This window comes from Pleurodeles waltl, chromosome 6 (assembly GCF_031143425.1).
Source record: "Pleurodeles waltl isolate 20211129_DDA chromosome 6, aPleWal1.hap1.20221129, whole genome shotgun sequence".
NCBI lineage: Eukaryota > Metazoa > Chordata > Amphibia > Caudata > Salamandridae > Pleurodeles > Pleurodeles waltl.
The window spans coordinates 895910379-895982467 of NC_090445.1; positions in this window are offsets into that span (position 1 = coordinate 895910379).

The window sequence follows — 72089 nt, forward strand, 5'->3', positions numbered from 1 at the left end:
CCATTTCCAGGGCCCACATGGCTCAATTTCAACTGCGTCACACAGGCCTAGGCCTTGCATAGCCACTCGTACACGCCATTCACTGCATAGAGAATCGTATACTGTGCTAGCTGTGAGTACGTACCTGTGGGTTGCCTGACTGTGTGCTCCATGTTGTCCTTCCTAGGCACCGTCCGCTGGGTTGGGCGAGGAGACGGATGAATCCTCCCGTGTACCGACCGCTGGTGGACCTGTCGACAATGGAAGAACGCCACATTATCCTGACCTACCGTCTTAACCGTGCCACTATCCATGAACTGTGTGCCCGGCTGGAGCCCGACCTGATGTCCCCCATCCGCCAACCCACAGGGATTCCCCCTCTGGTGCAGGTCATGTCAGTACTCCATTTCTTGGCAAGTGGGTCATTTCAGACAACCGTGGGAATTGCTTCTGGGATGTCTCAGCCCATGTTTTCAAAGGTGTTATCCAGAGTGTTGTCTGCCCTGATGAAATCCGTGAGGAACTACATCATTTTCCCTGAGGTGGGCGAACTGGCTACAGTGAAGGGTGATTTCTACGCCCTTGGACATATTCCCAACGTAATTGGTGCCATTGATGGGACCCATGTGGCTTTGGTTCCCCCAAGAGACAGGGAGCAGGTGTACAGGAACAGAAAAAGTTACCATTCAATGAACATCCAGGTGGTGTGTTTGGCTGACCAGTACATCTCGCATGTAAATGCCAAATTCCCAGGGTCAGTGCATGACGCCTACATCCTCAGGAATAGCAGCATCCCTTACGTGATGGAACAGCTAGAGAGACACCGTGTATGGCTAGTGGGGGACTCTGGGTACCCCAACCTGTCGTGGCTACTGACCCCAGTAAGGAATCCCCGGACCAGGGCAGAGGAACGGTACAATGAGGCCCATGGGCGTACTAGGAGGGTGATCGAACGCACCTTTGGCCTCCTAAAGGCCAGGTTTCGCTGCCTGCATATGACCGGTGGATCCCTAATGTACTCACCTAAGAAGGTGTGTCACATCATCGTGGCCTGCTGCATGCTTCACAACCTGGCTTTGCGCCGCCAGGTGCCTTTCCTGCAGGAGGATGGTCGAGACGGTGGTGTTGTGGCAGCGGTGGAACCTGAGGAGAGTGACGAGGAGGAAGACGACGGGGCTGAAACAGACAACAGGGACAGAATTATTGAACAGTACTTCCAATAGGACACAGGTAACATTTCAAAGATAATTTAGTAAAAGTTAACTACTCTGCAGCATCTCTGCTGCCTGTCTATTTGCCCCAGTGTATGATGACTGAGTTTTGGCTTTTCCCTCCCTATTTCAGATCTGGGGTCCCCACTACGAGTCCTGTGCTTCGTTTCCCCATGGACTACAGCTTTGTGGCAGCTGTTTGTTGACTTCACCATGTACAAGGACATATTTGCACTGTCATGTCAATTACAATCTATTGAAATCACAGCCAGACTCCTGATATTTTGGTGCAAAATAGGTGTTTATTGAAGTGCTCAAAATGGGATGGGTGGTTTCAAGTGGGTGGGGGCTATGGTGAAGGAATGTCCATGTCAGAGTCCAGAGTAACAGTCACACAGGTGCATTGTCCAGAGGCCTGTGGAGAGATGGAGCATGGGCAGTTCGAGGATGGACAGGGTGACAATGTGGGACAGTGGGATGACATCAGGTGGTATCCATTGCTGGCGGGGGTCTTGACATCCTACTCTGTCTTGCGAGATCTCAGGGCCCTCTTGCGGGGTGGTTCTTCTCCTGCAGGAGGTGGGGGTCTGGTGGGCTGCTGCTGTGCGGGGGCCTCCTGTCCACTAGCGCCGGCGGAGGTGGATGGCTGTTCTTGGTCCCGGCTAGTGGCAGGGGCCCTTGGGTGTTGTTCAGTGTCCGCCCTGCTGTTTACGAGGTCCTGCAGCAGCCCTACCATGGTAACCAGGGTGGTGTTGATGGCTCGGATGTCCTCCCTGTACCCCCGATAGTGTTCCTCCTGCAGCACCTGGATCTCCTGGAACCGGGCCAGTACCGTCGCCATCGTCTCCTGGGAGCGGTTGTATGCTCCCATGATGGTGGTGAGGACCTCGTGGAGAGTGGGTTCCCTGGGCCTCTCCTCCCCCCCCTGTCGCACAGCTGCCCGCCGAGTTGCCCTGTTTCCCTGGGCCTCTGCCCCCTGGCCGGTGTGCCCACTACCACTGCCCCCAGGTCCCTGTTGTTGTTGGGGTGGTGGGTTATCCTGGGTGCCCTGTAGTGGTAGACACACCGCAGATTGACGCGCCCTGGAGACAGAGGCATGGGCCCGCTGGGTGGGAGCTGTGCTGGTGTTCCCAGAGGGGTTAGGGTCTATAGTGGCCTGTGCCTGTGTGAGGGGAACCGACTGTCCAGAGGTCCCCGATGGTCCGGGCTGGTCATCGGGGTCCAGATCGACAGAGCTGCTGTCATCGCTGACGGCCTCTTGGGTGGGGGGTGTGGAGAATTCTGGCCGCTCCGCCGCGGTGTGTTGACGGTCGGGTCCTGCAGGGGTATAGAGGTATGGTTATAGTTTCAATGTGTGGCATATGGGTGTATCTGTGGGTTCCCGTGTCCCCAAGTGCTGGCATTCGTGTGTGGGGGCTTTGGTGAGGGTGGCTTGTGGGGGGGATGTGTATATGCATTGGGCATGCTTTGGTGATGGGTGTCCATGCTTAGTGGACGCATGCAGGCCTAGGTTTTGGGATGTGTGGGTTGTGATGGTGAGACATTGGCGGGGAATAGGTGTGCTGGGGGTGGGGGTGAGGATGGTGGTGGGGGTGAGGATGGTGGTGGGGGTGAGGGTGGGGGTGAGGATGGTGGTGGGGGTGAGGGTGGGGGTGAGGATGGGGGTGGGGGTGAGGGTGGGGTTCGAGGATGGGGGTGAGGGTTGGGGTCTGATTTGGCATGCAGGTGGGGGGGAAGCAGTATTGAAGCTTCAACTTACCAGTATCCATTCCTCCGCCGACTCCTGCGAGGCCGTCAGGATGCAGGATGTTCAAGACTTCCTCCTCCCATGATGTGAATTGTGGGGGTTGAGGTGGGGGTCCTCCGCCAGTCTTCTGCACGGCGATGTTGTGCCTGGATACCATGGAACGCACCTTCCCCCGTAGGTCGTTCCATCGCTTCCTGATGTCTTCCCGATTTCTGGGGTGCTGTCCCACTGCGTTCACCCTGTCGACAATCCTCTGCCATAGCTCCGTCCTCCGGGCAATGCTGGTGTATTGGACCTGTGTGCCGAACAGCTGGGGCTCTACACGAACGATTTCCTCCACCATAACCCTGAGTTCTTCGTCTGTGAAGCGGGGTTGTCTTTGGGGTGCCATGGGGTGGTGTGTATGATGTGTGGGGTGGAGTATGTGTATTTAAGTGAGTTGAGTGTGGTGGTGTGTGTTGTTTTGTGTGTGGATAGTGTGTGGGTGATGGTGTTGAGTGGCTGTGGCTGTTATGTTTTGGATGCTGGTGTCTCGCTCTTGCCTTCTTTATGATTTTGTAAGCGTAGGGGTTTGTGAGTGATGTGGGTGGGTGTTTTATATTGTATTGTGTGTGTGGGAGTGGTGTGTGTATGTGTATCAGGTGTGTGGGATTCAAATCGTCCAATGTGGGTGAGTTTTGTTCGTTGGTGGGTATTCTGACCGCGCCGGTGTGTCCCGCCAATGGAATACCGCGTTTGAATGACCGCCGCGTGGATTCGTGGGTCGTAATGGGATGGGCGTATTTCTGTTGGCGTGGCGGTGGAGGTTTGGTCACCTCCACCTTTCTGCCGACCGCTGGTCTGGCGGTCTGTTGTGGCGGTCGGATTTTCGGAGGTTTGCCTTCTGCGGGTCAGAATGACCGTGGCGGGTTTCCGCGACCGCGGCGGGATTATGGAGGATTTCTGACCGGCGGTAGGCGCCTTTTACCGCCGAGGTCAGAATGACCCCCATAGTCTTCTCTTCAGCAAACAAGCTGAGTTGCAGCAGTGCAGAGAGTCGTGTTTCAAGTCGGATCCATAATAACGAGTAGGTCGTACTTGTGGCGGTAAGGTCAATCGGAGGGCTTTGTTTTGCCAGCCTTGAAAGGCGTTTCAGCTAAAAAGGGCGTTTCAGTTATAAGAGAGACAAGCACTCTAATTACAAAAGAGAAAAGCGCTTCAATTACGAAAGAGAAAAACATGAGAAAAGCGCTTTACTTACAAAAGAGAGAGGTTTAAGAAAAGCGCTTTAATTACAAAAGAGAAAAGCGGTTCAGTTACAAAAAAGAAAAGTGCTTTAGGTATAAAAGACAAAAGGCATGAAAAAAGAGGCGCTCTAGTTACAAAAGAGAAAAGTATAAATAAAGCGATTCAGTTACAAAGGAGAAAAGCGCTTTACTTGCAAAATAGAAAAAGCATGAACAAAGCGCTTCAGTTACAAAAGAGAAAAGCATGTTGATAAGTTTATTTCTTTTTTGGAAGCAAAGTATGTGAGATACATGTTTTAGTCTTTGTGAAATTCTATGCTGAGGTTTTGACATTAATTTAACGAAAGTATATTTGTATACGGTTCTGATATTGAGGACGCTGTTTTGAAAGTGCGATCATTGTCTAAAGCTCACACCATCCTCATGTATCGTGATTGCAGTTTGTCTTTGTCCCACAGCTCAAGAGGGGCGACGCCTAGTTCATAAGGGTCTCGTCTTGCTATCATGGAGACGGTTTGTCCAGGAGTATGATAATTGTGATAACAGTTATGAATGTATATATATATATATATATATATATATATATATATATATATACGGTTTAATCATTTCCTTTTCAGTTCGCCTTCCCTGCAGGTCCTATCCTAATTCCCCTTCCCCCCACCTGATGTTATCAAGACTCAGTGCTCTAATAGCTTTCTGAGTTGGTGGCACCGGGAGGTGGGCCTTTTGCTCAGCAGCGTGCAGATCCAGAGGAAAGGGCACTGTGACAGTGGGGGGATCTACAAAACACAGTGAAGTAATAAGGCTTTATCACACCCAAAGGAACTCTTTGTAGTGACCTTAGACTAATGAGAGACTGAGAAAAAATACAAGCTCACGCTCTATAAACTTCAAAGCGGCATGGCGGCCATGGAGCGACCTTAGACTAACGAGCAACTGAGAAAAAATGCAAGTTCATGCACTATAAACATCAAAACGGCATGGCAGCTACAGAGCGACCTTAGACAATTCAGAAAATTCAGGTTTGTGCTCCATAAACTTCAAAATGGCATGGCCGCCATTGAGTGTGAAAAAGAGAAAAAAGAAACAATGTGACATAACTGGTAAAGCACTCCAATACCACCGATCGAGTTTGCGCTGTATGAAACATCTAAGTGCCATGGCTGCCATGGATTTCCAAGGAGAGAAACCAAAGAAAAAAGTAGTTTGTCCATGCTAAAGTTTATCCGTAATCGTGCAGTTATCCATGTAACAAGGTGATCCTGAAAGGCGGTAATAAAACCTCCCCAAGGCGCGACAAACGTAAAGCATTTACCAATGACATCAAAGGATTTTTGAAAGGCAAGCCCAGAAATTAATGAAAGTGATGGTCGTGAGGTGGGCGTGGTTAAAGCCCACAAAGAGATTACAACATGTCAGAAAGCAGTATACTGCTACACTCGACCTAAAAAGGATATAAGTCTTTTTGCTGTGTGGATTATCATTGTTTAAGACATGATCTGTATATCAGGCATGATGGCTGCAAAAGAATGTGCAAAAATCATCAGTGGATTGTATTTGTTAGTAGTTTTGGACCAGCTACAATATTAGCCAATGAGATTTTTACATATGATCTTTTAATTAATATAGTAAGTGTGGCTTAATCAAATAGTATGAAAATTGTAATGTGTACAATTTACAGTATTACTTACATGTAATTCGGTACTCTGGAGATATATTCTTCTTTTTTCAACAGTATCATCAAATGTAAGATGACAGTACACTGGCTGAAAAGCATTTGTTTGTGGCAAGTATTCACAACTGTTTATTCTTAGTGAGTAATCTTTACTTGTAACACAGTGTGTTTTCTGTTTTTTGAGTTATATAGTGTGTGAAACACAATTACTCAGTGTGTGATGTAAGTACTCATATAACTGTACATACATCACTTATACATTCACGCAATTATTCACTTACTCATTCACACAGATATATACTACCACTCAGTCACGCATACACTACACATATAGTGATTAAGTCATCCATATACAGATGAAAGCATCCATTTATCCATTTAGCTGTATATCCATTTAGCTGTATATCAGTTATGTAGTCATGTGTCAGATATAAATGAACTCATGCACCCAGTTACTTAACCATCTAGTACCACCTACACTCTCTTACTCATCCATAGCATTACGCTTACAACTATTTACTAACCTTAACACCAATTTACATAGCCAGTCATTTATGGATACAAACTCCGAAACATACTATCTCTCACACATACAGTCACTGATGCACCCAGTCACTCACTGATATACACACTCATGCACTCATTAAACAAACTATACAGACAGTCATGCACCCATTCCTTCACTCAATGACTCACTCATCCACCCACTAAGTCATTCATACACCGAGTTATACACCCACTCACACACCTATGTATTCACTTATGTACTTACTCACACACATATACTGGAACTCATATATCCTCTCTCTTAACCATGATCCTACTTATGTATCCAGTCACACATTTATTTAGCCACTCATACACCCAGTCAATAAAACATTAACCACTGATGCACCCTATCACTCTTCCATACATCTACTTATCCACCCACTCACTCACTCACAAGTACATCCATTCAAGCAACTTATCAGTGATGCATACATGCACTTATGCACCCATTCTCTCAGCCATAGAGCTAGCCTTCCTCACCTGAACTTCATAAAATAGACACTTATGTATACAGTCACTTACCCATTGATTGACTTCCATTTGCATTAACTTATCTACACAACCACTCACACACCCATGCACTCACACATACAGCTACTGACATAACAGGTTCATCAGGTGTAAAGACATTCATGCATCCTACCACTCACTTATACAGTCAGTTATGAATCGATTCGGTCACGCATACACTTACACATGCTCATGTTCACTCACCGATACAGCCACTCAAGCACCATGTTAATTACCCAAAGAATCAATGAAGCACCCATCCACTCACTCATACAACCACTCATCCACTCACTAAGTAATGGTTATAGACACTCATGCACTGAGGCACTCACTCATAAAGCCCATCACACATGCATTCACTTACCTGTAGAGACACTCTCACACCCAGTCACTCACCCATACCACCATTCATGCAGCCACTCACTCACCCATATACCAACTCACACACCCATTCACCTGCCCAAGCAGCAACTCACATGGTCTACTGGTCACCCATAAGGGCAGTCATGGGCCCCGTCACTTACCTATAGTGCCACTGACAAACAGATTCACTCATCCATACACCACTGACGATTCAGTCACTCACCCATACATCCATTCACACTCTCAGTCAGTCACCTTTGCACACACTCACATACCCACTCAGTTATCCGTACACTTAATCATGCAGCCAGTCACTCACTCATACAGCTATTCATGCACCCATTCACTGAGGCATATACTGATTCACACTCACAGTCAACGCACATACAGCTACTTATGCAGCAAGCCACTCATTCATTCACTAGTTGATACATACTATGACTCAACTACACAAGCTCTAGTACACAGAGTCACCCTTCAAATCAGCCATGCAGTTTTAGTTTTATAAAATAAGATGTGGTACTAAAAAGAACTGTTTTTTTTTTTGAGAGTTTGGTGTTTTAGTGGTATTTTCACAAAAAAAGGAACATTACTTACAATGGCGAGCAAAACAATGTAATTAGTCTGCAAAAGCGGAAGAACTAAAACAGTGTCATTTTAAGATTTGTGTGCCTTGATTGTATTCACCAAATTTGGAACGGCTTGTTCACCAATGCCCAAAACGTTACCACATTTGTGACAAAAAATGCCAGCTTCAGCAAATTCTGGAATTATTGGAGGAACTCCAGAAATGGGGTGTGTGCCAGATGATGGTCCTGGTTGGTCAACTGATGCACTTGAATCACATTCCCTCTCAAGCCCCTGCATTTTTACTCTTACCAGTCATGTTGGTTGCATCGTGTTAAGATGTTTGAACATGCACTATATTCCACAATAATATTTTCACTCACTCCCTCTGGATAACACCTTTTTACAAAAAGTGCATGTCGCCTTCCGGGCATTTACTTTTTTTTTCTCCTTCAGAAATGGAGACAAATTCACCCACAATGCTCTCCTTTCTCTTCTTTGGCTGTTCCTCTTCTTCCTCCACAATGGTGACATCCTCCACTTCCTGCTGGTCTGCTGAAGCTGCCATTTCCAAAATAAAGAAAAAGGGTAAAAAACACCAAGCCACAAGGACTGAGTAATGCGTTCTGCACAGAAGTGAGAAAACACAGAGCCACTCCCAAAGTTAAATTGCATGGGTGGGACCACTCACTGTAGAAGATGGAAAGGACCTTTAGCCAATTGAATAGCTTTTTCCAGATCACATGGGATGTGCGACGCCACCGCGTACCCACTGCAACGTAAACATGACTCCTCATAAATTTTTTTAATAATGGTTAAATTGTATTTCTAATTTATAGATGTTGTTTGTTTTAATGTGTTAATAAACCTCTTTATCTAATATAAACATTAATAAATCCTCTGTATGTTAATATTGCATAATTCTGTATTTTTAAAAACCGCTGGGGTCAGGTCCCCTGCGTGAATCCGGAACTATGTGCAAGAACGATGCACGATCCCATTGCATCTCTCGAAAGAGTACGGCAAACACAATTAAAAACTTTTTCAAGTGTTGTTATGGTAGTTAAATGAACACATTAGTAAACCTACCATATCAAACTAAATATTATTCACTTGTGTATATGTGGCTTTTACAAACTTGAAATTTGTGCTTTAAGTTGCATACTGTGTGCGAAGGTTCGTGCTGGGTACCCGACTCCCAAAAGTATTTTTAAACAATTAAATAAAAGTTATATTAGTATTACTGCTTCTCAAAAAAGTGTTTATTAGCCATGAAGACCAATGGCACCAACATAAGGATGGGATTACTTTATGTGTCATTCTGGACAAAGTGACAGAAAGCTATCAGATGTTCATTCAATTTTCCTTCATAACCATAGTGTGTCAGTTAAGTTGATGTTGTGTGAGTCACAGTTCAACCGGTACTGTAACTGGAAGCAGTTACTGTTAGCCCATGGTGTGGTCCATGAAATTAGAAGGCTGAAAACACCCGCCTTACTTTATTTCACAGTTAGAGACCTACAATTTACATATCAGTAAAAGCAGGTCTGTTTGGCAATACATGAGTGCATGATACCAATGTTTGCCAACATGTCTTGGTCATAGAGCATGCCATGGTGACATTCATTGCCCCAGACATACTAATGCTATTCACAGCCGTCTTTACATTAACACACAATAACATAGAAACTTCACTATAGCAATTACAAATACATTCACTTAAAAAAAACAATGGTTACAGGGGCATTGTAGTTTGGAAATAAAACTTTTAAAAATGTAGAAATTCACTGAAAAAACATAAAAGTTACATGGATGTTATAATTAGGAACTAGATAAGAAAAACATGGAAATTCACTGAAAAAATCAAAGGTTATCGGGATGTTAAAGTTAGGAAATAGAAATTATTAAAAAAAACCTTAGAAATTCACTGAAAAAAACAAAGGTTGCAAGAATGTTATATTTAGGTCACATTTCAGACATACAAAACCTGTGAAATTCTGCAGGTATAGTAATGTTAGCTAACTTTAACTTATGCCGCTGCAATGCACTGCGTATGACCTCACATAGTACATCACTCATTACATTGTCAGTGACATCACTGATGTCCAACCTTAATGCATTTTGCAATATTAAACAAAATACCATTCCAAGAGGCCACAGTCATATGAGATAGTAAAAAGCATTAGTAACACCAAATTGCTTCGCAGACAAGACCTCTGGGCATTTCTAATGTCTGTTTTCAGTTACAACATGATAAGGTCTACCAACTCCCACATTCAATACCTACTCTCCCTGCCACTACCTTGCCCTGTGTATCTGTGATGCACTTCTTCAGTTTGACCAATAAGATAAAAACAACTGAATCTTGGGATAGATTTAATTATCTGCTTATCTTCTTTCAAACAAGTTGTTCCTATTTAGCTTGTGCTAATGTAGTCATATTGCAAGCTACACTATGAGGCTCATACCCCTGCTTGGGAGCAGAATATCATAATGTACAACCACCTGGTTATTGAATCCAGCAATATCCACATATTTCCAGGCACATTTGAAGCAAGCATTGACAAAGCTGATAGGTTGCTTTTTGTTTGTAGGATGCTAGCACACATCCACAGATTTGATGCACATATTGACTAGACCTAGTATACATGTATGTATGAAGTTTGACCAACTTGCCTACGACACACACAAAACGTAATACTTGCTAATACTCATGGCAACATATGCACACATGCATACACACAAATACACATGCTTACATGCCTTTGTACATACAATCAATCATAAAGCAACCTCAGCACACCTATGAAGAGCAATGCAGTTGCACATGTATTTAGTGAACCATTTGAATTTTCAGACAATAATAACTCAAAATAGTGATGTATTTTATGTGAATTAAAAACTTTGAATGTGATGACTTGTTTGTTTGTGTGGAATCTATCTACTCTAAAATAAATTATTTTGCTCTAGGGCTGTGTTCCCATGATCCATTCACTTCATCTCGATCTCTAAGAACCAGATGAGAACTATTTACTTCTGTGTGTGCCTGAGTGAGTGAGTGTGTAATAGGGTGCAGTGGAGTAAAATGCAGAGGACCTCACAGCTACATTCTGCAGAAAGTAGCCTGGAAGGATTGATGCAGTCAGTAAAAGGGAATTTGATATGTGGCTCTTGCAAAAGTAAATTCAGCTCTTCGTCTGAAGATATATATATTGTGATCCATTTGGATTTGCAGACATCTATAACTCAAAATAGCATGTCAATTCAGACTATTGTATTTTATGACTTGTTTGCTTCATTTGTAGTTTAATATTAAGTGTAACATGTGAGGAAATAAGTAACGCATGGTGCCTACTCACTGCGAAAGGTATACATAGCAAAGAGGCAGGGGCACCATTTACCTCTGGCTTATGTTTAATATTTCTGGAACAGTCCTCGCTACCCTTGATCTCAGGGGCCATAAATTAAGTTTTCAGAAATATAAGCTTGACATGGCTTTTACAACAACATACTATACAATAAAAGGTCAGACCACACTTTACCATACAATACTATAAACAAACAGAACTTCCATTATTATACAAGGGCCATACCATAACTTATGGGACAATTACAGGTTATACCATACTATACATAATGACAGGCCATACCATAACATACCATAGCATGCTATACATTACTATACAACTACAGGCAATAGCATACCATAAAATACCATAGGACAGACCACACTATAACTTACTATACTATAGCACACCATATCATACCATGCAATGACATGTATACTATAGAATCCCATATTGTACAAGGACATGCCATACCATAAAATACCATACTATATTATAAAATAGGCCATTCCATAGAATATTAGACAATGTCCAATATCCGATGTACCACACCATACGTTTGTATATCATATTATACAATGACAAACTAGACCATAACATACCATACTATATTGTACAACAGGTCATACCATACCATACAATATTAGACAAGGACAGGCTATACCATACTATACAATGACAGGCCATACCATACCATAGCATACCACACCATACTACACAACTACAGGAAATAGCATACCATAAATACAATATGACAGTGCACCCAATTACATACCATACCATACCATGCCATACCATTCCATGCTATGACTGGTAATACCACAACATTCTATTCAATAACATCCCATACCATAGTACACATCCCATATTGTACAATGACAGGCCCTACCACAACATACCAAACTATATTATACACTAAGCCATAACATACCATAGTATAATAGACAATGTCCAATGTCCAGTGTACCATACCATACCATGAAAGGGCATACCATACAATATCATAACATATAATACAATGGCAGGCCAACCATACCATACCATGCCATACCACATCATACTATACCATAGCATGCCACACCATTCTATAGCATTCCAAGAGATAGGCCTTACCATGCCATGCCATAGTATACCATTCCATAAACATAGCATATCATACCATAATAGCATATCGTACCATAATAGATCATGCCAGGCCTTGGCCCTGAAGTCTGGATGGAACCACGCTAGAGAATTTGGAGAACTTTGATTCTGGGCTCAGGGCGGCCACTTGATAGTCTTGCCCCTTTGGTGAACCTCAATCCAAGGTTGGGGCAGACCCCTTCCTCACCTTGGTACTCAGAGGAAACTTAAAAATCTACAGAGACCCTATCGGCATCAGGAACGCAGATGGAAGGCCCATAAAACTGTAGCGGAGAGAGGTAAGCTCAGGGCCTCTCTTGAGAACTATAAATCTGCCATTAAAAAGGCTAAAACTGAATATTTCTCCGGTAGAATTAGGAAAGCACAGAATGGAGCTAAGGAACTTTTCAAAGTGGTTCATACTTTGACCCACCCGCCGGTCTCTTCCTGGCTTGAAAACTCACCCACTTTTTGTCAAAGAGTCGCATACTTCTTTGAGAACAAAATTCTTCAGCTGCACTTGTATGTCATCCGTCTTCCTCCAAGGCGACGGAGGTGATGTGGAGGGCACTCTACCCTCTGACTCCAGTGCGATATTGTCTGATTTCTCCTCCTTATCAGCCAATAGAATCTCTGAATTATTGGAAGAGGTTAAGTCAGGCTCATCGAATGATCCTTGCCCTCCTAGGATAATAAAATTAGTATCTAACTTGGTTTCTGCTGCCCTGGAACCGGTCTATTCAGATTTTTTAAGGGAAGGGTGCTTCCCTCCCAGTAGGAAGGAGTCCATTGTGATCCCTCTTATTAAGAAACCCAGTGGTGAACCCAATGACCTGACAAATTTACGCCCTATCTTCTTGTTACCAACCACTGCCAAGATATTAGAAAAACACCTTAATACCGAATTGTCCGCTTTTCTCCAGCAAGTGGCACACTTGACCCATCTCAGCATGGGTTTTGCCAAGCTCATAGAACAGAATCTGCCCTGATATCTTCTGTTGATATTATTCTGAGAAGAGTGGATCTGGGAGAAGGAGCCATCCTTGTTCTATTGGATCTCTCCATGGCGTTTGACACCATATCCCCCCAACTCTTGCTCCAGCGGCTTTATCAAGCTTGAGTAAGAGGCAAGGTGCTTGACATTCTGAAATCTTTCCTGATGGATAGATCTATCACGATGAGCTGTGGCGACTTCAAGGCTACGGCATTTCAACTCCCTTGTGGTGCTCAACAAGCGTCATCGCTCATCCCTACTTTGTTCAATCTTTATGTCACTCCATTGGCTAAATTGGTTCGCTCTTTTGGTTTCTAAGTGGTATCATACGCTAACGATACTCAGTTAATCATTCCGGTCAACCAGAACTGAGAGGAGGTAGCAGACAGATTCCATGATTGTATGTGTAGGATCAGTAGCTGGATGAGTCACAACTGGCTCAAAATGAATGAAGAAAAGACTGAAATTCTTTTTTTTGGCATGGACACCAGTCCATGGAGCTCACGCTGGTGGCCTACATCTTGCAACGATTGCCCAGCCCCGAGTTCGTCGGTCAGGAATCTGGGTATTACATTCAACAGAACATTATCATTGGAGCAACAAGTTAACCAGATGGTTAAATCATTTTATTGGTCTATGAAAATGATAAAGAAAATATTCCCTTTTCTTCAGGAGGAACATAAATTGACTGTTCTTTGACGCGTTGGTCATTTCTAAACTGGATTTTTGCAACGCTCTTATGCCGAACATGAGCAAGGCTGCCCTGCACGAGCTACAGCTCATTCAGAATGCAGCGGCTCGCCTGGTTTTAGACCTACCTTGCACTGCTTCTGCCAGTGGGAGCCTTACACAGTTCCAGTGGCTACCTGTTGAAAAACGGATCAAGTTTAAAACACTGTGCCTTACGTATAAGGCCTATCACCAGGAGGGCTGCTCTTACTTGAGCTCTGTTCTACAGCCCTATCTGCCATGCAGTCAGTTTAGATCGGATAACTTGCAGCTGATCTCGGTACCCCACTGCCATCGGGCTCGATGGGGGGACAAAGCCTTTTCTGTAGTGGCTGCAAGATTATGGAATACTCTCCCACCCTCTATTAGGCTGGAGGAGCCATACCCCCATTTTAGGAAACAACTTAAAACCTGGTTGTTTTCGCTTTAGGCAGTAGGTTTCCCCATATGCTCTCTATGATTTTTCACCTTGATCTGGTCCCCCCGATGTACATTTTTTTTTCTCCCTAATGCTTCGATGCTATGGCCTGAATGCGCTCTATAAATACTACAATACAATACAATACAACATAACTAAAAAAATATTGACAAAGCCAAATGATCTCGTATAGGTGACATCTATTGGCTTTGCCAATGCATGTTTCTTTTTCTTTCTTTCCCATGGAACATTTTTATGGTCTGCTTTAAACAGCTGTTGGCAGGCAATTATGTGAGTATCACTAAAGAGGATCTTTGCCACCGCCCACGTGTTAGGAGGAAGGAGAACATGTTTTGATTGGGCAGAAGGTGTTTGCTTCCACAAAAGACAGTGCTTGCCCTCTACCAGGTGTTATAATTGTCTTTAGTGAGCTTAAGCTTGAACTTTCAGGGGAAAACATATCTGACATTGAAATGCTATTCAAGTGTCTTAGCCAACTGTACAGTTTATGATGCACTCTCCCTCCACACTAATATATATCCAGTCACGTGATATTTACTTGTAGTGCTTTACATTATTTTGTTTATTTATGCAGCTACATGAGCTTGAATTTTCAGGGGCATACACATGACATTGCAATGCTATTATATTCAATAACTAGATAACTTTTAGTGTTTTATTCTGGCAGCAGCACAGATGTGAGGAGGACAATTATTAATCAAAATTGATGTTTAGGTCTGGCGTGACAGTGCAACGTTCACCTGACCTTTTAACCTGCACCAATATTATTCTACAGTTCTTTGCTTTCACACAATTACATATAAATTTCCATGCCTTTGACTTGTAATCCTTTTCATTACCATATCACATTCCTTTAAAGTCATACCTACTGGTATTGCCAAAGCTTGTTATACATTTCAGCAGCGGCTTGAAGTCTGTCTGCTAGGCATTTACGAGCTGCTACAGGTAGGAGGGAATTACCTGTTACGCTAGCTTGTGCATTAATGTTGAAACTAAAAAGCACAAGGTTTGTTTTTCAGTTTATGGTCTTCATGCTTTGTAATTCGCAATGGAGTTCTTTGTATCAGTTCTACAAATCAAAAATACAGATGCAAGATTGGAAGGGCACAAGCTAAACTCTTTTCTTGAAGCATGAGACTTGGTTGCCATTCTCACTCAGTCTATCGGAAAGCCTGGTATTTTATGGTCTCGTTCTGGTAATAGAGCTCCAAAAACATTGGCATATGAATGAATGCCACTTGCACGCTCAGAAGGCAAACACAAAAATCAATTTTGACTGCCGCATGGACTTAAACTGGATGATCGGTAAATACATTGGTGATGCTGCTTGTAAATGCCCTTCCTGCAAACAGTGTTTTTGTGGTACGTTGAATCATTTTGCGAAAATTCGAGGGCACAATTGATGAGAGAATGAATGCACACAGATCTCGTTATGCTTAGGCAAGTTCAGCTACTGTCAACCTTCTCCATTTTACATTGCTTTATTTCTCCGACTTTCTGAGACCCGCGCACTTAATCTTGCTTTGAGTAAATTCTGCCTCACACACCTCAAAGACAAGATGTATTATTATTATTTTTGATAATAATAGTATTATAGATACGGCTAGAATACAAGTTCTCTCTCTCTCAACAACACATTTAAGAAACACGGTTGAAAGACGCGCGTCTTGGCAGGGTGCAATTTTACCTGTTGAATGAGCTGCACGAGAGAACGGTCGCCCAATGATCTGTGGGAAGAGAAACGGCAATTATCCACTTTGCTGTAGCCTAATAGACGATAATTACTAATATGGCAGAGTGCTGGATTACATTGTTACTGCAGAACACACATTTTATGACAGGAACGTGAACAATTACTACCCTGCAGGGGTCTCTGTATTATAATTTTTTTTTTATTTCAAATCATTTTATAGAAGATTTTTTAAGATATGTAATAAAGACATAGTACGGAGATGAGACGAACACGCGTATAATGGGGGATGTGGGTTGAGATGGGAACATCAAATATTCAGAAGTGTTAACATCTTGGGAGAGATGTGATGTGATACGGCGGAAGTGGACCCTGGTGTTATAGCATAGCGTCTTGTGCCATACCTTATTGGGGTGAAAGAGATGATATGAGGGTGGGGAACATTGCTGACCTTTTTAATGCACAGAGTAGTATGAAGGTGTAGGGGGAAATGAGAAAGAGAATGGAGTAGAAGAGAGAACAGCATGAAGAAAGGGAGATGTGCAGGAAAAAGGGAGAAGTAGGAATGGGGGATGGGCGGTTGGTCAGGGATGTAGGGGTGAGGGCATTTGGAAGATGGGGGGATGGCTAGCACTAATGGGGAGGATAAGTTAGACATGTAGGTGTCCAAATTCGACCATATTATTTGTTTTTTCTTCAGTGGGTTTTAGCAAGAAGGTCAGGGAGTTGTCAGCTCCCCTGGTAAATTGAATCTGTATTAGAGATTCTTAAACAAGGGCAAAGCAATGTGTGAGCATCCGTTAGTGCTAAAAAAGGAGAATTCGTGAGTTCTACGTTCGGAGCATGCCCTCTTGCGTAGTGTCTAACGAGGGGACTTAAAGAGAACCATGGAACTGTTCTTACTGTAGAATTGAAGCATTCCCTCTTTCCTATTACTGTCCTTGCCCACAATTGTGTTTATTGCTACATTTGTGTAGTTTGGTACCGGCCAGCAATAATTTTACTGCCATGGTGTGCAAAGAAATGTTGACACCCCTCGCATTATTTGGAGTGGTTTCAGCGATTAAAAAAACCCGTTGGCTGTATAAAAGTTAGATATCATGATTAAAAAGGGCAAACCCAGGTCTTGATTCAGAATTTTGCTTTATTACATGTGGAATATGAGAGTTTTGAGGGGCTGCTAGCGCATCTGGTCCTTAGTAAGTAAACTTACAAGGGGACACGTATAGGCTGATGAACCTTTTGGATCACATGGAGTATCCTAGCCATGTAGTGACCAGTGTTACTAAGATGCACTATGACCAATCAACAATCACTAAGGAAAACATTACTCATTAGACAACTAGATCAGCATTTTAGGAATAACCACAACTCAATTACACGTTTTATCAATTTCATTTCCCTATTAGTTACAATACTAAGTCATCAGGTTAGATCAAACTTTATTCAATCAGTTCAGAATTAGCTCATTAATGACCACCAATAACATAATCTAATCAGAACTTGAGAACATATATGCTCTAATGCTTCAGCAAAAGGCAGTGGTTCCCAAACTTTTTCGACCAGTGGCTCCCTTCACCTACATTGGCCATTGCCCGCGGCTCCCCATTATGTTACTTTTTTTTTCGGGTGGGCGATGTAAGCCCAGCCTCAGGAGTACTTCAAATTTTCTCCCTGCAAATAATTGGGATGTAGGCGATGAAAGTATTATCAATTGGTAACAAAATAAAAATACAAGTTGTTTACTTTTTTTTTTATTCAGTTAAGTCAGAAACAATACAATATCAAGAGCCAAAAATGTTTTCACGAATTAGCAACCTTTTTTGAACACATGTAAGATTAACCACACAACAAAGTTCTGTAGTAAGTGATTTTTTAATTAACAAGAAAAACCATGGAGTCTGAATGTAAACAAAATAGAAAGGCCTATGTTTGGAAAATCCTAGTGAGATGGATGTGCTTGTTTTTCTTTACAAAGCTCCTCAAATCTTGGTGTTATTTTTGAGATCGCAACACGCATTTCTTTTTCAAGGTGAATTTTTGCCCTATATGTTGACTTTATCACTGCAACTGCTGAGAAACCAGCTTCACAAAGGTAGAAAGTAGCAAACGGGATCAAAACACGCAGGGCAATCTTGCTAATCACTGTGTATTCATCTTGAGTTTGGCACCAAAACTCAAGCAGTGACAGAGACTGGAATTGTACTTTCAATGTTGAGTCACTTGAAATGTCAATGAGCTGTTCTGCTTCCTCATTATTGAAATGCTGAGGTATCTCAGTATTGAAGGGGTCTCTCACCCATTTTATTGGCTCCACTTCATCCTCTGGGAAATATTTCTGGAGGTAAAAATGCAGTTGTGACAAATACAGAACAAAAACTGTCCTCAGTTCCTCCTTTAATGCCATCTCATTGTCTTGCAGAAACTTGTCCAATGAAGGAAAACATTTATAGTCACCTTTGCTTACACTGCCTTTCCAAAGGATAACTTTTTTCTCAAACCCTGAAACTTTGTCTGAGAGCTGCAAGATGTTAGTATTATTACCTTGCAAGGACTTGTTCAGTGTGTTCAGTTTTTCAAAAAGATCCGAAAGAAAAGCCATTTGTATTAGAAAGCCTGCATCAATAAATTTGTCAGCAAAACAATGTTCATCATCGTGTAGATATGAGTATATTTCATTCCTAGGTTCATACACCCTAAGCAGGGAGTTACCGAGAGACAGCCATCGAGAACTGCTGTAGAACAAGAGGCATGAGTGTTCGGCACCCATGTCTTCACACAGCTTAGCAAAAAATCTTGCTTTCATTGGTCTTGTTTTAATGAAATTTATCACTTTGGTGACTATTTTCAGAATATTATGCAGTTCTTAACTGAGGTTTCCTGCTGCTAGTGCTTCTCTGTGTATTATACAGTGTGTCCAAATAGCATTAGGTGCTTTAGACTGTATGCGAGCTTGAAGTCCTTGGTAGCATCCAGCCATTGAACGACCCCCGTGCAACACGATAGGCCACTTTATAAGAAGACAAGAGGGCGTTACTGTTAACTTTGGCTTGTTTTGAGAAAGTGGTCTTTTGTAACTTGGCTTCTGTTAGTTTTCTTTGGAAAAATTCCCTTGGCTTTCAAACCACATTTGGGTGAAGACTTTCAAGATGACGCTTTAGTTTACTTGGAAGCATGGATTCTAAAGCCAAAACTTTTAAACAGATTACACATTGAGGACGCTCCTCATTATTAACCTGTACACATGTGAAACCATAATCTAGATACCTGTCATCATACTTTCTGTATTTGGTTTTTCGCTTCCCATCCTCTTTTTTCTCTGAAGAACCTGAGACTTCACTTTGCTCAGACGAACTTGAACTCGGTATTAAAAATCTCTTCATTGTCAATCATAAAGATGCCAATCAGTTCACACGTAGAAGAGAAGAGAAGAAAGGGAAAGACTGAGGAAGAGAGAAACGAAATAGTGTCACAATGGCAGAAAACAGAAAGCTGCAAGAGTGAGCTGAAGTGGAAGGAAGTGGTTTTAAAATCATTGAAGAGGCCTGAGATGGGTTTAGTATTACACTGCCTCAGTATTCCGTTTTCCCACATTTAATTTCAGCAGCCCATGTTTAAGAGGAGGACTTTGGGCACTGGCACATTTTTATTTACAAATTAAGCAATGTCGTTCACACTCCCACTCTGCAGTTTCTTGAGAAAAGGGGTGGTTTCTGCAGGGTGCAATTCTTAGCATCAAGATAGGGGCAATATGTGAAGGCATTAACAACTATGGTGCAAGGCAAAGTTGTTACCCCCTTAACAACAAATAGAAGACTCTCGATGGGCTAACTCTGCAATGTCATTCGGGTCACATGGTGTACGTACGGTGTCAATCTCCAACTGTAACTTTGGTGAATCGTAATCCATGCCTGACTATGTCAAACCATACCAGCATGTGGTTTCATTTTTAGCAAGAAACTGTCAGGAAGGCTCACTAGTTTCCCATCTGCTCTAACTACTCTGTAAGTACCTGTACTCGAGTCGAGGCATTCAAATGAGAGACATGTAAATATTACATCTAACCAAGTCATTTAAAGTTTCTTAAAATATCACATGTGCATTTCTTTGTCAAACAATATTCACTTTCCATATCTCTCAAATTATGACTGCAGTATACATTCAACCAGGAATAAAAGTAAACTACATACCCCCTAACTATCCTCCGCCAACGCCATTACAGATCTTCATTTCTAAGTTCACATGGCACTCAATATATATTTGGCTTTATAGCTTTTTTAGCCAATGTGCTTGAAAACGTTTTTTTTTTTTTTTAAATTGCCAATATATTCTACTTTTTTAAAACGTTCTTTAGGAACTACTCCTTGAACATCCCTGGGGAGAGCAGCTGCAGTAGGAAATTGGCAAGTTCTCAGGACCTCATTCCAGTCCATCATTATTTTGCACACTGTGCCACTTCAGTTTAGTCCCAGCCATATGAAAATCAGTCATGACCCTGCTCCAATGTGAAGAGTGTGAACAGTGCAGCCCAAACTGCCTGACCAGTTCTTCCCTTAACCAGAGCACAGCACAACTCATGACTGATTTTGCCCTTATTAGGGATCATTAGCCAAATATTGCTTGGCTCCAGTGCCACAATGTGCCACAATGTGCCAGGGGCCCACACCTGGGCCTACCCCCACAATGAAGTATATAAAAACAAAATGCTTGATTTAATCTCAACCACTAGCAATTTCTCAGGACCCCATCCCTCCAGTCCATCTTTATTTTGCACACTGTGCCACCTCTATTTGTATTCAGCCATAAGCAAATCAGTCTTGACCCTGCTCCAATGGGCATAGTCCAGACCGACTTTAACGTGTAGCCATGTAGCTTCTTATGTGTTCGGCGAACTTTAGCCCTTCGATCAGCCTGTATTTTGATTCTGTAATGAAACAGGAAAACCCTAATACCACAGATTAATTTTCTCTGATATGGTATTACCACCTTCGTAGTTACATGGGTTGGAGGAAACTGCAGATGGAGCGCATGTTTCTACTCATTTTCGGACAAAACTCAACTATTGCATTTTCTCCCCACACAAATTTCCCCAGGTGTTACCTGGGGAAATTTGTATGGGAAATCTCCTAAGAAGTGTGTAATGATGAGCACGAGCGCCTTTGTAATGTGTGGCCTAACTAGTCTTGTGTTTTGGAAAGAAAAAATTCTGTCATTTGAAAGCGTTTGTTTTCCGGGAGAATTAACAGTTATGTTAGTCTGCGAGTTTCATTTATGCATCGTAATCGTTCCCCCCTATTCTGTGTGAAGATAATGCACACTTACGAAAACGATAATAATTACCTGACAATGAGCTGAAATTTGACTTGGAACCCTGAGGATCACAGGGGTAGCAATAACACTCTCGGAGTCTCTACTTTCTGATTTGCCGCATGCCTGTAAATGCTGAAGAACGTAATCACGCTGGGTGAAACCATAGTGCAAGACGTTGACAGGTGGGGCTCATGTAATGCCCCCGACATGAAATGCTAATGTCTACTGCTCGACTGGAAAATAATTACCTCCCTGCGTAAATTAAGCTGGTATAAACCGCGTGCATAAATCGTTTCTGAAGTGTGGCATTTCATGTTTTCAACAATGCGCACGGCGCCCCTGGCAACTTGTCACAGCGCACCGGGGTGCCGCGGCGCACAGTTTGGGAACCACTGGCATAAGGTAACAAAGATGAATATAACAGCATTAATAGCAGCGTGCAACAATCAGTTCATCAATCATTTGTCACTATCACCCAAAGAACACCTTACCTAACCAAAATTAGCATTAGCATGTGCGACGTCATGCGCAAACAATTTAGAAAACACGAACTTAGAAAACATCAAGCTATAAGGAAAAGTATTTAAACAGCGCAGTTGATACCTAGAAAGAAAAGGCACAAAAGTTAACAGTCACATTGTCATAGCTACCTATCCACAGAATGGATCAGCAACAAAGGCAGTCTTCTTCTTCAGGTCATCAATCGATTAGCAATGCATCAGGCTCTCAAATACATAAGCCCAAAAACAGAATCTCGAATCGCGTCTCTTGACGTCATCAATTCTCCCCTCACATCTGAAGTTTTAGCCCCTGGTCATGACTTTTTATTAGAGTTTTTCAGTCCATCCCCCTAATTCCTAATTGGTCAATTAATCACCAGTTATGACTCTATCCAGTAATATTATTTTTGCAGGTCTATTAATTCTAATATTTCACTGTTCTCAGTTCATTGATTGGTTCACTGTACGATGTTCTCATCATCCGGCTCATCAGGTATCGAAAATGTTGCATCTTCTTCTCCAGTCAGTGCTTCTATTGTTCAAGTCCTGGGAAAGTACATCGAGTCTGTTTTACACCAAAATTGTTACATATCCTAATCCCTCATCTCCTGTTCGTTGGTACATTGCAGAAAATTGTAGCTATGCAGATTTTATTAACGTGAGTAGTCAAGGTTAGTTCAACACGTTTGCTTTCCTTCAGTATGCTTTAATAATTCAGCTTCTGCATGAGGCCTGGCAACTAGGCCACAACTTGGGCTGGGTTAGCGCTACAATATAATGCAAAACATAGGTCATAGATCTTAATATGACATACTACTACATTATTTATGTTCATTTTCAATATTTTATGCATTTTTTATCATTTTAGTACAAATTTGTATAAGTGGCTGCCACTCTCCGTAGGGACATTTTGAAACGTGCACATACATTTTTCTACGTTTACATTTTCTATCAATTTCTTGTTACTCAAAACACATAAACAGTCATTAATAATTTCTAATTAGCATATCTGCTTCAACAGTCCCTTCTCTGATGAATAAATATGTCATCACTCCATTCTTTATCACATTTCACAATTCAGTTTCTGCTGTATTTTGTCTCCTTCTCAAATCTTCTCAGTAGATTCTTTCCCTGTTTCGTTCTTCCCTCCTCTGGTTACTTTTAGAGCTTTTCAATTTAATCTTTTGACTAAATTTACATGAACCCCATAATCCTAACATGCAAGCAATCACAATTAATATTCCCTGCATGATTTTTAATAACACCCCATTCCAAATATGACGAAGCTAATTTCCCACTAAAGCAAATCCTTTTTCAACCTTTTCCCAAACTCCTGGATCCTTCACTTCCTTTAAATCCTTGCTTGAGTTAGTCAGGTTATTAAGTAAATCTCTTATCTCCTTACTATTGTTAGTGATATGTGAACAACAATGCCTAGAAATAATCATCTTACAGATTCTGCCGTCTTTCGCTAAAAGAATGTCTAAAGCAAGCCTATTTTGAAGCGTCATAGATCTATCCGTGGCTAATTGAGTATCTATCAAAAGTATTGCTCCTGAAAAGTTTGTCAGCATGTTATCCACAATAGTAGACAACTTTCGTATCTTGATTGAATTCAGGATGACTCCCACTGAAGGAATCACTGCACCAAAGATATCTCCCACAACTGCAGAAGAGGTTTCCCTCCTCTGTCGCTATGATGTAATTCCGTCAATTTTGGAAACTTCTTCAAATCATCTATCTGATACATTTTTGGGAAAACTATCCCCAAATGACATGTCCCATACCATCCACTTGGAAGACGGTAATAAGCATTGAGTCCACAAATATAATAAAACCCAGGAATCGCAGGGTCCTGACCATTCAGCATAAAATTCCACTTACTCTGAAACAAAACCACATGCCTACATTCTCTCATTCCCACAAATAAAGTGTCAGTGCATGATTTTGGTCTAAATATACATAGCTTCCCTACGTGTAATGCAACTAATGCTAATTTCCCTTGCATTTTAATTATGGTGTAAGCATAATCATTCTTATAAGTTATTTTCTCGAAGCCTTTTTCAAATTTTTCTTTTAATGCCTTTCGTCTATCATCAGTATGCCCAATGAAGCTCTTCTCTAAAGGTGTAAGTAAGCATGTTAGGTTGTTCCTATGCGTGTAGGCTGTTTAAAATTTTAATGAAGGCTCAAAGAATCCCCTAACTAGTACTATGTCATGCTCTCTAGCTACTTTAGTCAGATATCTAATAATAGGAACAAACGAAAACACGCCATCATGATTGGAATAAAAATACTGCAAATACTCTTGATTATAGAATCTTGTTAGTAGTAAGCTACAGCTTATTCTGTAGGTTAATGGTAAACTGCGGTACGTAACTCCTTCCTCTACTGACACAGGAATTTGCGTACATACAAGACAATCCCTTGCATCCATCGTTTCAACACACTCACTCAACAAGCGATAGAAGATGTTAGAAGAAAGATCTCCTTGAGCATTAGTATAATCATGCAAATATTGCTCATCTAACTTAAACTTCTCCAAAGCCGTTAGTGTAGTAGTTTCAGGAGCAGAAGTATGAATGGCTCTCTTCACATCAAGAACAGACATTCCCACAATCACCAAAATAAACAAGATTCCACACATGATTGCCAATCCAACACTCATATATCTACAGTGCCTAGCATTTCTACCTTGATTATTTAGCTCAGCCATGATCTGTAAAGAATCAGAAAGCAGAAGTAACTCTTTTATAGGGGGTAGTAAAAATCTAAAATAAGGGAAAAAAAATCTTCTCTCACAGTTCAGTTTCACATCCAGGAACCCTTTTTCTTGTCAAAATCAATTAGCAGCTTGTCACATCCGGTTTTATGCCAAATCAGGTTATCAATGTCTCTTCCGGTTAATTTTCAGCAGTCTCTTTTAAGTTTTTCAGATTAGCTCAACAAATCAGCTTCTTGTTTCCCTCAGGTTACATCAAAGAACTGACTCAGAACTTCTCTATCAAAACAAAAGGACATAAACTTGTGTTGACATTCATTCATAGTTGCACACGCCCATTCAGAACGGCATAACGTTGACTTGCTATTCTCTTTCTTTTCAACCTTCGATCACCACTTAGTTCTCCTTCACTCGATTCTTCTTTTCTTATGGCATCTACTTCTTCCTCTATTGTTTCATTTATGACCAATTCTTTTCTTTTCCCTACTTGCGACTCAATTATCTCCTTTCCTTGATCCTTCTGTTAGTATTCTTCTCAGGATTGGACGCTGTTCTTTCCCTTTCTCTATGGTGTTTTCTCTTGATGGACCTGCAACGAGCTCAGGAGTGGTCGGATCACCTTAACTTTGATCCATCTCAACTCTTTCCCCCTCTTGGTCTGTCACTTGCTCTGTCTGCTTTAAAGCACTGTCTGCTTCTGGGAGAACCTCTGCTAAGCTTGGCTCTCCTGCTGTATCTGTTGAGATAGATTCTTCCACACCCTCCTGTAATTCTTCACCTTTGCCTCTTATAGGGTTAATAGAACCATCTTCCACCAGCTCTGGTTCAACTTCAGGCTCTCTTGGATCCTTTTCTGGTTCAGGTGCGGCAACCTGTTTCGCTGTTGTTGGTGCACTCAACAACACCTCTTCATGATCCTGTGGACATATCACTCTCTTGGTATGGCTTGTGTGTATCCAGTTTGGAAGTCCTGCACACTTCACAGCTGTTGTGGTTGTTAGGAACACGTGGTAAGGCCCTCTCCAGCGTTGCTCTAAACACCAGCGACAGCCCTGTCTTCCTGTCAGGTGTATTTCTCATTGACAGCAACACCAAAGGCAATGCATCTGGCTATTTCAGATTCGTAGCAGCACACATCTTTGCAATTCTTGATTTCAAGGTACCATTCATCTGTTCCACTAGTCCTGATGCTTCAGGGCAGTAACTATAATGAAACTTTTGCTCAATGTTTAGTGCTGCACATAAGAGTTTAATCACCTCATTGTTGAAGTGAGTTCCCCTATCTGATTCTAAAGAGATCGAAAACCCGAAACATGGTATCAACTCCCTAAGTAACAACTTTGCTACTGTGAGACTGTCATTCCTTCTTGTAGGGTATGCTTCAATCCAGTGACTAAAAACACACACAATCACCAACACATACTTCAAACCTCCGCACGCAGGCATTTCAATGAAATCCAATTGAATTCTGCTGAATGGACCTCCTGCTCTTCCAATGTGGCTCAAGTTTACCACTGTCCCTTTTCCCACGTTTAACTGCTGACAAATTATACAGCAATGACTTACTGCCTCTGCTGCCTGCCTAAATTTATGATTGAACCAGTCAATCTTGAACAAACGGACCATTGCGTCCCTCCCAATATGTGCCTGACCATGGTAGTAACAGGCCATTTGTGACAATAAACTATTGGGCAGGACCATCTGACCCTCATCAGAAACTCAAATCTCATTGGGACGTTGTACACATTTTCATTTTGACCAGAGTCATTTTTCTTCTTTGTCAACATTATCTTGCAATATTTTTAACTCTTCCAAAGTATTGATTACTTTCAATGCAAAACTTGTACGTGGGTTATCTTCTTCGGACATCAATTCCCACTTGTCTGGAAACGACATACAGTTCAATGCACAAAACCTTGCGACTTGATCCGCACATCAATTTCTCAGTAAGATATAGGGGCTCATTCCGAGTCCGGCGGGCGGCGGGTGCCGCCTGCCGGGCGGAAACCGCCCAAAGACCGCACCGCGGTCAAATGACCGCGGGGGTCATTTTGACTTTCCCGCTGGGCCGGCGGGCGATCTCCAGAAGATCGCCCGCCGGCCCAGCGGGAAAGCCCCTGCAACGAGGAAGCCGGCTCCGAATGGAGCCGGCGGAGTTGCAGGGGTGCGACGGGTGCAGTCGCACCCGTCGCGATTTTCACTGTCTGCATAGCAGACAGTGAAAATCATGGTGGGGCCCTGTTAGGGGGCCCCTGCACTGCCCATGCCAGTGGCATGGGCAGTGCAGGGGCCCCCAGGGGCCCTACGACACCCGTTCCCGCCATCCTGTTCCTGGCGGGTTTTACCGCCAGGAACAGGCTGGCGGGAAGGGGGTCGGAATCCCCATGGAGGATTCCCTGGGCCAGGGGAAAACCGGCGGGAAACCGCTGGTTCCCCTTTTCTGACCGCAGCTTTACCGCCGCGGTCAGAATAGCCCAGGAAGCACTGCCAGCCTGTTGGCGGTGCTTCCGTTGCCCTCCAACCTGGCGGTTTCAAACCGCCAAGTTCGGAATGAGGGCCATAGTCTTGTGTCTTTTGATGTGCACTGCGTTTTACCATGGCAGGTAACTGTATTGCATATAGCAATCTTTTATTCTGTCACCATTTCTTACTGGTGAACCAGTAGAGGTCAGGAAATCTCTTTGTGCCCACAGTTGACCAAAATCGTGAACAATTCCAAATCCATATTGGCTGTCAGTATAGATTGTGACTCTCAGTCTCGCAGACACATGGCACACTCTAGTAAGAGCTACCAATTCTGCTACTTGTGCAGAATATACACCTTGAAGCCAGGAAGCTTCTAATGTAACTGTGGTTGTGCATTCAGCATATCCTGCTCTCAATGTCCCTGTACCATCTCTGAGACATGAGCCATCAACAAAGACAATTTGGTCATTTTCTTCCAATCGTGTAACTCTAATATCTGGTCTTGGTTTTGTACACAGCTCAGTTACCTTGAGACAATCATGCTCAATGTCTTCCTCTTTTTCAATCTTGACAGTATCACTCAGAAGTAATGTTGCCGGGTTCAGCACTGTACATCTTTTCAATGTTACATTTTGAGCACCTAGAGTGCTCGTCTCATACCTTGTCAGTCTGGCACCAGTCAAATACTGTGTTTTCATCCTTGTCAGTAAGATCTCAACAGAGTGAGGAACCATTACTGTCAGAGGGTATCCCATCACTACTCCCTCACATCGATAAAGGCTTTGACTAACTGCGGCAATGGCATGTAAACAACCTGGTAAGTCTGCTGCGACTGGGTCCTAGGTAGCTGAAAAATAGGCTACTGGGCGATGAGCACCTCCATGGATCTGTGTCAAGATGGACAAAGAACAAGCATCACGTTCATGACAAAACAATGTGAATGGCTTCTAATAATCAGGCATTCCCAACACTGGAGCTCTGCACAAACTCTCTCTCAACTCAGTAAATGCTTTCACCTGGTACTGATCTAGTGTAATAGGATCTGTGACCTCCTTATGTGTCAGCTGCTGCAATGGGGTACGGTAGTTCCAATGACTCCAGATTCTTTTTCAGAATCTGATTGAACAGAGACGGTGACTCCCTATACCCTTGAGGAAGCCTGTACCAGCTGTAGACTCTGTCTATGAATTTGAAACTAAAAAGAAACTGACTATCCTCATGGAGAGGCACAGAAAAGAAAGCTTGTGACAAATCAACCACTGTGAGCCACTCAGCAACGCAAGGAATCTGAAACAGTATATTCGGCACTACAGGACAACACTTGACCACCATGTCATTCACTTTTCGCAAATTCTGCACAATGCACACTTTCCCACACAGCTTCTTGAAGCCCATTATTGTTGAATTACATGGACTGCTCAAAACTACTTTCAAAACTCCTTGTTTCAGAAAATTTCCAATTATTTGCACCACTTTCATCAGAACACCTTGTGCCATATTATACAGTGGAAGCTGCGGAAACACTATATTTGGCTTCAATGTGATCTTAATTGGTTCCACACCCTTGATTAAACCTACTTCTTTACCTGTCAGGTCCCACACATTTTTGTGTACTGTTCCTTGTAAATCTGCATGCAACTCTTTCACAGTAAACATCAGGAAAACTCAATCAATGGGTACTCCTCATTAATGTTTTCAGTCTCAGTTTCAGGAGTCTATTCTTCTTCATCATCACTATTCGTCTGAACCTCTATTCCATTAGTTGAACTAATTGAACATCTGGTTTTGCACAATAAGTCCCTTCCCAGTAGGGATACTGTACTTGAGTCACAAACTACAAACTTATGCAGTCCCTGGAAGTTGCCAATCTCAACCTGCACGAGATCTGTGATTGTGTTTATGAACTGTCTGTTTGCTACTCCCACAACCTGAACTGTTCTGTCTGATAGAGGTAAGTTCGGAACTTCCACACTTCTGACTGTAGAGCGCGTAGCTCCTGTGTCTACTAGAAATGAGACCCTATTGTCACGTAGGCTCTCATTATTCTAATGAGACTACTGGATTTTGAGCGGCAGAATCACCCGGGGCATGGGAGACTAAGTCTAACCCACTGCTGGTGACACCTGTCGCTCCAATCCGGGTTTTGCTCCGGCTAATTAGCAGTGCCTCATCTCTACCCAAGGATAGGGATGACTGGGCAGCCAAGCGCATGACATATTTGGCTTCTCAGGGAAGTCGTGGTCACTCAGGTCTCATCCGGTTCTCTCATTTACAATTCAGTCTTATATATAAATGACAAATAGAAGCAGTATATGTTTCATTTATGAGTTGAATAAAACGACTGCATCTTAGATAGCAAAGCATGAGCTGCAATAACCAGGATGACACAACATGACAGTATTAAAATTGTGACAAGAAGAGTGAAGCATATAAAAAACGCTATCATATTGTCACTATGATCAATGGACTAACTCCTATCTAGGTTATAATTGAAAACAGCATGTTAAGCTCTAATTCTGCCCTTCAGATTCCCCTGGGAAGACATCAGCCCCCATACCTGAGCAAAGGCCTGCGGTCTGCGTTAGCATCTGTAGCCCAGCATTTAGCTATCACCATACAGTTGTGGTTCCCTGGCTGGAGTCTCCCTCTAACGTGTAAGGGACATGGAAAGTGTTTTTCTAATAACACAGCTGATGTTCTGAGAAAATTTCCCTACGTAAGGATGTGTGTTTTCTACGAATGTTGGAGACTAAACTTCTACCATGTTCACCGGCAATATGCCATGCTATAGAGTGATCAAGAATGTCTTATTTGAGAACAGAGTGCTGGCCTAAGCAAAAACAGTTAGGTAAGCGGAAAATAAAACAAGACCGTAAAAATGGTTATTGTAACAATAATAAGACGAAGATGGATAAAATATATCTAGGTTAAAGTGCACAGCAGCCTAGTGTGTTAAAATGACGTGCATCGAGCTATAACTAAAATGGCTCAACAACACTATGACCTATCACCTTTCCTTTTACAAAGGGTCCTCTCTGATCTACCTGTAGGGATGCTGCAAGCATACATGGCTCCTCATCTGAACTCTCACACATCCATTCGTCGTTTATTCCATTCTCACTATGTAATGGGAATTGTTGCACTGTGTCACTACTTCTGTCTTTTCTCTGACCTGTGACCTGCTGAGTAAGCATCACCTGATGCTGTTCCATTGGGGCTTGATGTATCTGCATTTGCTGTCTAGGTACCATAGGAACCTGCTGCTGCATTGGTTGCAACTGTGTCACTTGTGCAGGCGGAACTTGCACCTGCTGCATGGGTTGAAAATTTTGCACTTGATTCTGAATATTTGGATTAAGTCCTCTCACTCTAGGGACTTTGACAGTTTGAAATGTATTGACATCACCACTTTGCATCCTGCACCATCAACGGACACTCCCGCTTCCAAAGTCCCACGTTTCCACACAGATGACACGATAACATATTTTTCATCCCTTGCACATCATTCTGAACCACTACAGTACTCTAATTCGGTCCACGATTCAAGTTGACTCCACGACCCCTACCTCTCACCTGAGGTTGGAACATGACAGTTCCCTGCTGCTGTGGCACCTGTTGCACTAAAGCTCTTTGCACTCAATTTTGAGCTGCCTTAATTTGCATCACCATCACCTTCTCCTTCAGCTTTTTCTGCTTCAACTCAGTCTCATCACTACAGTATTTTGCATACTGCAACACCTCATCAATCGGCTTTGCTTGCCAGCCAATCAAATGACTCTTAATCATCTGACCTATTTCAGGTCTCAATCCTTCTACAAACCTGAACACAAAGTGCAACATGTCTTTCGGCTCAATCGCTTCCTTTCCACTGTACTCCTTGAACGCTTTTGGCACTCTCTCATAATAAGGATGTATCGACTCTTTTACTTCCTGCACTGTCCTGTCAATCCTTTGCCAGTCAATATTTTTAGGCAAAATCTCGTCTTCAAGAACTCAATCACCTTATAATAATGTTTCATCACTTCAGGTGATGGTGCACCTGTAACTCTATATCTTTCTGGGTCACTCGTTGGCCAGTCTTGCACTCAATCCACAAATTAGCTGGAACCACTATCTCCAATAGAGTATTATGGTCTTCCCACAGACATTTCGAAAGCTTCACAAACCTATCTGTCTGCTGGTACCACTCAACCTGGTTGTCTCTCAATTTTAGATAATCATTTGTAAATGATAGAATATCACCCCTGTGCCAAGGTACATGAACTAATTGCACTCCTGGAATCTCGCTCATTGGTAACATTTTTACTGGATCATTGTCAGGGAGGCCAGATTCTCAGGGTCTGCGCATGTTCCCAACATGTCCACCACTATACAGCTCCAAAACTCGGATAGAAAAATCACAGAGTCTGAGAAAGTACAAGTGGGGGAAAAGGGGATTAGGATGGGAACAGATGGGAAGGAGACCTGTAGGAAGCAAAAGATTAAACAACACAATATCAAGATATAATCACATTGAGGTTCATAAAAACTCTCTGTTGAATCTAGAGTTCAATGATACTCGGAACATAAGGTAACACTCTGTTGAATCTAGAGTTCAGTGGTACTCGGAACATGAAATAACACTCTGTTGAATCTAGAGTTCAATGATACTCAGAACATGAAATAACACTTTGTTGAATCTAGAGTTCAATGGTACTCGGAACATGAAGTAACACTCTGTTGAATCTAGAGTTCAATGATACTCGGAACATGAAATAACACTTTGTTGAATCTAGAGTTCAATGAAACTCGGAACATAAAGTAACACTTAGACTGAGAAAACATGAATGGCCTAGCACTAGACTCCAACTAGGCCTCAAGAAATCTAGGTACCTCGAAAAGATTCAAGAATGGTTTATACAATGTTTCATAGGGACTTTTCATGAGTTGTAACATACTGTCTAGGAATACAACAACCTTTTAAAACAATGAACAAATACTGCCTCATTACATGAGGACAAAAGACAATCCAAACATTCCCTGGAAATCAACAGGAATTGTACTAAGGACTTAACATGCACATAGAATGTATCATCTTGAATTTAACACCTCTGCAGAAAATTCAAAGACCCTGGATAATTGTGTGCACTTCAGGAAACACTACACATCAAAGTTTTGATTGCCATAAAATGATCGCGCACATTGTAAGTGATCTGCATTCCAGTCGCCCGTAGAGCGCGCACTGCCCTGATGTTGACAATCATTTACTTTCTGAGCACTCTAAGACCCTCCAAATGAATCTCGTTTCCGTTTATCCTTCTTCTTTGCCCTTCTGCCTTCCCACTGCTATACTGCTCCCCAGATCTGAGCAATCTGCTTAATTCTCTGAGATGCGCTTTCATCCCTGCTGACCACGTATTCATAATCTTTTGCCTTGAAATCTAACCTGTTTTCTCAATTTCTATATCATGTTTATCTGCCAGATCTGACAATTTCTGATGTATCTTACCCACTTCTCTCGAATTTCTTGGACACAAATATCTCAGCTCTTCTTCGGTATAGGATTCTAACCTATTCACTCCCATTGATCCTTCAACTAGTACCGTTATCTCTGTAGCCAATCTTACACAATTAATCTGCTCTTTACCCTTAGATGTGTTTCGAGGAGTATTCAAACTATCCAATCACTCATTCAATTGCTGTGCTGTCATTCCCTGTAACGAGATGTTACTTGCATTTGGCAATGGCACCTGTTGTACCACTGCACCTGGAGTTTGCAGTGTCAAAAGCTTCAAGCTCTGACTTGCGCTCGGACCATTTACCGCATCTGGAAGCACAACAAGTGGACTAAGATCCATTAATGTTCTAGATCCATCAAAGGTCTGACCATAGATGATTTTACCTGCACATAATCTCTCACCCCCCTCCTCACGAGGCTTTGTGGCATTTCACCCTGTTCTCCTGGAATTGACTGATTCTGCGCAAACAATAATACAGCTGGACCAACAGTAATTGGCAACAATATTGCATCTGGTGCCGCTCTGACACCCGCATTTTGTGGAAGGGCTACTCCCATGCACTGATTTATCACTTGTGTCACATCTGACTGTGTCCTAGTCATTGGTGTGAACTTCGACAAACCCTGTGGCTGTGACTGAGGCAACAACATTGGAACATTGGAACTGGCTCAGTCTGAACTAGCATTGGTCTCAGAACCACTTGCTCCGTCGGCACCACTAAGTTCGAGGTTGTCTCGAGTATCGGAATCTCTGGATAAATTCTCTGTATCGGTGGTGGGTGCACCTGCGCTTGGACCAACGAAGTAGTCACTGCATTTGGAGTACTCTGCACTACCCCTTGCACCTGTCCATTATCTATCTGTACTGGTCCCACTGTCCCAGACACTTGGGCTGGGGCAGATGGAACAGAACTAGCACTTGGACCCCCCTCCTACACCGCATAGGGTGGAGATCGGTCCCTCAACACCTGCATAACAAGGTCCTCAATATCTAAATCTTTTTCTTCCACATATGTCTTTTTCTTTTTCTTACCCCAGATGAACTCTTTTCACTCTTGCGAGTATCCTCTTTCTTTTCTGACTCATCTTCTTCTGTAATTGCAGGAAATAACTTAACCCCCTGCAACGTTGTCATTCTCTACTTTTTCTGTTCCCAATCCCATCTTGCCTCTGCTAGAGACTTCTTCCTTATTCTCCTCTGGAATTTCGTATCTTGCTGTCGTCTTGCTATGAGCTCCCAAACCGCTAAAGCTTCAAACTGTGCTGGTCTCGGAAGTGGCTTTGTCTCATATAATGTCATTTGTAACTGATCCAAAATTCTCAAATTGAATGTTCCATGCTCTGAAAACGCTAACGCTCCCTGTTTCTCTGTCAATTTGCACCACTGCTTTAACCAAAGACATGGCGCGACACCTCGCTCCTCCATCACAATAAATGCTGGAGAATTTTCCAGTGGGATCGGCTCCCCCACTGTCGCCTAATGTAAATATCGCCCTTCATGGCACTCCTAAATGCTTTGAAAAACGTAATCTTCTCTTTTGTAATTATTCAATTCAAAAAGGAAATTACTTTTACTTCCAAGATTCCTTTCACCCGCTTACTCAACCAATTGCCTCTTACGGACACTGCGGCTGACAAAGTCTTGCGGCTTGTCCTCCTAATCTTCAACTCACACGAAACTAATGCAAAATTTTTGTGAGCACTAACCAAAAAAACAATAACCAAAAAGAATCAGCTGGTTTACTACAGGAAGGTACACAATCGCTTCAGAGACCATACAGATTTTCACTGAAGGCCCTTTCGCTCATGCAGCTATTCCTCTTTCTCAGTCTCCCACATTTACAAGCAAAATTCGACCGGCGAATTTCACTCTCAACTGATCAATGGGTCTGTCCTGGTGCACATAGGACTCGCCAAATCTCAGTCGAAAATTTCCCTTACTCACTTAACTTACACACCGACTTGTTGACCACGCCCGATCATCCTACTAAACCAGACAGATTACAACATAAATCAAGTGTCTCCTACACTTGTCAATATACTCCGGAGTCTTAAACCACGCAGGGTCAGTACATCACCATCAACCACGTGGCCAATTTTTTAGCACAAAGCGCCACACATGTAGTTCGACGACTTCCCTACTCTTATACTGCAGAGTACGCACACTCCTACTAAACCGCAACTGGAGTACGCAGACTCCCTACTTCCCTCACATACTTCACAATTCATGTGCGGTCTGCATAAGCCTTTGCAAGCGCGACCTACTACTTTCACACTATCACAAAGACGGCAATAACATACCCAACTTTGCTAGCGGGATCCAGGAACTGGGAAAGTCTTTTCTAGGCTTAAGGAGACATTATCTGAGCTACAATTGCCATTTCAGAAAAACAAAATTCAAACCTCATAAAAATGAATAACTAACCCTTATTGAAACTACTACCATAACCACTAATCACCACATAACTAGTTCTTCAAGGAAACCAACCACCAAGCTGCTACCAAAAACTGCTAGCACGCCTGGTCCTTAGTAAGTAAACTTACAAGGGGACGCGTATAGGCCGATGAACCTTTTGGATCGCATGGAGTATCCTAGCCATATAGTGACCAGTGTTACTAAGATGCACTATGACCAATCAACAATCACTAAGAACAACATTAGTCATTAGACAACATTTTAGGAATAACCACAACTCAATTATACGTTGTATCAATGTTATTTCCCTATTAGTTACAATACTAAGGCCCTCATTATGACCTCGGCGGTCGTCGAGGAAGCGGCGTGCTGAAGACCGCCAGTGCAGGCGGTTTTACACGTGACGTATTATGACTGCTGGCAGCCCTCCGTCCTTTTTCGGATGGAGAGCCGCCAGCAGCCATACTGGCGGTCGGCAGGGAAGTCGAGGTTGCTCCACCTCTACAATCCCATCATCAGAACACCGCCCACCGAATCACGTCCCAATGAGAGCATTGTTTGGAAATTCTTCTCTACTCCCTGTGGTGAAAAAAAGGTTGTGGCCCAGAAAGTTGAATGCAGGCTTTGTAAAAGAGTGCTCCCAAGAGGCATAGCCCAAAAGATATGCATGCAGCACCACTAGTATGTTGAAACATCTCTTCACTATTCATCTATTCATCCTAGGCATCTTGCACGTAAAGATAGAGAGCGACAGGAAAGTCATGGAGCATCCTCTGCAGCGACAGGAGAAGAAACTGGAACCTCTGGAAGGGCTGTAGTTCCATCAAATGTACCTAAAATGGGGTACCATGCTGGTACAATTCTGTTTACAATGTAAGTAAGTTTTATGCATAGGGGAGCTTTCAGTCCTTTCACTTGTTGATATATACAACAGGCATAAATGCTATTTTGTTTTCTGAATACAGTTGTTGCACAATGTTTGTGTGTTTTGTTCAAAAACTGTGTTTCCTCTTTTTGTTACAAACACAAAAATGCACCAAAAAAACAAAATTGTTAAAAAACTACAAAACAAATATAAAAATCCTGTTCAAAATAAAGAAGACAAAAAACGTTCTTGCCGGAGTCACCTCTTTCAATTTAAGAAAGAAAAAATATATGTTATGTTTATGTGTGTTAATGTTTGTAATACGTCTTTTTATGTATATGTGAGTTGGTGGAAACATAAGTGAGCAAGTTACAGTGTGACTGATTGCATTAGTGTAAAATCTGGGTGTGTCAGCGTGTGCATCAGTGTGTCAATGGCTGTGTCAGTGTATGGTACTATATGCATGAGTGTCTGTCTTGGTGTGATAGTGTGGGAATGAGGGTGTGTGCCTTGATGTATGAGTATATGCATAAGTGCACATCTGGGTGTGTCCGAGTAAGCATCAGTGTGCCCTGGATGAATCAGTGTATGCATGAGTTTGTGCATGGGTGTATAAGTGTATGTGTCAGTGTGTGTCTGGGTGAGTCAGTGTGTACATCTGTCTGTGCCTAAGTATGTTACTATATAAACAAGTGTCTGTTTTGGTGTGATAGTGGATGCATGAGTGTATGTCTGGGTTTGTGAGTGTATGCATTAGTATGTGCCTGGATGTATTAGTATATGAAACGCTGTGTGTCTTGATGTGTCAATGTATATATCAGTGTGTGCCTGGATGTATTCGTGTATGCATAAATGCGAGCCTGGGTGTGTCAATGTATGCGTACATGTGTGTCTGGGTGTGTCAGTTTCTATATCAGTGTGTGCCTGGGTATGGCAGTGTATACATAAGTTCTCTCTGGGTATGTCACTGTATGTATGAGTGTCTGCATAGGTTTGATAGCGTATGCAAGAGTGTGTGCCTGGGTGCGTTTGTGGATGGATTTATGTGTGTGTGGTTGTGTCAGTGTTTGTAACTCGGTTGGTCATATTCCCATATCTGTTTGATTGTGACACTTTTCTTATTCTAGCATGCCTATCCGGTTTTACTTTTAAATACAAAATGGAGCATCCAGAGGTAATTAGAACTGCGTTATAAAACAAAATAACCTGAGTAGTATTTCTTTGTCCACAAACCAATTTTATATCCTGGTTATTAGTTTGTAATCACTGTTTCCAATTTACTGCTATTTGTGGTGTATTATTCAATCAGCATATCACGATTTCAGTTTACTTGTATAGACATCACACCTGGTAGGCCTTATTATGTCATAATTAGTTGTAGTAGATATGCAACAAGTATATTATTTCCTTTGCTCAGTGTCCGTCTTTTTTAAAACTTGAAGGGTGAAGAAACAGAAGATAACATTTAGGTCATTTAAAATGCAGTTTTTTTCTTGAATGTAAGTTTGGTGTCATTACATTCTGTCAATCCAGTTGCAGTTTTCAGTGTAGTGTCTGGATATAATGGTTATTCTTTCTTGGAAAATAATAGCCATAGTGCTGTACTTTTTTCCAGAAATAGATATTTGTCCAGTTTTAAAGTTTGTAATTTCTGTTTTCAATTTACTTCTGCCTGCCATACTTAGCTGTAGCATTAGGATAAATTATTTACCACTTTGTTGTAAATGCAATGTTGATAGAAGATCTGATTGACAATGTGCACAGGTATTATTCTGTACAGCTTCTTTGAACAACCTTTCAAAATGTATAGTTTTCAGTCTGGTCGAGTTGAGTAAATACAAATTTTAGAATCAGTTTGAGTTTTTGATGGAAAAGAACAATTTTCAAACTCATGGTCCCCTGATTAACTAAGTCCAAATAAGTTGTCAATAGGTACTGTCTCTTCTTCTAAGATGCCTAAGATTACCATCAATAATTCTTGTACAACTTCTTGAGTATTTTGAGTAAAGTGCACGGATCCAGTGCACACATGTGCAAGGTCTTCGATGTGAAATGCAGAATATGTTTTACTTCTATCACTGGTCAGACGTAAGAACAAAATAACCTTAGTAGTATTTCTTTGTCCACTTTTATGTCCTGGTTGTTAGTCTGTAATCTCTGTTTCCAATTTACTGCTATTTGTGATGTTTTATTCAATCAATAACAGCATATCACGATTTTGATTTCCTTGTATAGACATCACACCTGGTAGGCCTTATTATGTCATAAGTAGTTGTAGATATGTAACAAGTATATTATTTAATTTTCTCAGTGTCTGTCTTTTTTTTTTAATTCAGTTTGAAGAAACAGAAGATAAAATTTGGGTAGCTTAAAAGGCAGTTTTCTTTTAACATAAGGTTGGCGTTGTTACATTCTGTCCATTCAGTTGCAGTTTTCAAATAGATAGCATACTATTTGAATGTATTGGTTATTCTTTCTTGGAAAATAATAGCCATAGTGCTGTCTGTTTTTCCAGAAATGGATAGTTGCCCTGTTTTAAAGTTTGTAATTTCTGTTTTCAATTTACTTCCATCTGCTATACATCACTGTATCATTAGGATAAAATGTTTACAACTTTGTTGTATATGCAATGTTGATAGAAGATCTAATTGACAATTTGCACAGGTATTTTTCTGTACAGTTTCTTTGAAAAACCTGCCAAATTGACAGTTTTGAAGTCTGATAGAGTAAATAAATCTTTTAGAATCAGTTGGAGTTTTTGATGAAAAAGAACAATTTTCAAACTCATGGTCCCATGAGTAACAAATCCAAATAATTTGTTGCTAGATACTGTTTCTTCTTCTAAGATGCCTAAAATTACCATCAACAATTCTTGTGCATCTTATTGAGTATTTTGAGTAAAGTGCACGGATCCAGTCCACACATCTACAAGGTCTCAAATGTAAAATGCAGAGTGTGTTTTAGTTCTCTCACTGGTCAGACATTTGAACAACGTTAGAAGTGCAGAGCACAATCTCTTACCTTTTCTTTGTTGAATTGCATGAACAACATAAGGAAAAGAGAGCAGTGCATTGAGAACCACATTGGCATGGCAGCATCTGTAAGTACTGCTGCCAGCTGGAATTGCTGTCACCCAAGGGTTCTAGTGCCTCTGGGAACCTTTGCCCCACCATCCCTGATTACTGTCTTCTTTCTGGCCCACCCATTTTCTACTCTCCCACCTCCCCAGTGCCTCCCTCCCCCTCCCAGGACCTACTTATTGGAGGCTGCATGTCTAGTCCAGCTCCCCAGAGGACAGTCGTCTCTGCTTGACTGCTGCCACCCAAACTAGTGACTGTGCTCCTGCAAAATCTACTTCCAGGCAGCAGCTGTAAGTATTGCTGCCAGCTGGTATTGCTGCCACCCAAGGGTTCCAGTGTACCTTGGAACCTTTGCCCTGCCATCCCTGATTGTCATCTTCTTTCCCACCCTTGCAGGTGCGGCATGTCAAAGGCAAACCCATCTGAGCCCATTTGCTCCTGTACAACACCCTGCCCCAGGAACTCTAGTCCTTGGGACTCCCACAGGTATTCTGCTGCTGAACTCTGTATCCTAGGACCCAGTCGAAACAACAACTGTTGTCTTGCATCACCATGCTCCATGGCTGGACCATTCACTTCCCTCCACGCCTGGCGCAACCACCTCTGCATGTTCCCACACTACGCAGTTCCTGCCGGCAGAGACCTAACCGGATAAACTCAAATGTCTCCTGATCAATACCAGATTATTGTGCAAAGATGCAACAAAAGTCTGGGACACCATTTCCACTCTCACTCCTGACATAGCCTTCTTCACAGATACCTGGCTGTCGCCCAGATCAGGCCCAGACATCACCACCACCGCTCCCAGCAGCAATAAGATGAAGCACATGACCGCACCCACAGACACAGAGATGGCATTGCCATCATACACAGGGAGAAAATCATCTGTACACTCACCAAAGATGAAACTGCATCGTTCATGGAGCATGTGAACTTCCCGTTCTACACCGATGACAATACCACCATCAGAGGCACCCTCTCACATACACACCTAGAACCAACGACCAGCCTCAGTGATGTTATCACAGAATTCATCACCCCCCTTGCCTTTGAATCCGAACACTTCTTCTTCTTTGGAGACTGCAATTTTCACCTGGATGACCACACAGACCCTAACTCCACCAACCTCCTGGAACTTATGGAGAACATCGGCCTAACGCAGTTGGTCTCAGACCCCATACACTGGACCCCATTTTTAAGTCCAGCAACAGAATCAGATACAGCCACACTACAGAACTTTCCATCATACACTTCACCATCACTGGTTGCCCCTGCATGCCTCAGTGCCCCTCTCCGCAGCTGAACCAAGGTCACCGAACACCAATGGCAGACACCGTCAGCCTTTCCAAGCCAAACACCTTCACCTCAACCTAGCTATAGAGAACTTCAACGCCTGGATTACCAGCACCATTGACCAAATCACCCCACCAAACCAGCCAGAATGAATCGACCCACCAAACAAACCAGCTGGTAAAAAAACTGTCTTTTCTCAGGAGTTTGACAAGTAAGTTATCTATGGCTTATGAAACTTCCTTTTGTATGTCAAACTAAACAACAATCACAGCCTGTACTGCACATTTCCCTGCATCAATGCTTTCTGTGATATTGTTTCTGTCAGGATTGCCCTAACATAGTCTTCCCAGTGCCTGGCTTCTTTAAGAGGTGGATCACCTAGCCTTTAAGGCTGTTTGCTGCATCTCTGAAGCTGCTCAGTGTCCTGAACCATTTCTTGTTTTGGCAGCATACTTACCTGTTCTCTGTGTCCCCCTGGCATTTTGGGATTTCCTTGGAGCATTGTTCATGTTTCATTTTGGTTATCGGCTTCCCTGTCCCTTTGTCGGGTCTCGTCAGGCCAGGATCCTGTTTTTCTTTTCTTTGCATCTTCAGCAACCTGCAAAAAACATCAAAGGACAAGATCAAGAAAAGCCTGCAGCAATTCACGGTGCATTAGTGTAAATGATATACTTATTTGACTGAGGCCTTTTTGAACTTTGTAAATCTATGAGTCTGGAACTGGGAACCTATGAGAAAATGAGTGATTCGAATTAACTTGTGACATTGCATTTTGTCTTTAGTCATTAAGTTCTTCTCTACGTAATGCAAAGGTTTAGAAATTGACATTGTGCACTTCCATGAAGCCTGGATATTTAAAGGTCACTATGATTCAGTTAATGTTTTTTAAGGCATGAATGTATCAATGCTTTCACAGAATTGTGGATGTATTTCTGTCATGCAGCAATCTGCAAGTTCCAGAGATTGGTTCACTTCTAGATATGTGTAATACACATAGTGCAGATTGTACCCTTAGGTTATTTAGGATTTTTTCATATGTCTAGATAATGTGGATGCGCCAAAGTGTTAATCACTTGTTCAGATAGACAAAAGAGTATATATATATTTCCATATAAATATATATATTTATAGTACATTGCTTACTGAACAGGTCACCAGGACTTCTGTATGCTTTCTACACTAATTCTTGTTGGTTGATTTTTAGGAGGAGAAAGAGCAAGGAGCTGCAGAGGTCTAAGCAGTCTTGTGACATTGGCGTTTTTCTTCCATCCCTTCTTCCTGGTGGGTCACGTTGTGCTAAGACTTGGTTGGGCATTCATGTCCTGTTTGGAAGTCGAGGACTTGACATTGTGATCATTTCACTCCTGTGAAAAAAATAGGTGAGAGCCTGCCAGTTTCTGTATCTATAGTGTTGAAGTAGTTCATAAAGAGAGATGTTTTCCAGATGTTGACTCCTTCTTGGATAGTAAGCATCCAACATATTGGTTTTTACAATATCTATACTTTCCAGGTTGAACTCTGCAAGGTACTGTATTTCCAGGAAAGACTTCAAGACTCTGTTTCGTGTGCTTGCAAGGCCTAGACTAACCTGAACAAATCCCTCACACTTTAAGTACAAACTGGCTGAGTTTAATTTATCACGGTATTCATAGGAACTTATCTCTCTATGTGACAACAACTTCAAGCTGAAGCACTAAAATTTCTCAGTTAGAGACCTTTCTGCCGAGATCTCCACTCACATCACCTTCATCTTTGTCTTCTCTGGTTTATTAATGTACAAAGTAGCATATTAAGCAACAGCGATCAAGTTGTTGGTAACAAACTGTATCTGCATACTCACATTCTACAATTTCTGAATGACCAGGTTATGGTCATTAATATACATGGAGGCCTCTGTTCTTCTCAGGTTGTTTGTATTTTTCAGTTATTTATGTCTTATTGCAGATAAAAAGCTGTTCACTCTTCTCTTGCACATTATAGGTTTTGGAAATCCAAAATTAAACCTTGTATAAAATTTTACTTTACATCTGTATTTTTGACGACATTACTTGCCACATTAATGAGTTTAAAACCATAGAATTTGCTGTTTGAGAACTTTATCATCATTGTTTTTTTGGATGGTGCATGTAACATACTGTTCTATGAAAGACAGTACAAAGCCATCACTGTTGGTTTCAAATTGTAGTGTATCTTTTATCCATAACAGCATGTGAATGTGAGGAACACCTTTTGCCTGGTGCTCTTTGTACCAAAAGAAATCAGTAACTTCACCAAGAGAAGGATTAATTTCGTTTCAAATGAAAGGCAGCATGGCTTGAAACCTGTGGCTGAAGCACTTCCAAACATTAGCAGGATCAAAAGAGCAAAGTTATCCTGCTGTCTTCAAATGGATGTCTTTTTTGATAGAATTTGCTTCTCTTAAAAACTCAAATAAATCATCCCATGAGTACCCTGCACAACTTAGTTTCACAAACCAAGTAGGTGCACTTAAGTTTCACAACATAAATTTAGGTTCTCCATTAGAATGATACAAATACTCATTAATACCACATTGACATGCCATCAACTTAATTAAATTGCATTCCAAGTTTTTGTCCTTACCTTAAACTTTGTCAACAAAACTCCTTGCAGAGATAGTTGGAAGATTAACTCCTGTTTTCAGCATGGGTTTACAGCATAAGATAGTCCAGAAAAATCACTTTCAAATAATGGTTGGAATAAATAGTGAATACACTGGCAAAATCGAGGGTCCCCTGAATCTAGTCTAGTAGATCTATACTCAGCTGCTGGTATTTGTACAGGCCAGTCAAAATACCAGCCACCTACTCCTGTGGGAAATAGGAATGGAAAACAGAGAGCTTCTAAACTTTTTTCTCCACACACTCATTGATGTTTTTTTTGCTTGTGGTATTTGATACAGTTCAATAGCACCACCAATATCGTCTGTAGAATGGAGTGTATGAATACTATAACATTCACATATTTGTTCCGACTTCAATCTATCTACTGCTTTAATCTGTCCACTTGATGCTAATGTTTTATCAACAACTTACATCTCCAATAATATCAACATTTTATAGAAAACATGATTTTCTTTGAAGTATAATATGACTTTTTTGACTTTAGTAACATGCCATATTTTTTTGATTCTGGTGGGCACACCACTTACTACAATAATGAGTAGTTCATCAATATCTCTCACTCTATAACTTCAGTCCCAACAATCTGTTTAAAATTCTAAAGGTAAGATAGACAACTCTTCCTTTGAGTCCTTTCTGCAGCTCTATTGGTGGTAGTTTTCCAGTATTTGATTCTATTCAAACTTTTGCTTAAAATGATGTATATTTTGTATGAGAATTGATTCATAAACATTTAATTGTTGAAGTTCTTTTGGGATAGATACCAATTCTAATCTGTTATGTATTGTTGTAGCTGGTATTTTATTATTCTCTAACTTATCATAACAATGCTTACATATAGTTTCCTTTGTTCCCAAATTAAAGTGTTCTTCTACAAATAAATATGCACCAAATTCCTGCCACTTATCTCTATTTTCTTGCTTACTTTTGGAAAATAGAACTACTTTGCAAGTTTGGCTTTTGTAGTGAGTGTAGCAACAACAAATACAAAGACAATTTTGTTTCTCTGAAGAAACTGTGATGAACGTTGCTATCTCTTGTGAAATTTTTTCAATAGTAATCGGTGTATTCTGCTGCTCTACACCTCCAGTCACTAACGCCTCATTTTTTCTATTCTCCTCTTCAGGACCAAGGAAACAACAATGAATATCTTCACAAAGTTTTCTACCTCTGCAAGGGTAACATGCAAAAGCTCTATTCATCTCTACTAAACATAAAGCTGGAGGTTTCACATAGTAAAGTCTTCTAACTAAATTTTACATTTTGGAGTGATGCACAGTGAACATTCTAAAGTGATGAAAAGTGCTTCTGCACACATCTCTTCGATAGACACACCAGAGAATGCCCTTGTAAATTAGTGTATTTACTAACTTTACAAGTATCTAGAGCTTGCAACATTACAACATACGGGTCTCGTCAGTGATATCATTTGAGATGCCATCAGTGATGTAATCAGTGATGTCACTGACTATGTCATAAGTGATGTAATATGTGTGGTCACAAGCAATACATTTTGGGGCATAAGTTATGGGTATCTCATGTAAACATAACTGCTGATTTTCACTGGTTGTGTACAAATGAAATGTGAGCCCAACTATAACATCCCTGTAACCTTTGTTTTTTTAATGAATTTCTAAGGTTTTTTTAATTATATTGCCTAACTGCAACCTCCAAACTTTGACAGTGAGTGTGCGAGTTAGTGCATAAGTGTCTGAGTAGGTCTGTGAGTACGTGTGAGAGTGTCTGAGTAGGTCTGTGAGTCGAACTGTGAGTGGGTGCGAGAGTGTCTAAGCGGATCTGTGAGTGGGTACATGAGTCTCTGAGTACGGCTGTTAGTGAGAGCATGAGTTTCTGAGTGGGTCTGTGAGTGAGTGCATGAGTCTCTGAGTGGGTCTGTGAGTAGGTCTATGAATGTCTGAGAGGGTATCTGAGTGGGTCTGTATGTAGGGGCATGAGTGTCTAAGTGGGTCTATGAGTGGGTGCATGATTGTCTGAATGGGTTTTTGTTTCAGTACATGCATTTCTGAGTGGGTCTGTGAGTGGGTGAGTGAGTGCATCTGTGAGTGGGTGTGCAAGTGTCTTTGTGGGTGTGTCATTAGCTGCATTAGTGATTCAGCCACAAAGGAACCACACCTGACCGTTTATCCGACAAGAGTCCACAGTTTTGCACATAATGTCGACCCAGCTGAAGTACTTTCTACTGGTTAGTTAGTAAGTGTTACCTCATTGAGTAAATGTCCAGTGTGTATTCTATACTAGATCTGTGCAATGGACCACGAAGAAATGTCTCCAGGGACCTTGTGTGCATTCGGCAATGTGATTGTTCCTCGTGCTTCCTTCTAAAGAATTTGGTGATAACATGAATCCTCCTATAGAGAGGCCAACATGACTACAAATATGTAAATCGCCACCAAACTAGGCTATATGACATAAGTGCCTCTTTGTTCGGTGGGGAAATCCTCATATTCTTTGGCATCAAGAACACGCCACCTAAATTGGTGAGAAACGCACTTGGGGGCCCTTTGGTAACCCTGGGAAAAGGAGGGAAGAGCTTTGCATGCTACTAAGGTGGCTAAGGTGGATGGGGTGAGGCCAAGTGGGTGGAACTTCCAAGTAATTTGCACATGTGCAAACTCATAGCAATTTAAAGGGAGAACCATGGACTCTGCTTTCACCATGCGAGGACAAGAAAGAACCTGCTCATCACAGCCACATACAGATTGTGCTCCAATAGATGAAAGATCCATTCACCTCCCCGAAGGATTTCAGACCATTTTTCAATATCAATCAATCAATCAGTGTATTTGTAAAGTGCACTGCCCACCCGTAAGGGTCTCAAGGCACTGAGGAGAAGGGGAGTGCTGCTACTGCTCGAATAGCCAGGTTTTGAGGCGCTTCCTGAAAGTCTGCAGGTCTTCGGTCTGTCATAGGGGCAAAGGAAGGGCATTCCAGGTCTTGGCGGCGAGGTGGGTGAAGGATCTGCCTCCGGTAGTCGCTCTTCGGATGCAGGGGACAGTGGTGACAGCGAGGTCGGCTGAGCAGAGTTGGCGGGACGGGGTGTAGAAGGTGAGTCGTCTGTTGAGGTAGGCTGGACCGGTGTTGTGGAGCGTCTTGTGTGCGTGGGTGAGGAGCTTGAAAGTTATCCTTTTGTAGATGGGGAGCTAGTGTAGGCCTCTCAGATGGGGAGTGATGTATTTGTGGCGGGGGCATCGAGGATCAGGCGTGCGGAGGTGTTTGGTATGCATTGCAGTCGTTTGAGGAGTTTGGCTGGGGCTCCTGCGTGAGGGCGTTTCCGTAGTCAAGTTTGCTGCTGACGAGGGCTTGGGTGACTGTTCTTCTTCTATCTGTGGGGATCCATCTGTAGATCTTGCGGAGCATGCGTAGGGTGTTGAAGCAGGATGCTGAGAGGGCGCTGACTTGCTTGGTCATGGAGAGTGTTGAGTCGAGGATGACGTCCAGGTTGCGTGTGTGGTCGGTGGGTGTTGAGGCTGCTCTCAGAGCAGTCGGCCACCAGGAGTCGTCCCAGGCTGAGGGGTTGGCACCGAGGTTGAGGACCTCTGTCTTATCTGAGTTCAACTTCAGTTTGAAGTTCCTCATCCATTCGGCGATGGCTTTATTCCTTCGTGGAGGCTCGATTTGGCGGTCCTTGGTGAGGGAGAGGATCAGTTGGGTGTCGTCGGCATAGGAGATGATATTGAGGTTGTGTAGCTGGGCGACGTGGGCGAGCGGGGCTATGTAGATGTTGAATAATGTAGGGCTGAGGGACGATCCTTGGGGAAAGCCACAGATGATCTTCGTGGCTTCGGATCAGAAAGGGGGAGGTGGACGCTCTGGGTTCTGCCAGAGAGGAAGGAGGTTGTCCACTCCAGAGCTTTGTCTCAGATCCCTGCTTTGTGGAGGCGTGTGCGTAGGATGCGGTGGCAGACGGTGTCAAAGGTGGCCGAGAGGTCCAGAAGGATGAGGGCCGTGGTTTCGCCGTTGTCGTCGGTGGTGTCGATGAGGGCGGTTTCGGTACTGTGGTTCCTAAGGAACCCTGACTGGGATGGGTCCAGGATGTTGTTTTCTTCGAGGTAGTGGGTCAGTTGTCTGTTGACGATCTTCTCGATGACCTTGGCCGGGAATGGGAGCAGGGAGATGGGATGGAAATTCTTGAGTCTCTCGGGTCCGCCATGGGTTTCTTGAGTAGGGGTTTGATCTACTACTCAGCATGCTTCCAGCTTTCGGGGTAGGTCGCGGTCTCAAAGGAGATGTTGATGACTTTGCGGAGGTGGGGTGTGATGGTGGCGCTTGCTTTGTTAAAGATGTTGTTCGGGCATGGGTCTGATGGAGATCCAGAGTGGACAGTGCTCATGGTTTTGATTGTGTCGTCTTTGTTCACGTTGGCCCAAACAAGCAGGGGGTCATAGATGAAGGTGGGTGGAGAGTCTGAGGAGTCGGTGGTTGGCAGGGTGGTCTGGCTGTTGAAGCTGTCATGGATGTCTGTGATCTTGTGGTGGAAGAAGGTGGCGAGGAAGTTGCACAGGTCTTGTGATGGTGGGATGTCATTTGTGCTGGAGCTGGGGTTGGAGAGTTCCTTCACGAATCACGGAATCATGGAATAAACACACTTGCTTTGCCTTCGCCAAGCCCAGGAGTTAGGATCATTTGTCCTTTCCAGAAGTGGAGCTTCATTGGGGCACCTGCTACGTTTATATTTGTAAGTGCTTTCTGTTGAGGTTTAATTTCTGTGAAATGATCGTCATGGCCAGAATGAAAGCTCTCCTGGTCATTCATTCAACAAGAGTTCACAGTTTTTCACAAAATGTCTATCCGACTGGAGTACTTTCTTTGAGTGAATGACCAGTGTCCAGGAGGGGGACTGAGTTGCCTCCCTCCCCAGCTGATTTCGGCCCTGGGGACACCACTACAATGCAATGGGGGGCCCTCATGGCCTCCTTCCCTGGGCCGATATCAGCCCCCGGTAACCCATCCCCCAGGACCCGACCATGTCACCTGGGTGCCCTGTGCACCCAGTGTGCATGATAGGGACTATGGGGGGAGCCGCAAGGCCCCAGCCCTGATGACTTTCAATATATATATATATATATATATATATATATATATATATATATATATATATAGAGAGAGAGCGCGAGCGAGAGAGAGAGTCGCCAGTAGATAGTTATAGTTAGGACAATGTTGCCATACAAATAGCTTTTTTTGACTTGGCTACATCTTTAGCCTCGTTTGATGTATATTTATGACATTTTTAAAAAAGAGTGTGCCGAAGGGTCTTGTTGTACATGGAAAGTTTGAGGGTGATCCATAAAGTGGGGACTGAGAAAAAGGAGGGGGATAAAAAAAATGTATTTTTTCCATTTTAAATCCAATTGGGATTTTGAACATGACTATAGCCCAAATCGCTAGACGGAATTACACCAAATTTGGAAGAAAGGTAGCTCTTGGTCCAGAGAGCATGCTTTTTTTTATTTGGTATAAATCCTTTCAGTAGTGTTTGAGATATAAATAGAAATCCAAATTTGTATATCTGGGCAAAGCCTCAGCACAGATCTCATGGCGAGATCTGATTGGCTACCAGCACTTCAACCAGAAAATGATGGCAGCCATCTAGGCACCCATATACATGACAGCACCCCATTGGAATGCACTGCAGTGAATGGCAGGCTTTGAGGGTCACAAAAAGAAAAACATATGAAGGGTGATAACAGATTTTAGTTACAATATAAATCATTTGTTGCTAAGGGGATTTTAACCTGTGAAAAAGCCTTCAGCTGGGATTTCATGAATCATATTTGAGAGAAAACTGTTTCTGGTGCTCCAGAAGCTAAAATGAGTGCATTTCTTCTGGACATTTATACCATCTTTCTCAGCCATAAGGATAAAGTCTGACATTCTCAGTAAAATATGTACTTCCAGCAGGACCAGCCTGTCAGTTAAATCCCTTGTGTTCTACTGCACTGTCCCAACAGTCTTACCTATGACACATGTGTGGCATTCCTGAAGCCATCTTGATTGAATCAAACTGGTAAAGCTCTTACAACATGTAATTTAGAAAGGAAAAAATGAGGGGGTTTATTTTGTCATATAAATTAATTATGGTTACTGCTGTAATAAGAAAAATTAGGACACGGTTTAAGTGAGTTCTCAAACACCTTCCTGTTGCACTTCAACAGGAATAGCCTGTTGTTTATTTCCATTGTGTACTGCTGCAGCCTTCTAAAGAACTGCTGGAGTTCTAACAGTCTTACTTATGACAAAAATGTGGCACACCTGAAGCCATATTGAATGATCCAAACTGGTAAAACTTAAAACATTTAATTTAGAAAGCAACAAAATGAGGGGTTTCATTTTGTTGCAGAAATTATGGTTAGTGCTGTAGAAAGAAAAATTAGGGCACATATTAAGTGAGTTCTCATATATCTTCCTCTTCTATTTCATTAAGACATTCTGATATGTAGACTGAAAATGCATATTCTAAATTTATGCCTAAAGTGTGGTACATCTGACCGCCATCTTGATGGAATCGAAGTATAAAACTGAAAGCATTTTCTACAGAGGATACTGCAGTAAATGAGGAGATTAGGGAGCTTCATAACAAATAAATTTACCAAGATAGCTACCAGAGAAAAAAGAGCCCAATTGCAGCAGAAATGCCACCCAAATCTAGCCCAAGGATAGCCCAGTGGCAGAAGTGTGCAAAACATTTAATTGTTTTGTTTAGTGCAGTTTTATATAGAGCAGACTTCACCTGAAGATATAGGAGTGCTTTACACGGGAATCAGCTATATACACAAGAACACGTTTTTCTTTTGAACTTTACCCATGGGGAGATTTAGGTCCTCATTAGGAGTTTGATGGTCAGACCACCATGTTGGAGGTCCCAAAAAGACCACCATGTTGGCGGTCTTTCATACTGCCCTATTTCGAGTTATACAGGCAGGACCACCGACCGCCAACCAAAAAAGGCAGACCAGCAGAGGCGCAGAGGCCCGGAAATAGGCAGTTCGTACTCCAGCACCATCACCCCTGTGACCAACCACTGACTGTATTACAATTTCGAAGTCGCAGTGGTGGGCACGGATGGTGGTCAGCCAATGCCGGTCCAAACCACGGCAGTTCACAGTCATGAAAGCAATACATAATGGCACATTAGATGGATTTGAAAACAACACAGCTGACACACATTGCCACACTGAACACACCTGCAAATCACACTATAAAACACACCCCTTCACACACCACTATCCTTTGCATTTTCACAGCACAATCCAGCAAGACAAAGCGCATAAAAATTAAACACCATAGAATAGGCATCCTACAATTTTTTGTCAACATCCCATACCACACCCCACACACTTTTGTCCATTTACACCCTTTTGCACCACCCCTCCTTTGTAAGTCACTGTCACCTGTAACAGATTTTTTTCCAACCAAGGCATGTGTCAAAAATCCATGTTTCACTGATGAAGAGCTAAGAGTCATGGTGGATGAAATCATAAGAGTAGAGCCACAATTGTTCGGTGCCCAAGTCCAGCATACTCCTCTCAGTAGGAAAATGGAAATGTGGCATAGGATAGTAGACAGAGTGAATGCTGTAGGCCCCCCTTGTACGCAAAGTAGGACATCAGGAAGAGGTGAAACTACCTCAGGGGCAAGGTCTATTCCCTGGTCTCCAGGTACCAACTACAGGCAAAAAAGACATGCAGTGGCACTCCCACTCCTGCCTTATAACTCCATCCCTGGGAGGAGAAGATTCTGGCCACCCTGCATCCTGAGGGCTTGAGAAGAATACCTGGGGGAGTGGAGTCTGGTAAGTCATAACACTAAAAATGTCACCAAAATGTAAAGTCCTACATGCTCATAGCTCCCCTTTTGCCACTTTCACTATTACTCCACTCACCAGCCCAGAGTTCACCTGTCCAAAGACACCTGTCTGGCATCCCAGGGGCTGTTTCCAGAGCCCGGGAGCCCTTTAAATTGATCCTTCGCGCTCCTGCTCCACGGGAGGCGCGAACTGACGGTGCAAGGAGGAGGGGCTGTTTCCCGAGCCCGGGAGCCCTTTAAATTGATCCTTTGCACAATTTAATAGAGATCCCTAAACTGAGCCTGCCTAGCCAGCAGTGTAGTGCGTTCCCCCTTATAAATTGTGACAACCGTTTTTTACCTCTTGACTCCTTGGCGGCCACTGATTCAGAGAGGAGTGTGTCAAGGGAGACAGAGGAGCCACTAAAATTTTCAGCTACTCAGAGGGAACACCCTGTTGAGACACAGCTAGTACAAATAAGAGCTGAAATTCTGAGCCTCAGAGAGTACCGTACATCCTTTAGCCATATGGTATACGAGAAGCTGGACGGCATATCTGCCGTAATTGGGGGCATAAGGAAATCTTCATTTAAACCTGATCCTAACTCTTTAGCTAGGCAAACCCAACAAGCTGAAACATTCACGACAGGAACACACAGGGGAAAGAGGGCTGAAGTGGCAACACAACTTTCATGGGAAAAAAAGTGTACTTCCTGCTGTGGTCGCCTCTAACAAATGTGATATAAACCGGAATAGAGGGGCTAATTGCGAAGTGCATAGAAATGAATTTTTAGATAAAGGTTTTATAGGCCCTCCGGGAAGTGCCCCACCAAGCCAGATCAGGCACAGTGGTTATGACATATACATGACAAAAGTCCCCAAGCTAAGCTATGGCCAAAAAGAGCAAGGGGATTCCTTTAAGAACAAAGTAATCCATTGGATAAGGGGGGTAAAGAAGTGCAGGTCTATTATAAGGGATGACACAGTCACTGTCCAGAGACATTCAAGAGAATGCTCAGCAACAGATCTTGAAGGGCTGAAATTGAGCAGCCAGAGCCTAGTAAAGGGCCTTTTGGCACTTGATCTAAGATTGAGACCCGGTACTTCATCCCAAGTGTCACTTGCCCAAAAAATCCCTCAACCATTGGCAAATCTGTTTTTTAAAGAGAGATATAATACTCCAACACCCCTGAACACATATATTCCAAGAAGGGATCATAAGAGCAGCACAACTTCAACCACAGATTGACGTGAAGCCCCCATAGTGAAGTAAAATGGCTTTGGACCCCTTTATGCCAAGCAACCAGATATTGTGCACCCTGGGGGTGGAGCCAAGAGCACATTGTAGTGACCTAGCAGAGGAGATGGACTGTGGAGTAATGCCTCACCTAAATGAGAACAGAGAGAAGCCACAAGACATGGGGGATGGATCTGACTTACCGATCAAGCTTCTATCTTGGAATGAGGCAGGTCTGCTTCAGAAAATAGCTAACCCTGATTGGTGTAGTCTTATAGATCAACACCATATTATCTTATTGCAGGAGACATGGGCCTCATCTGCGATTAATAGAGTAGGCTATTGGACCTTTCAGAAGATCGCGCTTCCATCACCATCTGGCAGGGCATCAGGGGGTTTGATAATCTGGCTAAAACATGATTTGTTCCCAAAGGTGAAGGAGCTAACAACCCCTACAAGGGATATATTAGCTGTTGAGGTCAAACTCAGCAGTTTAAAGGGGCCCGTTCCTATAGTAATTGCAAACATATATGTTAGACCTGGCACCCAGAGGTTTCAGACCGCTCTGATAAGTATGCTAACAGATCTCCTGAACTGTTTACCGGGGGGGCAGGGTTTAATCGCTGCAGGAGATTTTAATATGCAACTGAATTGCAGAGACGACAATCAGCAAAGAGGAATCCAGTTTGCAGATCCATGGGATAGATCTGGGCCGGTCCGAGTCACAACTAAGAAAGTAGGGGGAGCACTAGATCTATTAGAAGATCTAATAAAAACAAAGGGGTTAAGAATAGTAAATGGGAACACGAAGTCCGACACCCCGGCATCGGCTACATATAGGAGAGGTCCATATTCAAGTCATTTAGATTACGTTTTAGTAGACGATGTCCTCTGGAAATCTCTTATTGATATGGTTGTTCTCCCTCGTAATGATAGTGACCACCAATCTCTGAGCCCCTCCTTTTCTACTATTCTATTTAGTTGTAAAACACTGACAAAGTGGGTCAAAGGCAATGCCCTACCTATGACGAACGATTACAAAAATGTGAAATGGGAACGGGTGGAAGATGAAGTAAATTTTCAGTTATTAATTTATAGAATAGTTACAACAATGCTTTTACCCTTGATGCACACTGATTTTGCATTGGTGGATCTGATTAATTTGCATAGTATTTTGACCAATCGGTTAAAATCACACTTCCAGGTAGTAAGGAGGCAGACAGAGATTGGGGCTAGAACATTGAGGTGGTTTTCTAACTCCTGTCGTCAGGCCAAAACACAGTTATTGGGAACACTGAAGGCAGGGAACTGTTGAGAGATAAGAGAATCCAGGGCTGGGTAAAAAGCAGTACTAAAAAATGCTAAAATAGAGTGGGAAACCAAATATTGGAATGGGCTGGTAGATGCACTCCATGAGAAGGATCTTAAACTATTTTGGAAACTAGTGTCAGGCAAAGGCAGCTCCCAAACCGTGGAGAATTATCCCGTAATCCAGACAGAAATTTGGGTGTCACATTTTAAAAATGTATATAGAGAACCTAGTAGCACTACTGCCCCTCTATTAAAATCTAATGGGCCTTTTATTGCGAATATATCAACTGTTGGGACAGCTATACTACCTAAATTTGCCCTGGATCTTTTTTCTCTAAAAGAAACAACTTTGGTTCTCCAATCAGTACGTAAAGGGAAGGCCCCTGGGTTAGATGGTATCCCAGGCGATCTATATCTGTCCCGACCGACAACTTGGTCCCTATATTTAAATGTGCTCAGCAATGAGATACTGAGGGGTGGAGGACTTCCCCCCAAGTGGCAAGGAGCAATCATAGTCCCTATTTACAAGAAAGGGCAGAGGGAAGAACCTAATAACTATAGGCCAATAAGCCTAATTGATGTCAGCCAAAAAATATTCTGCAAGCAGGTATTGAATAGATTACAGGTATGGATAGAGGATTCTCACATCCTTTCCGACTTCCAGGCAGGATTTGGGAAAGGAATGAGCACAATAGATCAGTCGTTCAGGTTCAATCTTCTTTTCTGGAAATACCTGTCACTTAATAAGAGCCATTTGTATGTAGCATTTATTGACCTAAAAGCTGCCTTTGACATGGTACCACGGGATTTATTGTGGAATGTTTTGGAGAGTTACCAACTTGACGGAGAATTATTAAGACTGATTAGGTATTTACATGAGGGGACTTACGCTCAAGTACGTTGGTCTCAAAGTGGCGATTTAACAGAAGTTATACCTGTCAATAGGGGGGTCAGGCAGGGGTGTGTTCTGGCCCCAACATTGTTTAATCTCTTCATTAACGGTGCGGCGGACCAGCTGTTACATTGCAACCATGATGCCCCAAAGTTAGCTGGAGCCTCTGTCCCCATTTTAATGTTCGCCGATGATCCTTTATTAATTTCAAGAACGCCAATGGGCCTACAAAATGAACTGGATGCTTTCTATAAATTTTGCTCCAGTAGAGGACTTGAAATAAATCCAACCAAATCAAAGTTCATGGCTTTTAATCCACATAAATTGTTCAGGGGGAAAATGACCATAGCAGGCCATCCGGTAGAGAGAATCAGTCTATTCGACTATCTGGGGCTTAGGTTAAGAGATGATCAACAGTGGTCGGCGCAGATTGGGAAGAGTTTGTCAGTTCTTAGACAGAGGTCAACAGTGATAGGGAGGGAAATTGCTAATATTTTGGAAGGGGAGATCTCACCCGCCATTACTGTCTATAAAGCAGCGGCAGTGGCAGCTTCAACTTATGGCGCCGAGCTTTGGGGGCACACTAATTCAAGGGGTTTGACGACGGTAGAAAACCGTTTTCTACATAATTTTTTGCGTCTGCCGATGATTACCCCCTCACACCTCTTAGATTTGATCTAGCCTTTAATGAGATCCATAATGAAATTGCTCTAAGACCACTCATGTACTGGGTCCGTCTCTGGACTTCTGAGTATCTGTCCACCTTCCATATAGCATTAGATGAGTTTCTTGTGGGTGACTGTGCATTAAAAATCCCTTGGTTCAGACACATTAGAGACATGTGTAAACTCCTTAAAATGGAGGAGGTGTGGAGAGATCCTCATAACTTGACTAAGGAAGTAAAAGAGCGCATAAATAGGTGCTATTGGGAGAACATTCTGGTGCAAATTTGGTCGAAAAACCAAGGTAGCCGGACCCTACAGTTTTGGACCATAAATGTAGCCCCAAATTCGAGGCCTATATGGACAATGTAAATCCTCCGTACACCAAAACCCTTTTTATTAAGTTCAGGTTAGGGATCCTCCCGCTCAAGACATTTACAGCGAGATGGAGAGTGGAGGACTGTAATCTGACTTTTTGTCATTATTGTCAAGAGACACCAGAGTCACTCGCACACTTTATGTTTTTTTGTCCTAGATATCTGGCCCCTAGGAAGAAGTGTATTGTCCCGTTATGCAGGTCAATGGGGATAAGGGAATGTAATATATAATTACGCCTTCTGACAACTGATACAACTGACAAGATAGTTTTTTCAGTTGCAAGATATCTGCAAAGTGCATGGGCTATTAGAATCAGAGAATTGTTATAATTGTATACTTTAACAAATTGATTTTAGATTTGATTTATTTAATACAGCAGCTGATAATTGATTGGAGTTAAGATATAATGGCCCATTATATTTTTATATCCTAATATTTAATACTCTAGGATTTTAAGATTTTAAGATCAGTGTTTGTTCTGTACTGTTTTAACAATTATTTGATTTTATAACTTATTCAGGGCTTCTTAATGTATAACGTGGCACTTCTCGTTTATTTCCTTTTATAATTGATTCACTGTATAACTATGATATGGTGTTTTATTGCTCACTTTTATGGCTTTTGGCAGAAATAAAGTTATTATTGATTGAAGTAGACTCACCTGGGAGAACAACATTTTTATAGGGTATGTAGTACCAGGACTGACAGGACTGCTAAGGCCAGGAGGCACAGTTACTATCACTCCACTCAGCCAGCCCAGTGTCCTCTGCTCCAAAGTCCCCTGTTTATCAACTCCCAATTTAAGCATACTCACCTGGGAGAAGAACATTTGTATAGTGTGTGTAGTACAGGGACTGATAAAACTACAACTCCCAGCATAAATTGTTACTGTAATTCCAAACACTAGACCGGTGTTCACTTGTCCAAAGGTCCTTGTATGTAAACTTCCCATTTGAAGTGTACTCATCGGGAGAATTGCATTTGTATAGGGGGTGTATTATAGGGACTGGCATGACGGCCAAGACCAGGAGGCACAGTTACTATCACTCCACTCAGCCAGCCCAGTGTCCTCTGCTCTAAGACCCCTGTTTGTCAACTCCCAATTGTGGTGTACTCACCTGGGAGCATAACATTTGTATAGTGGGTAGTACAGGGACTGGCATGAAGGCCAAGGCCAGGAGGCACAGTTACTATCACTCCACTTAGCCATCCCAGTGTCCCCATGTTCAAAAGACCCCTGTTTAGCAACTCCCAATGGAAGAATACTGACCTGGGAGGTGAACATTTGTATAGTGGCTATAGTACAGAGACTGCCAGGACTGCTAAGGCCTGGAGGCATTGCTACTATCACCCTTTTCAGTCAGCCCAGTGTACTCTGCTGCAAAGATCCCTGTTTGTCAACTCCAAATTGATGTGTAATCACCTGGGAGGATAACATTTGTATATTGGGTGTAGTAAGGGACTGGCAAGACTGCTAAGGCCAGGAGGCACTGTTACTATCACTCCACTCAGCCAGCCCAGTGTCCTCTTCTCCAAAGACCCATGATTGTGAACTCCCAATTGAAGTGTACTCATGTGGGAGGGTAACATTTGTATAATGTGTGTAGTACAGAGACTGACATGGCTACAACTCCCACCAGGCACTGTACTGTAACTCCAAACACCAGACCAGTGTTGACTTGTCCAAAGGCCCTTGTATGTAAACTCCCAATTGGAATGTACTCACCTGGGAGGATAACATTTGTATAGTGGGTGTATTACAGGGACTGACTGGTTTGCTTAGGCCAGGAGGCACTGTTATGGCACTCCACTCAGCCAGCCCAGTGACCTCTGCTCCAAAGACCCCTGTTTGTCAACTCCCAATTGAAGTGTTCTCACTTGGGAGGATAACATGTGCATAGTGTGTGTAGTACAGGCACCAGAACAGTGGCCACGTGTACAAATACATCTGTTAGTGAACTCTCAATTGAAGTGTGCCCAATAGGGGCAGAACATTGTTCAAGTGGGTGTACTAGACTGAGGCACTGTATCTGTAACTCCAAAAAGAGCACAGTTTGCCCTTCTCCAAAGACCACCTTTTGCCAATTACAAAATGAAGTTTACTCACCTGGGGGAAATAACATTTGTCTAGCATTGGGGAGTAGTGAGAGTGACATGACTGCAACTTCCAGGAGGCACTGTTCCCCCAACTCCAAACACGAGACCAGTGTTCTCTCCTTAAAACACCCCTGTGTCTCAAATTCCTATTGAAGTGTACTCATATGTGAGGATACTATTTGTACAGTGTGTCTAGTACAGGGAGTTACGTGACTGCAACTCTCAAGAGGGCCTCTTACTGTCACTCAACTACCAGTCCAGTGTCTTCTTCTCCAATGACTCGTGTTTGAGAAATCACATATGAAGTGTAAACTCCTGGGAGGGATTACATTTAACAAGTATATGACGTAGAGGGAGTGACATGACTGCTAGGGCCAGGAGGTTCTGTCTCACCAACTACAAATACATGCCTAGTGTACACTTGTCCAAATACCCTTGTTTGTAAACTCACAATGGACTTTTACTCCCCTGGGAGAATAACGGTTGGCTAGTGCTGGCAACTAGTGGGAATGACCTGAATGTAACCAGAATGGGCCCTGTTTTGCTGACTCCAGTCATCAGCCACCAGCCTAGTGTCCACTTGCCCCACTGCGTCTGTCATTGAACTCACAACTTAAGTTTACTCACCAGGGGGGATAACATTTGGCTTAAATTGGTAACTAGGGGAGTGACTTGAATGGAACTCCCAGGAGGCACTGTCCATGTGACTATAAAAAGCAGTACAGTGGTCACTTGTTCAAAAGCCCTTGCCTGCTTACTCTCAATTGATGTAAACTGACCTGGGTGGCACAAAGATCCAGATCATGTTCAACTCACTGATGTGGCTGGCCACCTAGTTCCAACTTGATGATCAGCTATTCCAAGATGAAACTACTGAGGACATAAAGGACAGTTCACCCAGTGTGCAACATAAATGATTAACAAGGCCTCAAGATGCAGTACCAGAATGGTATTGGCTGCAGACACATTCACAATGCATTGACCACATGATGAAGCATATATTCAACAAACCCCATGATCTGCCTGCATAACAATCAATTAGACCTCAAAATGTTGAAAGACATCCTGCCCAGCCACTGTTTTGCCTGCACTGGTGGCAAGGTGGCATTCTCTGCCGATCCTCCCATGTGCTAATGAACTGCTAAATGCAACAGCTGTCTGATTCAAATGGAATTGGCATGCTTCACAAATGTCCGATCAATACAACCAATACCATGGGTACCTGTCACAATAGAATAACCTGCAAATCAACTATGTATGAGGTCTTTGCGAAATGTCACTGTAACCTTCTGAAGGTAGGTGTCACAATGCAACCTGTAACAATATATGGTTCAGATCAACAGGTCGAGCTGCCACTGGGCACACAGAGCCCACAGAAGAGATTGCCACTACCCCCATGGAAGGAGTGTTGGAAAATGGGTTATTGGTAGGGCAGGTAGGTACCTACACCTAGCAACAAGCCACTAACCTCCACCTAGGTACAGTTAGGTCTCAGTAAATTAATCCCAGCTCAACCCTTGGTAGCTTGGCAACGAGCGTCAAGGCTTAACTTAGGAGACAAAGTGTAAAGCATTCAAATATCACAAAACAGTAATTAAATAAAACACAGGAAACAGTTTAAAAATCCAAAACCAATTTATAAAAATAGTTTATATTTTTATATTTAAAATGACACACAAACGATTAAAATCGGTTCAGGGGAACCGGAGATATGAATTTTTAAAGAATTATTACTTTTCTAGCGCTTAGAAACAAAAAGCGCCAATCGGGGCAAAGTCAAACTTTCAGGCCGACCGCGATGGAGCCCTGCTCGGCTACAGGTCGCGGGAGGCCTCGGTTAAAAAGTTACCTTCTGACTGTGGTGGTCATTCTGACCTCGGCGGTAAAAGGCGCCTACCGCCGGTCAGAAATCCTCCATAATCCCGCCGCGGTCGCGGAAACCCGCCACGGTCATTCTGACCCGCAGAAGGCAAACCTCCGAAAATCCGACCGCCACAACAGACCGCCAGACCAGCGGTCGGCGGAAAGGTGGAGGTGACCAAACCTCCACCGCCACGCCAACAGAAATACGCCCATCCCATTACGACCCACGAATCCACGCGGCGGTCATTCAAACGCGGTATTCCATTGGCGGGACACACCGGCGCGGTCAGAATACACAAAAACGAACAAAACTCACCCACATTGGACGATTTGAATCCCACACACCTGATACACATACACACACCACTCCCACACACACAATACAATATAAAACACCCACCCACATCACCCACAAACCCCTACGCTTAAAAATTAGTAAAGAAGACAAGAGCGAGACACCACCATCCAAAACATAACAGCCACAGCCACTCAACACCATCACCCACACACTATCCACACACAAAACAACACACACCACCACACTCAACTCACTTAAATACACATACTCCACCCCACACATCATACACACCACCCCATGGCACCCCAAAGACAACCCCGCTTCACAGACGAAGAACTCAGGGTCATGGTGGAGGAAATCGTTCAGGTAGAGCCCCAGCTGTTCGGCACACAGATACAATACACCAGCATTGCCCGGAGGACGGAGCTATGGCAGAGGATTGTCGACAGGGTGAACGCAGTGGGACAGCACCCCAGAAATCGGGAAGACATCAGGAAGCGATGGAACGACCTACGGGGGAAGGTGCGTTCCATGGTATCCAGGCACAACATCGCCGTGCAGAGGACTGGCGGAGGACCCCCACCTCAACCCCCACAATTCACATCATGGGAGGAGGAAGTCTTGAACATCCTGCATCCTGACGGCCTCGCAGGAGTCGGCGGAGGAATGGATACTGGTAAGTTGAAGCTTCAATATTGCTTCCCCCCCACCTGCATGCCAAATCAGACCCCAACCCTCACCCCCATCCTCGAACCCCACCCTCACCCCCACCCCCATCCTCACCCCCACCCTCACCCCCACCACCATCCTCACCCCCACCACCATCCTCACCCCCACCACCATCCTCACCCCCACCCCCAGCACACCTATTCCCCGCCAATGTCTCACCATCACAACCCACATATCCCAAAACCTAGGCCTGCATGCGTCCACTAAGCATGGACACCCATCACCAAAGCATGCCCAATGCATATACACATCCCCCCCACAAGCCACCCTCACCAAAGCCCCCACACACGAATGCCAGCACTTGGGGACACGAGAACCCACAGATACACCCATATGCCACACATTGAAACTATAACCATACCTCTATACCCCTGCAGGACCCGACCGTCAACACACCGCGGCGGAGGGGCCAGAATTCTCCACACCCCCCACCCAAGAGGCCGTCAGCGATGACAGCAGCTCTGTCGACCTGGACACCGATGACCAGCCCGGACCATCGGGGACCTCTGGACAGTCGGTTCCCCTCACACAGGCCCAGGCCACTACAGACCCTAACCCCTCTGGGAACACCAGCACAGCTCCCACCCAGCGGGCCCATGCCTCTGTCTCCAGGGCGCGTCAATCTGCGGTGTGTCTACCACTACAGGGCACCCAGGATAACCCACCACCCCAACAACAACAGGGACCTGGGGGCAGTGGTAGTGGGCACACCGGCCAGGGGGCAGAGGCCCAGGGAAACAGGGCAACTCGGCGGGCAGCTGTGCGACAGGGGGGGGAGGAGAGGCCCAGGGAACCCACTCTCCACGAGGTCCTCACCACCATCATGGGAGCATACAACCGCTCCCAGGAGACGATGGCGACGGTACTGGCCCGGTTCCAGGAGATCCAGGTGCTGCAGGAGGAACACTATCGGGGGTACAGGGAGGACATCAGAGCCATCAACACCACCCTGGTTACCATGGTAGGGCTGCTGCAGGACCTCGTAAACAGCAGGGCGGACACTGAACAACACCCAAGGGCCCCTGCCACTAGCCTGGACCAAGAACAGCCATCCACCTCCGCCGGCGCTAGTGGACCGGAGGCCCCCGCACAGCAGCAGCCCACCAGACCCCCACCTCCTGCAGGAGAAGAACCACCCCGCAAGAGGGCCCTGAGATCTCGCAAGAAGACAGAGTAGGATGTCAAGACCCCCGCCAGCAATGGATACCACCTGATGTCATCCCACTGTCCCACATTGTCACCCTGTCCATCCTTGAACTGCCCATGCTCCATCTCTCCACAGGCCTCTGGACAATGCACCTGTGTGACTGTTACTCTGGACTCTGCCATGGACATTCCTTCACCATAGCCCCCACCCACTTGAAACCACCCATCCCATTTTGAGCACTTCAATAAACACCTATTTTGCACCAAAATATCAGGAGTCTGGCTGTGATTTCAATAGATTGTAATTGACATGACAGTGCAAATATGTCCTTGTACATGGTGAAGTCAACAAACAGCTGCCACAAAGCTGTAGTCCATGGGGAAACGAAGCACAGGACTCGTAGTGGGGACCCCAGATCTGAAATAGGGAGGGAAAAGCCAAAACTCAGTCATCATACACTGGGGCAAATAGACAGGCAGCAGAGATGCAGCAGAGTAGTTAACATTTACTAAATTATCTTTGAAATGTTACCTGTGTCCTATTGGAAGTACTGTTCAATGATTCTGTCCCTGTTGTCTGTTTCAGCCCCGTCGTCTTCCTCCTCGTCACTCTCCTCAGGTTCCACCGCTGCCACAACACCACCGTCTCGACCATCCTCCTGCAGGAAAGGCACCTGGCGGCGCAAAGCCAGGTTGTGAAGCATGCAGCAGGCCACGATGATGTGACACACCTTCTTAGGTGAGTACATTAGGGATCCACCTGTCATATGCAGGCACCTAAACCTGGCCTTCAGGAGGCCAAAGGTGCGTTCGATCACCCTCCGAGTACGCCCATGGGCCTCATTGTACCGTTCCTCTGCCCTGGTCCGGGGATTCCTTACTGGGGTCAGTAGCCACGACAGGTTGGGGTACCCAGAGTCCCCCACTAGCCAGACACGGTGTCTCTGTAGCTGTTCCATCACGTAAGGGATGCTGCTATTCCTGAGGATGTAGGCGTCATGCACTGACCCTGGGAATTTGGCATTTACATGCGAGATGTACTGGTCAGCCAAACACACCACCTGGATGTTCATTGAATGGTAACTTTTTCTGTTCCTGTACACCTGCTCCCTGTCTCTTGGGGGAACCAAAGCCACATGGGTCCCATCAATGGCACCAATTACGTTGGGAATATGTCCAAGGGCGTAGAAATCACCCTTCACTGTAGCCAATTCGCCCACCTCAGGGAAAATGATGTAGTTCCTCACGGATTTCATCAGGGCAGACAACACTCTGGATAACACCTTCGAAAACATGGGCTGAGACATCCCAGAAGCAATTCCCACGGTTGTCTGAAATGACCCACTTGCCAAGAAATGTAGTACTGACATGACCTGCACCAGAGGGGGAATCCCTGTGGGTTGGCGGATGGGGGACATCAGGTCGGGCTCCAGCCGGGCACACAGTTCATGGAAAGTGGCACGGTTAAGACGGTAGGTCAGGATAATGTGGCGTTCTTCCATTGTCGACAGGTCCACCAGCGGTCGGTACACGGGAGGATTCATCCGTCGCCTCGCCCAACCCAGCGGACGGTGCCTAGGAAGGACAACATGGAGCACACAGTCAAGCAACCCACAGGTACGTACTCACAGCTAGCACAGTATACGATTCTCTATGCAGTGAATGGCGTGTCTGAGTGGCTATGCAAGGCCTAGGCCTGTGTGACGCAGTTGAAATTGAGCCATGTGGGCCCTGGAAATGGCGGCTGACTGACCTGTGAAGTGTGACAATGGGATGTGAGGTCAATGCGCTGGCGTGGCACACCGCGGCGGGCGGCGGGCCAAGACCGCGGCGCGAAGCCGCATTGGTTAACATTGAAGCCTATGGGTTTCAGGAGCCAATGGCGAAGGGCGCCGGCGGTGGCGGGACGCACCGCCGCGGTACGCACCGCCGCGGACGTGACCGCCATTTTCTATCTACTTATCCACTTGCGACTTGAACTTTCACAGGAGAGGACCTATACTGCAAGTGTTGCTGTGACCTCGGTCTGGAAGGGACAATGGCTGCTGCGACTGGGGAAAGGGCCCCTGCCTTCACTGGAGAGGAGTTGGAGAAACTTGTGGATGGGGTCCTCCCCCAGTATGCGCTACTCTACGGTCCTCCAGACCAACAAGTGAGTTTAGTTCAATATGGATTTGGTGCCACTGGCTGGCTTGGGGGCCTGGCGGGGATGGGGGGCATGTTGGGCATGGCGGGGGGCATGGCGGGGGGCCTGGCGGGGATGGGGGCATGTTGGGCATGGCGGGGGGCATGGCGGGGGGCCTGGCGGGGATGGGGGGCATGTTGGGCATGGCGGGGGGCCTGGCGGGGGGCCTGGCGGGGATGGGGGGCGTTGGGCCACTGGAAAGGAAAATGCTGAGTAACTTGAACGTGGTATTTCTCCCTCCCTGTACGTGTCACATAGGTCCGCGCCCATGAGAAGATCGGGATTTGGCGTGCCATCGCCAAGGAAGTCCGGGCCCTGGGGGTCCACCATCGACGGGGCACCCACTGCCGCAAGAGGTGGGAGGACATCCGCCGCGGGACCAAGAAGACCGCCGAGTCTCTGCTGGGGATGGCCTCCCAACGTAGGCGGGGTGCCTGCCGTCAACTGAGCCCCCTGATGTTCCGGATCCTGGCGGTGGCCTACCCTGATTTGGATGGGCGCGTGAGGGCAGCACAACAGACACAAGGGGGTGAGTACAAGCATTATCTACTCTGTTGTCGCGCAGTGGAGGTGTCTGGGTGGGGGAGGAGGGCTGGGGGTCCCCCTAGGCCAGGGCGATATCTGTAGGCTGGGCACCCCCGTAAGCCCCTGTGTCCCCAGCCACCACCCTCAGTAGTTTGTCAGTACAGCCATCCCTGGGCCGTGTCATCCATGGGTGCAGTTGTCAACTCTAGGCGTGTAGGCCATGTTCCATGGAATGCGTAGCGTACCCCAAGTGCGCAACTTAGTGCAGGGGGCATCTGTGTCTGTCATGTCCGCTAACTGTACCGGAGATCCATGTACTCAATATCCCTTTATTTCTCTCTCCCCCCCCTTTTTGTTTGTCTTTCTGTGCTTGTGTGCATCAGCATCATCAGGCGGAGGAGAAGTGGCATCGGGGCAGGAGGGAGCTGCATCTCACATGGCCCAGGAGGGCCATGCCACAGAGTCAGACTGGACCAGTGAGACGGAGGGCGAGGGGAGCTCCACGTCGGGGACGACTGGAGCCTGCAGCGACACGGACACGTCCTCGGAAGGGGGCTCCCTTGCGGGGGTGGCACCATCCGTGCCCCCGCCATTACAGGTACAGCCGCCACCCAGCGCACCATCTCCGCCCTCCCAGCAGCCCCTCCGCGTTCGCCCCGTGCCCGCTCTGCCAGGAAGCCGGGCATCTCCTTCGCCCCAGGCACCTCAGGCCCTGCCCCTGTTACCCCCGCTGCCCTCAGTGAGGAGGTCATTGACCTCCTCCGAAAGCTCATTGTTGGGCAGACTACCCTTTTGAATGCCATCCAGGGGGTGGAGAGGGAGGTTCATCGCAGCAATGCGTACCTGGAGGGCATTCATTCGGGTCAGGCTGCCCATCAGCGATCGTTCCAGGCTCTGGCCTCAGCACTGACGGCAGCCATTGTCCCTGTCTCCTGCCTGCCTCTACTAACTCCCTCCTCCCAGTCTCCTGTTCCTCTGCCTGTCCCACCCACACCATCAGACCAGCCTGCACACACCTCAACACCCAAGAGAAGCTCATCCAAACATAAGCACCACAGATCACGCAGACATTCACACACGCAACATTCCGATGCAGACATGCCAACAGTCACTACCACCTCTGTGACCCCCACCTCCTCGTCTCCCTCCTCCCTCCCTGTGACGTCTACACTCACACCTCCATTCACCTCACCATCAGCCAGTGTTTCCATCACCAGCACACCCTCCACTCCAGTCCGCACACGTGCAGTCACCACCCCCACTGCCATTTACACGTCCCCTGTGTCCTCTCCCACTGTGTCTGTCACCCCCTCTTCCACACCACACAAACGCAGCCACCCACCCACCCAACAGCCATCCACCTCACGACAGCCTATCCCTCCTGCACCTGCACCCAAAGACAGCAAACGTGACTCACCTACAACCACATCCTCTCCCTCCACTCCCATTCCCACTGTACCTACCACTCTCCATTGTCCCAAGAAGCTCTTCCTCGCCACTACTAACTTCTTTCCTGACCCTGAGCCCCCCCCTCCTTCTCGTCGGGGTAAGAAGAGCACCTCAGCCACCACCAGCCCTGCAGCCCCCTTGACAAGGGTGCAGGGGTATTGGAGCCCGCCAGCCCGCATGTCTGGATCTTCGCCCAGCAGCAAGGGGACAGCCAGCCCACCCCCTGGGAAGAGGAGCAGAAGGCGGAAGGGGCGCCGCAGGAGCGCGCCTTCTACATCCCCCCCGGACACCACCCAGAGACAGTCACCAGCCACAGCTCCAAAGGGAGGCAAGGGCCACAGGCCGACGACTAAGGAGGGCAAGGGCAGCAAGTTGGAGAGGTCAGGCAGCAGGCCTGCTGCCCAGGAGGAGCCCACAACCCCCATAGCCGCTGCCCCGGGAGGAACCGGCACAGCTGCCCCGGGAGAGCCCACCAGCCCCATAGCCGCTGCCCAGGGAGGACCCAGCCCAGCTGGCCAGGAGGGCCCCACCACCCACAGCCCAGGTGGGCAGCGAAGGAGCACCATCCCCGCTGCCCAGGAGGGCACCACCAGGCATTTAGCAGTTGGCCATAGACCGTCCGCCGTCTCAAGAACCGCTGAACTGGGCCCTTCAAGGCAAGAACCGCTGAACTGGGCCCCGCCGTCTCAAGAACCGCTGAACTGGGCCCTTCAAGGCAAGAACCGCTGAACTGGGCCCCGCCGTCTCAAGAACCGCTGAACTGGGCCCGCCGTCTCATGAACCGCTGAACTGGGCCCTTCAAGGCAAGAACCGCTGAACTGGGCCCCGCCGTCTCAAGAACCGCTGAACTGGGCCCTTCAAGGCAAGAACCGCTGAACTGGGCCCGCCGTCTCATGAACCGCTGAACTGGGCCCTTCAAGGCAAGAACCGCTGAACTGGGCCCCGCCGTCTCAAGAACCGCTGAACTGGGCCCTTCAAGGCAAGAACCGCTGAACTGGGCCCCGCCGTCTCATGAACCGCTGAACTGGGCCCTTCAAGGCAAGAACCGCTGAACTGGGCCCCGCCGTCTCAAGAACCGCTGAACTGGGCCCTTCAAGGCAAGAACCGCTGAACTGGGCCCCGCCGTCTCAAGAACCGCTGAACTGGGCCCCGCCGTCTCAAGAACCGCTGAACTGGGCCCTTCAAGGCAAGAACCGCTGAACTGGGCCCCGCCGTCTCATGAACTGCTGAACTGGGCCCTTCAAGGCAAGAACCGCTGAACTGGGCCCCGCCGTCTCAAGAACCGCTGAACTGGGCCCTTCAAGGCAAGAACCGCTGAACTGGGCCCTGCCGTCTCAAGAACCGCTGAACTGGGCCCCGCCGTCTCAAGAACCGCTGAACTGGGCCCCGCCGTCTCATGAACCGCTGAACTGGGCCCTTCAGGGCAAGAACCGCTGGCCCTTTGGCAGACGTGGCAGGGCAGGATCTATCTCGGGCAGGGCTGCAGGATGTCCTCTGGCCAACTTGCCTCCTCCAGTGGCAGTGGGGTCTGTTATGGACTGTATGGACTGTGGCTTTGCTCTCCCCAGGATGGCCCAGTGGGCAGGCCACCCACTGTATGGACTGTTTGGACTGTGGCTTTGCTCTCCCCAGGATGGCCCAGTGGGCAGGCCACCCACTGTATGGACTGTATGGACTGTGGCTTTGCTCTCCCCAGGATGGCCCAGTGGGCAGGCCACCCACTGTATGGACTGTATGGACTGTATGGACTGTGGCTTTGCTCTCCCCAGGATGGCCCAGTGGGCAGGCCACCCACTGTATGGACTGTATGGACTGTGGCTTTGCTCTCCCCAGGATGGCCCAGTGGGCAGGCCACCCACTGTATGGACTGTATGGACTGTGGCTTTGCTCTCCCCAGGATGGCCCAGTGGGCAGGCCACCCACTGTATGGACTGTATGGACTGTGGCTTTGCTCTCCCCAGGATGGCCCAGTGGGCAGGCCACCCACTGTATGGACTGTTTGGACTGTGGCTTTGCTCTCCCCAGGATGGCCCAGTGGGCAGGCCACCCACTGTATGGACTGTATGGACTGTGGCTTTGCTCTCCCCAGGATGGCCCAGTGGGCAGGCCACCCACTGTATGGACTGTTTGGACTGTGGCTTTGCTCTCCCCAGGATGGCCCAGTGGGCAGGCCACCCACTGTATGGACTGTATGGACTGTGGCTTTGCTCTCCCCAGGATGGCCCAGTGGGCAGGCCACCCACTGTATGGACTGTTTGGACTGTGGCTTTGCTCTCCCCAGGATGGCCCAGTGGTCATGGAGTCCCCTCGTGGATCAGGCGTCGTGTACTCAAGTGGCTGAGGTGCCCCCCCTTCCCTTCCCCCTGAGGTGCCTGTCCTATTTTCTTTCTGATGCCCCTGCAGTGTTCTCTCCGTGGAGTTCTTGTCGTGGGACTGGGCCTTGCCCCTTTGCACAGGACCCCTGTGATCCACGGACAGTGGTTGGACTACATTTAGTAGCTGTATATATTTTGTACATAGTTTATTTATTTATTGGGATTAATGGCGTACATATTTCAATATATCTGCCCGTTTATGATCTCTTCTTTTGGTCTTTGCATTATTTCGGAGGGGGGTGGTTTGTGGGTTGTGACAGTGATCTGTGGGAATGCATTGATGTGTGTGTTGTAGTGGGTGTGGGTGGGTGGGTGTGTGCCGGTAATCTTTTCCCTCCCCTGTGTCGTAGGTGCAGTACTCACCGATGTCTTCCGCGCCGCCGGGCGTGCTCCTGGTATATGAGGAGGAATAGGAGTGCGGGGATGACCTGTAACTCTGGCTCCATACTGCCGGAATCTCGCGTGGAGTGCGTAGAGGTGAGCGTTTTCCCGTTCGAAGTCTGTTTCCGCCGTGTTCTTATCGGCGGTGCTCCCGTCCCGGAAAAGGTGGCAGATTGGTGGGTCGTAATAGGGTGGGCGGTACTTTGTCTGCCGCCGGGCTGTTGGCGGGAACCGCCGCGCTGTTTGTTTGTACCGCTGTGGCGGTCGGAGTGTTAAGTTGGCGGGCTGTGTTGGCGGTTCCCGCCAGGGTCAGAATTGCATATTTTAGACCGCCGGCCTGTTGGCGGCTTGGCCGCCGCTTTATCACCGACCGCCAGGGTCAGAATGAGGGCCTTAGTCTTTATTTTGAAGTTTTTCTTCACCGGGACGAACCTGCCAGTTGAATCCGACCTCCTGGAGCCCTTGTCCGGATCCACGATGTGGGTTTCCTCGTGGAGTCTTTTACCTTCGGACTTAGTCGTTTTTTCGAGATGAAAATCCTTCGACCGGGGTAAACCTGGATCTTGATCCGACGTCCATGGAGCCCTTCTCGGATACGATGGCTGGGAGGTCCCGGTCAACTTTTTACCTTCGGACATAGTCTCTTTTTTGGATGTTTTTCTTTACCGGGACGAACCACGAAGTCAGGCCGGGTCGCGGTTGAGGCAAGCCGGCTAGAATTTCCGCGGCGGGTCGGTCCCTCTCTGGAGCTTTTTTCCAAAAATTCTCAAATCTTTTCCAAACTTCTGGGGCTTCACCCAGATGTTCTTTTAAGGTTCTTTTGGGGTCCACAGCTCACCCCAAGGGTCCAGAAGTTCTGTGATGGTCCTTGGGGGTGCGGACTTCAACTCCCAGAATGCACCTGGCGCAAACTCCTTTTTGGCCACTGGACAGTGGTCAGCTGGTCGCTTTCTTCAGGAGTTGGTGCAGGAGACTCTGGTTAGCAATTTTTCACCTGTAGCAAACAGGGAGTCCCACCTTGAACCAGTTGAAGCCAGGCAAAGTCCTTCTTGTGGTGAAGCCCAAGTGTGCAGCTGGTGCAGTCCTTCTGAGTGCAGGTTCCAGGTGCAGGCCAGGGGTCCAGCAGGGCAGTCCTTCTTCTCCTTAAGTTCTTTCTTCTTGAAATTTGGTGGGGATCTGAGGTGTGGGTGCAGGTCTGCCAGTTTTATCCTTGCTCCGGGTGAAAAGCAGGGGGGCCCTGGTTCTCCAATCAGGGACAGGGTTGTCCCCCTGTGATGACCACTTCCTGGGAAGTGTGGCAAAAATCCATCCCAGAAGGCAACAGTCTCTAAAAATCCAACATGGATGAATCTGATTTTTGGAGGTTACATCTGGCTGAGCCCACCCACTGGTGTGGCTAAAAATCATAAACACACCCCTCTCCTGCCCTCTCCTAATCTAATCAAGGGGGCACCTAATTGTCTGGGGTTGCAGGATGTGGGGGTGTTGCTGGGTGCTGCAAATGTCCTTCTCTGCCTTTGAAGACCAGTTTGGCAGCCCTCCCCCTTCCTGCCTCACCATTTGCTGAGGGGAGATTCTCTCCCCCAAGCACATTCCTTTGTGTGAAGCCAGGCCACTTCACACCTGATCAAGGCAGCCTGGCAGAAGCTGCTGCAGGCTGGCCAATCAGATCACAGCAGCAAAAACAATGCAGTGCTGAAATTGGCAACTTTTTAGGTAAAGTCTAAACTTTTTACCTGGACAAGTTATATTAAATCCAACAACTGGAAGTTGTGGGATTTATTACAACAATCAATTTGATACCAAATTCTTGGTATGTAACATTTAAGGAGACTTTAAAATTTAAAATAAAGTCTGCCCATTCTAGCCTATGAAGGCCATTTACTTCCATGAGGGAAAAACGAATTTGGCTGTTTTTACCTCACCAGGGCTTATAAATCTATTTTTATAAAGTCCCTGCTTATAGTTACATGGCACCCAGCCCTAGGGGCACATAGGGCACATCTTAGGGGTGACGTATATGTAAAAATAAGGTAGTTTAAGACTTTGGAAGTACCTTTAATTCCAAAGTCGAATTTGCATATAACTTTAATTTAAAAGCAGCCAGCAAGGCAGGCTTGCTTTTAAAATGACACTGGGCACCTCAGCAGTGCACCTAGGTGTGCACCACCTATGCTGTGGTCCCTAAACCTACATGCCCTACCATATACTAGGGACTTATAGGTAGGTTAACTTAGCCAATTATAATTAGCCTAATTTGCATATCCATTTTACACAGAGCACAGGCCCTGGGACTGGTTAGCAGTACCCAGGGCACCAACAAAGTCAGGAAAACACCAGCAAAAAGAGGAAAATGGGGGCAAAAAGTTATGGGGCCTCTGCAATCAGCCCTGTTTTCTCACACAACCCCCCCCCCCCAGCCCACACGCCCAGGAGACTCAGGCCAACCCTGGGAGAGTCTTCCTGGCTTGTTAGGCGAGGAAGACAGTGAAGATAACTGGCTGTCCCTTTGCAGGGCCTACTCTGCCTTATATCCTCCTGTCAGGGTCACTCCCTATGGGTAGTGAAGCCATCCCAACAGTAAAAGGACCTAACTCAAACTGAACCTTTCCTCTAGGGCGGTCTTCCTCCTTTCTCTCTGCCAACTTGGGTAGTGAGGTGCCCACCTCCCCTACTCCAAACTTTGCTAGGGCAACACCTAGCTTACCCAAAGAGGTCACCCAACACTTGAGCAACCCCACCATGACCAATAGGGTCAGGGGGCCTACTTTGCTATTGGCCCTGGGGTCTGCCTCCCAGGCCAAGTACATTGCTGCCAGGAAGGCTAGCACCCAGCAGAGGCTACTGACAGCTGTCAGTACCCAGAACCACACCCTAAGCTCTCCACTGACAGGTGGCTGAGCTGCTTTAGGGGCTTCTTTGGGGTCCTGGCACCCCTCTTGCTGTCTAGAGTGGGGGGCTACCACCTCCTGTGGCAGACACCCTCCTTCCACTCTCTCTTCTGTCAGTGCAGGGGCAACACCTTGCATCTGGACAGCGGCCTGACTACTCAGGACTTCCTTGGGGTCAGGTGAGGCCTCACCAGTGCCAACTCTGGGCTCCCCCCTTACTGGGGCAGAAGGCCCTTGGCTCCCAGGAACTCTCTTTAAGAGTGGCCTACCCTTCTTTTTCTTCTTTCCTTTTCTTGGGGACCCCTGTCTCCTAACTGTAGGGACTGACTCCCAGGACTTTGGGTTGGGGGGGGCGCCCTGGGCGACCACCCCATCTGTGACCAGACTCACCTCTGGGAGGTCATTGCCCAGGATACAATCTAGGGGAAGGTCAGCACTGACTACCACCCTAATCCAGTCAAGGATACCCTCCCTCTCTAGGGGCACTATGGCTACAGGTTTGGAGGTGACCTCCCCTGTGGCTATCCTGACTTTCTTTGTCTTTCCTGGGACATACATGTCTGGGGTCACTAACCGGTCACTCACTATAGTGTGACTAGCACAGGTGTCTCTCAGGCCAATGGTAGGGATCCCATTCACTTGAATGTGGTGGAAGTACCTACTCCCACCCTCAGGGATCACCAGCTTACCATCTGGTCCTGTCTCCCAGCTCAATGCTAGGAGGACTTCATCCTCTTAGGAAACCTCCTCTATGGCTACACTGGACAGCCCAGTGCTAACCACCTTCTTTGGACAGGCTGCATCTCCTCTGAAGTGACCTGTCTGCTGACAGTCAAAGCAAGCCCTACTGTCCAAGAGCTTTTTTAACCCTGGGTCTAACTGTCTCTGCTGGTCAGAGTGGGATTTACTCTCCTCCTTCTTAGGGTTC